General features: G+C 48.8%; 1 protein-coding gene and 1 pseudogene across 1 annotated transcript; one reads left to right on the forward strand and one right to left on the reverse strand.

The window, feature by feature from the left end:
• The first annotated feature begins 7,534 nt into the window (after nt 1-7,534).
• LOC149345023 (neprilysin-21-like) lies at nt 7,535-34,091 on the forward strand (annotated as a pseudogene).
• Nucleotides 34,092-48,518: 14,427 nt separating this feature from the next.
• On the reverse strand, nt 48,519-67,400 carry LOC149345024 (uncharacterized). The gene is made up of 6 exons (XM_089547349.1): nt 67,373-67,400; nt 56,669-56,761; nt 54,370-54,429; nt 53,045-53,106; nt 50,468-50,690; nt 48,519-48,610 (listed from the first exon to the last, which is right to left on the reverse strand). The coding sequence occupies exons 1-6, from the start codon at nt 67,398-67,400 to the stop codon at nt 48,591-48,593; spliced, it is 486 nt and encodes a 161-aa protein (XP_089403475.1). The 3' UTR covers nt 48,519-48,590.
• Nucleotides 67,401-71,796: the final 4,396 nt, after the last annotated feature.

Genomic DNA, 71,796 nt, shown 5'->3' on the forward strand with positions numbered 1-71,796 from the left:
CGAACCAGGACCTTTGTCATTCGAAGCGAAGACGCTACCACTCCGCCACGAGGGATTTTTTTTTCTTCACCATGGTATTTATTACAGTGATGTAATGTTCTATGTACATGAACTACATACAAGCCATTATGAAAACAGTGGTAAACAATACATATTGAAAAGACCATGCACTAGAAAAGGGGCAATGCAGAGCACATCACTAATAGTGGTTGGTTTGGTTTATGGGGTTTAACGTCCCAAAGCGACTAAGGCTATGAGAGACGCCGTAGTGGAGGACTACGGAAATTTCGACCACCTGGGGTTCTTTAACGTGCACTGACATCGCACAGTACACGAGCCTCTAGAATTTCTCCTCCAAAGAAATTCTAGCCGCCGCGGCCGGGATCGAACCCGCGTCTTTCAGGTCAGCAGCCGAGCACCATAACGGCTGAGCCACCGCGTCGGCACTAATAGTGAGTGCCACTCCGGTTCGTACTCAGTCTGGGCATACACGTCTCTTAAATGAACAACCATTCGACTGAAGTGATCCTTTGTAGAGACAGCAGGTTCACAGTGTCTGTCCATCATGCGGGTTTTCCAGAGGCTGTGCAGTCCAATCAGAAAGAACATGTCCAGGGGTTCATCAACAAATGGCAGCGCAGTGAGATAGCGAACAGAATGTGGAGTCAGATGAATTCTTTTTTTAAATGTGCGGTGCAGGATATCCCAGAAGAGTACTGCATCTTTGCAACTGATGAAACAATGCTCAATTGTTTCTGGTTCATCATAAATGCGGCAATTAACGGTAGAGACAAAAATCCCCTTTTTCTCTAACCATGTTCTAACGGGCAACGTACCGGTGTGTAACGTAAAGAAAAAGGTCTTTGTACACGGCGAGACTGGCATCTTACGTACTCTTTTGAGTACGTCATGCCCCGGTAAACTAAAATACAGAGAGCGGTACATGGGCGGAGGGAAGAGCATACTAATCAAATCCTTATACAGGAACTCAGGAGAAAAACGAACAAGTAGGAAACGGACAGCCAAATACACCTTTTGCATTATGCCCCACAAACACGGACGGTCACAAACATTGGAAGACACAATGAGGTTGGGTAAAACATGAACTAAATTTGTTTGCAGGAATGAACGTACTATTGGGTGTGTAGTGTCACAGAAAAACATGAAACGTCCACGATCTGTCGGACATACAGGTGAACTAGACCAAGGCCGCCAGCGCTTTCAGGCCGAAAAAGGTTATTACGCCTCATGGATTCAAAAGACGAATCCCACACAAAAGTAGCGAAAACCGTGTGAAAACGCTGGATAGGAAGTCTTGCGCAATGAATAATTTCCAGTACACAATATATTTTAGTGGCGAGAAACAGATTACAGGCGGTCGCCGTGCCAAAAATTGAGAGGCCATGGGGGACAAACGTTTGAGCATAGCGCTGAAGAGTTGACACGCGGTCTTTCCAATAATGTGCGTTATGCTTATAGGCACTCAAAGGGACGCCAAGGTACTTTGCTGGCCTGCATGTGCATGTTATACCAGCATATTCAGCAGGTGTCGAACCCCAGCTACCAAACCAAAGACCGCAACTCTTAGAGCGATTAATCCGACTTCCTGACACCGAACCAAAGTCCTGCGTTAAACGAATAACCTCATCGATGCTTGGCTTATCAGTACAAAAAACGCAAGGTCATCTGCATAAGCCAATACCTTCAGTTCGTGGCCCATTATTCGGAAATCACTGACAGCTGTACTGTTTATAACACTTATGCAAAGTGGCTTCAAGTATAATGCGAACAGGAGCGGAGACAGTGGGCACTCTTGTTTCGCCGAAGACTGAATTGGGACTGGTTCCGAGAGACAGCCATTAACAATCAAGCGCGTGGTACAGGATTTGTAACAAAGGCCTATGCCAGCAGAAAGTATTGAACCGAGATTGACGTGATTTAAAAGTGCAAAAAGAAATGAATGGCACACTAGATCAAATGCCTTTGCCAGGTCAATTTGCAGCATTGCTAATTGTTCTTGAGCGTCACTGCAATACTGCAACACCGTACGCGCTACATGTAGGTTTGATTGTATTGATCGTCCCCGCAAGCCACATGTTTGATTAGGCCCAATCAAAGTAGACATTGCAAGCTGCAGCCGATTTGACAGTACATTCGCAAAAATCTTATAATCTACATTAGAAAGCGTGATTGGTCTGTAGCCATCTACAAATCGAAGTTTTTCCTTATCCTCGGTTTTTGGTATAAAGACAATACGACTTTTCTTAAATGATTGAGGCAGAAATTCAACATCAATACTTGTCTCAAAGATTTGGAGCAGGACAGGGGCTAGAACGGATTTAAATGCCTTGCAAAATTCTCCTGAGAGGCTGTCAGGCCCCGGAGTTTTCGAAAGCGGCAATTGATCAATTGCATCTTGCAATTCACCCAAGCTTCAAGAGCCACTTATTGCCTTGCACTCATCCGCATTGAGTGGGTTAATCATGGACACCAATCGCGCTATATGATCATCATCAGCAGTGCTAGACGTGGCAGCAAACAGAGAGCTATAGTGATTTTGAAACTCGGTAACTATGACATCTGTACTTGTGACCAGGGCACCACCACAGTAGAGCTCAGAAATTCGCTTGGCAGCCACGTGACGACGCTCATCTAGCAAGGCCTGTCTAGTAGGCTCCTCAGAGTGCAGAGCACGGTTGCTGCGGGATCGTACACGGGCCGCACGATAGCGTTCTGCATCAAACTTCTGAAGGTTGCACTTAACAGCACCAATTCCCTCTGTGTACAAGCCAGGAGCCTCACATTCAAGGGCATGGAGGTTATAAAGACTCTGAAGTAACCGTTTCTCCTCACCATGCTTAAGACTTCACGGAGCCGATCTCAATAGCTATGCTACGAACTTCTAGCTTAAACATCTCCCAAGCTGCAAATAAAGGGACATCGATGACCAAGCAAGATTCCAAAGCTGTCATCACTCGCTGCTGAAAATGCTCATCATTTAGAAGGTCGGAATTAAGCTTCCAAAGTTCCCACTGCGGCTGAAATTTGGGACGGGCCCATTCTCCAATCCGCGCAATGACCATAGCATGATCTGAGAAAGAAACAGGCTTGACATCACATGAAATGTGCCGTTTAAGGAGATCTGCGGAAACGTAAATGCGATCAAGGGGTGAATGTGAGGCTCCTCTGATGTATGTGAAGGCGGATGGCAATCCGGCACCAATTAAACCTGCGTTTTCGGTAATAGACAATAATATACCAGAGCTCTTATCGGCGTTTTGGTTAGGACCTGTGCGATCGCGTGGGTCGCACACACAGTTGAAGTCACCCATGAAAACGACACAACGGTCACATCCTAGGAGAGTTGCAATTGCATGAAAAAAAAACTGCTCGTTGCACCGGATTATTTGAAGCATACACATTGATAACCCTCCACGACTCGCCATGCAGTTGAAAGTCACAACATATCAGACGCCCTTCTATGTCAACCTGGTACTTAAAGTCAGAAATAGGTAGACTCTTCTTTAAGAAAAGAAAGCAACCTGCCGAAAGACCCACTGAGTGCGACACACAGACGTGTAATCTGTTAGGAAAGGTCGCAGGGCTATCTCTGTATCCACTTCACTTTCTTAGTTTCTTGAATACCGACAATGTCTAGCCGATTTCCCCAAAGCAATCGGCGTAACTGTACCTGTTTCTGCCTTGAACGGAGTCCACATATGTTGAGTGTTGCGACAGTCAACTGCTGGTTAGACGCCATGGTGGCTAACTTTAGCTTCAATCAGGCATCCACGGTGTCTGGGGGCATCACTCTGGAAGGTGAGACCTCCCTAGAGTTGACGCCCTTTCTCCTTGATCTGGAGCGCCGAGGAGGTTTCTTATTCTTTGTCTTTCGACGGCTGTACTTGTGCTTGGCGGGGACACTGTCCTCCTGAGAGGAGGCAGAACTCGGAGACACACCGCGCTTCGAGGCCACACTTAAAATTTGCTCATCGGCATCACAGTTGCCGTCGGGGAGTGAAGTGCCAGGTTGGCACTCTGTTACCTTTGTGGCACATCCGGCAGGAGCCTTAGAAGATGTAGCAGTGCAGGCACTCGGCTCCGGAGCCACACCGTCGTCCTTGTCTTCCTCTGGCCCACGCACAGCACAGGCACGTGCGCCAAGAGTGCCAGCACTGACACTGCATATAGCTGGAGCCTGATCCGCCAGGCATCGACGCTCATCATCTGCAGACAGCTGCTCCATCTGTGAAGGCTGGGTAGGATCATGCTGAACAGCAGGAACGGGGCCAGACAGCGGGTCAGTAGTCGCTGAGTCAATGGGCGCAACGGCTGGCGTGCCACCAGCAGCATCCAAAACTTCTGTTGCGTCCATCAAGTGCTCCTGCAATGCGTCGTCCATGGCACGGGTGCCACCGCGTAGCTTATCAGCATACGACACTACGCACTCCTCTGTAGTATGGCCAAAACGCCGACAATCATCACACCGAGGAGTGCGGCAATGACGGCGTATATGGCCAACCTTGTGGCAACGGAGACACAGTGGTGGCCTTCCTGGCACTAAAACCAGACATTGTACACCGCAAATTGTCAAAATGTGATGCACGTGGTTGACAGTGACGCCATCAGCAAGAGTCAAGGCAACGTCTCGATTCAAGGTGCGCATGCCCTCCATTTCTGGAACCCTCCAGTGCTCCACTGTGATGGACGTAATCGTTCCGCAAGCGCGAAGGGCGTCCCGAATGTAAAAATCTTCAAGATGTTCAGGGAGCCAAACTATCTTGAGCTTTACTGTCTTCGGTTCCGGGTCAATCACTAGACAACGGCGGTTTTTCACTTGTAACTCCTGAGTGCTCACGAGCTTAGCTTTCGTTAACGCTGTCTTGCATGTTATCATCCATACGTGAGACATCTGAAACTGTCCGATAGAGCTGATGTCACAGATGTCAATGACAGCCCGTAAGGCATCTCTGAAGTCCTGGGCACGATAGGAACGGCCAGCAAGGTCCGCATACAGAAATACGGAGTTAAAAACCAGCTTACCAGCAGGCAGACGGGGAAGAACAGTACGGTATTACTGGCAGCAGAAGCCGCAACAGTACCTCGGCCTAGGGCCGATTTATCCATTTCTGCGGAGAGCATCAAAAACGCGACCGTTCGGAGCGCCGTGTTCGTCTTTCTCCTCCGCCACGAAGGATCGAGGTTCAACCATGAATAAAGGCGCATATAGTGAATGCATGGGTTTCATAAATAAAATAAAACGAATAAAGTCAAGAAAAATAATAATAAAATAAAAACAAAATAAATATAAGAAATGAAAATAAAAATAACAATAAAAATGAGAAAAGGAGCAAGAAAACAAAATATGAAAAATAAAAAAGTTAATAGAAATAAACAATGCGCCAGGAAACGCTTTCGCCTTGCAGCACTTTAGAGAGCCAAAGTGCCCCCCGAACTTTTGACCAATGGGGAAGCGGTGCCCGGCGCGAGAAGAAGCAGACTGCACGGCCGATACTGTGTATATGGGCACCAGCCTTGGCGCGAAGAACAGACAGACGTGGAACAAGTCTATATACGAAGGGCGTTGACCGCTGTCAGCTTGCCCGAACCCACCGTTTAAGCTTCATCAAGGCGCGCCTGCTTGACTCCCGGGACAGCACCACCCGCCTCAGCCACGGACCAACGGGGTAGCGCGCGCCAGTGAGAGGGACGGCACTTTCGTGAACCTCTGGTCGTCGGGCTGTCGCAGAGCCCGGTGAAAAAATTGTGTTTTGTTTTGTTATCCTGTCCGTTGTTTTAGTGGGCTTTAGGTGCAATAATTCTTTTGTATTGTAATCTCTCTCGAGGGTAACTTTGCACGAGTAGCATTGCTTTGTTAATCAGATTGTATGTGCTTGGGCTAGTGATTGTGAAATCCTCTGCATCGTCTCAGTGCTCTGTAAGCATTGTTTTGTTTGATAACCTTTGGCTCCGACCGTTCCTCTGGCTTGCGACCGGCAAAAGCTGGGCACCAAACGACCAAGCCTCTTGTCATATGGTAGCTGGTCTGCGATGAGCTTGCCAAGCTGAGTCGAGGGCATCTCTTTTGTGTCCGAGACCGCTACCCCACACGCTCTAAGGATGTCTGGGAATGCACGCTAAAGTGCGTGAAGTGGTGACACGGACTCTGACTGTTTTGGACTCTACGCTCTTCTCAAGTTTCTGTGCGCGTGGTTTTTACTATTCGCGTAACTGCGCACCAGTCACGCGCCGTTTGTGGTTTGTGCGGAAGAGTGAAAATCTTGTGCGCGTTACAATTGAAGGCATTGTATTTTTTTCGTAGCATGAAAAACGTATTCACGTTTCAACTGAGGAGGCGCTGGATTCGAGTAAATACGTTGCATTTTTAATCACAAAATCTTGTAGTTGATTGATCAAATGGCTCTTACTCTTTATTTAGCAGTTTTGTGCAACTACGCTGGACTCGCCGCATCATGTTTTTACATATAAAAGTTTTCATTTTCGCTGCAGGCTGGATATCGGTTTCTTCACAATATTTTAATAAGCCTGCCTCTTATCTCCTTGCTGCCGATATTCGTAATTGTTGTTGTCGCCTTAGTGACAACTGGTAATTATTGCTTCAAATATCGCAGGCTCGTTTTTCTTCTCTTCCTCTCTTTTCCGCTATCCATCACAGAACTGCCTTACAACGTTCGCAGTGTTGCTGTTGCGCCAGTGGACAGGTATTTTGTGCGAGATTTAAAATAAAAAAAATAATCAGGTGATGTATCCGTGTATAGATGCAATTAATGAAACACTGAAATCATAATCAGACAGTAGTACTCGCGACCATATCGGCCCATGAAAAAAGCTTCCTCGTGCAGCACAGTCACGAGGATAGTCACCGCTGCATCGAAAGAGAAGAAGAATCGTCCTGTGCTACGCTTGGATCCATCGATCGCCTGCCAGTCAACCTCTCAGTGATTTGACCTACTGCGTGAAGGTTTTGGTTGCTACTCATTCCTGCCCAGGTGAGGAACTCGCGCACCCTCAGGGAGCCCTCCAAGTCTCATTTCGCAAGCATGCATATTGCGCACGGTTCCTCCGCCGCGTATCCCGGCGGGATATGACCCAGAACCGATCCTAAGTGATGCTGCAGTCAAGCCTTTCTTTGATCATCAGCAAGCACTAAAATGCGAACGTCACGAAAACAAGATGATTTTTCTTTCACGCATGCATTCGAATATTGTGACTTATCTTTACAGCGTATGGCTGGAATGCGAATTAGGGCCGTCCTACACAGTGACGAGCTCTCTGGGTTATTTTGGTTTCGCTTTGATGGTACGCGTCATTGCTTCCTGAATTCCTCAAGAATTTCAGGTCAGAAATACATCTGTCTGTTTAACGAGTAAATAAAATAAACACGGCACTGAGGCGGTCGTGTTCGCTAGCTTGCCTGTTCTGTGTTTGCCTAACTTCTACAAATGCACCGACTAGTCAGGAAGCAAGTATTAGGCGCAGTTAGTTGCTCCCAGGTGCTGTCTCATTGGTTGACATGACCATCGCAGAGTACGCCATGCTCAGCAGTGGTCCAGAAGAGGAGGCAGCTCCATTGGTTGACGCCTCCGAGGCACCCCGGTCGCCCGGTTCAGTTGCTGCCAACGAGGTTTCAGCGGCGGCCTCTTCCCAGTCACCAACACACCGATGGCCACAGGCTCTCCGAGAAGGCGACGCAAGGCGACACATACACAGCGGTACCCCGTGCCCTATTGGCGCCAGCCTGCGTGGAACAAATACGCCCGCATGGTGTCCCTCGCCACCGCGTGCACGCTCGCCTGCTGCTGGGCCGTTCCCGCTACGATTAGCTAAGCCGGCTAATTTATTTGGGCTCCAATATTTTGGATTAGGTATGCGAAAGAGTGTTGAACGTCTCGTTCCTGGTGTTAGTAAAAGCATATGTCATGTGAGAGGCACACACGCACTTCGAAAGCATTAAGTTAAATTTGTCCTATGCGATGAGGCTTTCGCTTGAAAAAAGAATATCGTGCATAAACTGCGCAATAATTGTTCTCATATTGTTGATCTAGGCTTTACAATTATATTGTAGCATCGATATTTTTTATGCTACCGGGATGAAATGTCCACATTAAGGACTTCAGTGTCTATAAATATAGTTGTGTGAGTTTAGGTAATGCAATGCCTATTCGTGGTATGCTGATAACAGTAACTACGCCTAACACTGCGTGATAACTGTGCCATCTTGTTGATTCGGGCTTGTGTCGTCATTATTCATTTTCGTACACGGCTAAAGTCAGAGTCTATAAGACTTAGCGTCTATAAATATAGGTGTATTAGTTTGGGAAGTGGAATACCCATTTTTGGTATACTGTGAGACAACACAGAGCGAGCTTAATTCACACTAACAAGAATGGCGACAGCCCCCCCCCCCCCCCCTCGAAAACGACGATGAGCGATGATGATGAATACAAGTATGTGCAGACTTCGTCAAAAGTAACCAGGCTGCATGTTTTTCTTCTCAGTCGTATATTAAAGCTATAATGCAAGCCCTCAAGCTCTAAATCTCTGTATGCTAAGAAGAATCCTTGTTCTCACCTTCAAAGATCTTTTTGATCTGTAGGGAAGCCGTGCGGGCTCTGTTATACGAACGAGAAGCAAACCATGGAGCCTGGTTACTTTTGACAAAGACTGTACGTGTGAATACGAAGGTCTCGCACTGTGCTTACACTTCCTTCCCTCACGAAGGAAAGCGACTGGGCTGGTTGCAGGTTATCGCGAAGTGGGGCGACGGGCGAAGGGTTTTAAGTGCGAAACATGGACGATCTCTGCACCTCGGAAACGACGGTCATTACAGGACTGACAGGGGCTACGGGATTGCTCATAGGGGACGTTTATTCGAGAACGGTATACGGACGAATATAGCGGCTGAGGAATGTTTCGCACAAGCCGGGGGTACGCACTGGAGTCCACAGCAACGCTTCATCGCCAGGAAAAAGGGTCTTAGCATGGTGGGTTAAGTCACAGTGTGCTTTTCGGAGAGTCTTGGCAGGCGCCAGTATTGAGGCGGGCAATGGTCCTTCAGGAGGAAAGACGTTAAGTAAATTCTTCGTGTGAGGGGGCTGAGAGGAAAGAGGTTAAAATCACCCACAACTCTTGGAGCCTTACGACCGATTTCTCTTACCCCAGCCATATGTAAACTGTACGAAAAAGTGCTTGCCACTCGAATCTCCTGGCGGCTCGACCATCATGAGAAATATTCGCCTGCCCAAGTTGGTTTCCGCCCAGGATACGGAGCTGAGGATGGTCTTGATCGCTTTGCCAACGAAGTGACACGTCGCTCACCTCACAGCCGTCTTTGTACAGATATCACGAAGGCCTACGACAACATTGGGGAGGGGGGGGGGGCACAGATGCAAGATGTTTACCGAGTGAGGTTAGGTGCGCAGCCATACGCAAGCAAAAGTGGGGAAAAAGTGGTTGTTGATTGCAGTGCAGTGTTTTAAGCAAGGCTAACGAAAGGGAGCATGATGTCCCAGTAGGTGTGGGCGGACTGGGTATACGTGGACAGTATATCTGAGAGCGTGCAATGTAAGCTTTCTGTGAGCCCATTGGCCTCGGGGTGATAGGCGAAAGCCGTTTTGTGGACATTTCTAGGAGCATGAAGTGCTTCGGCAAGGACGTTGGAGAGGAATGGCTTGCCGCGCTGATAAGGACACGAGGGTCTCCATGGCGCAGAAGTATGGCATTCAGGAAGAAACTGACAATCTCAAAAGCAGAGCTAGAAGAAACGGTTGCCGTTTCAGTGTATATGGTTAAGTGGTCGATGGCGGCGACAATCCAACGGTTGCCTGATGGAGTTAGCGCTAACGGACCGTAGAGGTCAATTCCAATGACTTCGAAGGGGAGAGAGGATAAGGTAGAGATTGTAGAAAGTCCGCAGTAGGAGACGTGGCCCGTTTGCGGCGTTGGCAAGAGATGCAAGAGAGAATTTATTTTCAACAGAGGTTATGAGGCCAGGCCAAAAGAAACAACGCCTCATGCACTCATACGTTTTCTGGAAGTCTAAGGGGCCGGTCAATGGTCGTCGTGAAATGCCTCCAAAATAGCCAAGAGGACGCCGTATGAGAGGTACCCAGGAGTGACCGAGGGCGCTATAATTGCGCCAAAGACAGATGTCTTCGACCAGCTTGAAACTGCTGGGTCAGTGACGTAGACGAGCATAGGGAGGCCGCGTAGCGAGGCCGGGAGGCCACTCAGACGATCCGTGAGAGTCCGACAGCAAGGGTCAGCGCGCCGTGGTGAGGCGAGATCGCCGAGCATGGGAGCCGGCATGAAATAATTGCTTGCGACTGTCAAGGTCGAGATAGCAGTTGATTGAGCAGATTGGAGGGATGGAAATGCGGCAATCACGCAGGTATGTGAAGGTGAAGCGAGGGGCAGTGAGATAGCGCATCGGCGTCATTGTGTCCCCCCCCCCCCCCCCCGATTTGCAGGTGAAGCTAAAGTCAAATTCCTGCAGGCATAGAATCCACCGTCCTAGGCGCCCGGACAAGGTCTTCTGTGACGACAACCAGCATAGGGCATGATGGTCAGTGACGACAGTGAACTGGCAGCCGTACAAATAGAGGCTAAATTTCTGAACGGCTAAGACAACAGCGAGGCGCACTTGTTCTGTGATCGCGTAGTTCTGGGCAGCGACTTTCGTAGGCAATCACTTGCTTGCTAGACCGGTGCTGGTGATGCAAAAGAACAGCACGAATACCGTGTCCACTGGAATCCATCTGTAAAATTGTTGGCCTGTTGTCATCAAAATGGCCAGCATCGTATCAGATATGGGAACCTGTTTTAGGACGGTAAAGGCGGCCACGTAGGCTTCAAACCAGAGAAAAGGCGCGCTGACGCCAAGAAGTTGATGCAAAAGGGCCACGATCGAGGTGAAACTGCGGAAGAAGCGATGGAAGTATGACGCTAAGCGTAGAAAAGTACACAGGTCTTTAACGCGAGTTGGGCGCGGAAACTGTAGAATGGTAGCACATTTTTCAGGGTCAGGCTGCACACCCTTCTTAATTACGATGTGGCCTAGGACTTTGATAGAAGTGGAAGCAAAGCAACTTTTCTTCGTGATTAGCTGAAGGCCGGCATCGGAAAGTGGTCTCAAAGCTTCATCCGGGCGAGCAAGTTGCTCAGAAAGAGTCCTGGAAAAATGACTATGCCGTCCCAATAGCAGGGGCTAGTGTTCTATTTCAAGTTGTGGAGAACGCTGTGAATCATGCCTTTGAACGTATCTGAAGCATTGCACAGGAGGAATCGCATAACGTTGAAGTCGTGTAAGCCATCGGGTGTGGCGAAAGCTGTCTTTTGTTTATCGCCCTCATGCATGGGTATTTGCAGTATCCTGATCTTAGGTAGAGTATGAGAAAAACTTAATTGCCTTGCAGACAGCGCGGGGTGTCATTAATCTGAGTAGGTGGATAAACCTCCTCTCGAGTGATCTTATTCACGGCATGATAATCTACACAAAAGCGTACTGAATCATCCTTCTTTTGCACCAACACAACAGGTGAAGGCCAGGAACTCAAGGAATTGCGTATGATGTGGCATTTGAGCATGTCGGCTACATTTTATTGAATAACTTTGTGCTCACTAGTACACACACGATAAGGGCGATGGCGAACAAGGCTCGAACCGTCGGTGTGGATGCGGTCGTAGCTTCGGAGGCTTTGCCGAAACTGGGTATCGAAGGACGCGGCATGCTTGTTCAAGACGGCAAGCAATTCTTCTTTTTAAGCCGGCATGAAATCGGTGCTGATTGTAGCTGAAATGCGTGCAGGAGGAGAAGCATAGGTGGAAACATCGAAACTTTATGGGGAAGAGGAAAGATGTTGTGATCAGCATCAACGGTATACAGTCTCAGTTGCATAATCTGAAGATTGCTAAGGCTGGTTGTCCTGATGACTTGCCAAACAAATTCTACAAACTGTGTGCTGAGTCGGTTGCACCCTACTTAAAGATAATTTTTTAAAAATCGCTTGAAGTATCCTGCCTTCCAGATGACTGGAAAATTGCAAATGTGCCAATCTACAAATCTGGCCCTCGCAACACTGTATCAAATTATAGACCGGTATCTCTAACTTCAGTTGCGTGCAAGACACTCGAACATATTTTGTTCACCAGTATAGCAGCACATATGGACGCACATTCATTGTTTAATCTCGTCAGCATGGTTTTCGAGAGGGCCTATCGTGTACTACGCAGCTGACTGAATTTGCGCACAATCTGGCTTAGGCACTGGACAGGCGACTTAGCGTGGACTGCATGTTTTTGGACTTTAAAAAGGCCTTTGATACCGTGACGCTTTCCTTACTAATTCAAAAAATGTCTTTTTACAATATTAGCCCTCAAGTGATATCATGGGTAAAAGATTACCTATGTTTACGGCAGCAGTTTGTGGTTATGAATGGCGCCTAGTCTCAGAGTGCAGGTTGTGTCTGGTGTTCCCCAGGGCTCCGTGTTAGGACCACTATTGTTCCTGCTCTACGTGAATGACATTGGTTACGGAATAGTATCTCAAATGCGGTTATTTGCGGGTGACTGCGTTCTTTATAGTGTTGTCACTAGTGACCGAGATGTTGAAATGTTCCAAGAAGATTTGAACAGAATCTCAGAGTGGTGCGTTAAATGGAATATGAGTTTGAATTTGTCCAAGACTGTCCATATGAAGTTTACAAGAAAGAAAAACCCTGATGTGTGTTCATATGTTATTAGGAACACAATGTTAGAACAGGTATTCGAATTTAAATATCTAGGCGTTTATTTTACTCCTGATTTGAGCTGGCGCCGTCACGTCGATTATATCTCTGGTAAAGCATGCAGAAACTTGGGATTTCTTCGCCGAAATGCAAGCACTGTTCCACTGTCATGTCGTGCATTTTATTCAAGACTTATGTCAGGTCGGTTCTGGACTACGCGTGCACTGTCTGGGACCCGCCTACTGCTAGAGATAAAGATAAGTTGGAGAGGGTGCAGAACATGGCCTCCAGTTTCGTGTCTGGCACACGCGGGGCTCGTTACAGTCCATCGCGTAAGAAGGATGCACTCAACTGGGAATTGCTTCACACGCGCCCAAAGATGTTGCGTCTGAAGCTATTTCATGCTGTTTATTATTCAACAGTTCGGGTTGAACGCGAAAGGTATGTGCAGGAGCCTTTTATAGATCCAACCGTGTTGACCATGTTTTTAAAGTCCGCGAATTCACGGCAAAAACTGAATTGTTTAAAATGCCTTTTTTTCCGAAAACCATTAGAGAATGGAATAGACTACCGAGCGATGTTGGGAGTGTGACATGAAATGATGCGTTCTTTCGTTCTTTCATGATGTGATGCGATTGTGATGTGTTCTTTTGAAGTGAGATGTACATGGCGAACGCTTTATGCTTGTAACTCTGCCTACGAGCGAGCGGAGGTGTCATGTGTGCTTCTTTTTTGTACATGGTCCCCCCCCCACTGTAATGCCACGGCGCTGTGGGTTCCTTACTAAATAAATAAATAAAATAAACCATGTCAGGCTGAGCGGTAGCCACAGAAGCGATTCCAGTGCCTTTGCACACCAGCATGGGCAATGATGTTATGTTAAAGCCAGCGAGAAGTGAAGGCCTATCGGTGAAGCTAAACACTGACGCGGCGAGTCAATTACCCCTTCAGACAAGACGAGGGCTTGGTGTGACGAAAACTTCCACAGCGTTGACGTGGACCAAAGCAACTGAGACGACATCTTCGCAGCAGGGCTAAAGTACATGGTCTGTAGTGGTGACAAAGTGATGAACAGGCAGGACAGGAGCAGCAGGAAGGGTGGATTTAGTAACTTGTGCAGTAGGATGAAAACCTGTGACTACAGCATGCGCAGAGTGGAGGAAATACCAGCCGAGGGTAAGGGGACAAGCACGGACGGAAGCCCAGCGTACTCGATGTGATGCAGGATGCCGTCGATAGTGACGCGTACTGTACACCGTCCTTAAGGATACATCGATTCTTGATTAGAAGCACGGAGAGAAGGACCGCAATAAGGAGTGCGCCCCTTTCGAAGATGAGAACACCGAACAGAACAAATGAGGAAATAGCAATGCCTGTATCAAAGTTTCTACAATAGTTCCTTCAATAGCAACAGGTAACATGTTTGAGGCCGGCAGAGGAGGTACTGAGAGGCTGGCGGGCGGTGCAGTTTTACCTCCTTAAACAGCACAATTTAGTATTCCGTGTGGTTAGTGGTCTGAGAGCGTGGACGAAGAGGCGATAAGGAGCGGCGGTAGGGTGACAGGGAGAGGCAAAGCGTCGACCGAACGTTGGACTAGCGGTCACGGGAGGTCGACGGAGAGGAGGAGCGAGGAGGTGCATTGGCGGCGAATAGCAGGCGATAAGCATACGAAGCGTACGTGTCGTCGTGGCGGAAGTCACCGTACCAGGAGCGACGCAGGTCATTGGTGGCAAACGTCGGGCCTGAAGCAGACGCGGGCAAGGTGGCAGCGAATCCCAGAGCAGTAACACACCGCAGGAGGAGGAGGCGGGCGTAAAACAGGACACATAGCGGGCCTCGTGTATGAGGAGGCGAGAGTCGCGTCGTCAGGCAGCGGGTGGGGAGGGTAGATAGCAACAGCAGGAGTCGCAGCAACCTGGGCATGCATATGTCGGCACGCAACGGGATACAGATGGGTCCGGAGCAGTGAGGCAAGTGACGGAAGCGAACTAGTCCTTGATGAGATCACGCAAATGTGAGGACGAAAGTGGGTGCGGATGGGACACCACTGGTGGTATATGGGAGCCGAGCAGTTCCTGTCGGGTAATGGAAGGAGCGAGGGAGCGTAAGACCGCTTCGGCTGGTTGGGGGCGGGGGGGGGGGGGGGGTGTAAGGGGGGCCCCAGGTTTCTTGCAAGCGTACCGACTGAAGGTCGTCTAGACGGTGACAGGTAGTGCGGATGTATTGGACTGTGTTATAGTTCTGAGCAGCTTGCGTATTGAAAGCAAATGATTCGAGTCCTTTAAGAACATGGCGAACTCGATCGTGCTCGGACATAGTGTTGCTGACACGGCGACACATGGCGAGTGCATTTACAATATAAGACGTCTAGTGTTCGTCCGGCAGCTGAACACGTGTATCAAACTTTTTTTTGTAAATGTCGGGATTTTGCTGAAGTAGTTCCAGAAGCTTGTCGAATCTGTCAGACAAAGTGCATCCAGTCTGGCATGACATGTTTTTGGTTCACTAATGAAACCTCGGCCACGGCAGCGAGATAGAAGGAGGCGTTGAGAAGCTTCATAGATAACTCCTAACGATTATAGGCACTCACTTGGTTGTACTGGTCGAGCCAGTCCTCCATGCCGTCGCCACGAAGAGCCGCAAAGGTCGGAGGCTCGTACCGAAGAGTGGTGATAGTCAACGTGGGGTGTCCAGGGGATTGCGTAGCAGCGGTTGTGATGTAGTCATTGCTGCCGGCCGAGCGATTAGAATCGGGAGGAAGCACACCTGCGGAGACAGGAGAAGACCCAGCGGCAGCGCCAGTGGGATGTCGGTCGACGGTTGCCATTGTGGGGGATGGTCCGAGCAAGTAGAATCCGGAACGTATAGCTGCAGTGTGGCGGAAGAAAGGACGCAGTGTTCCAGAGCATCCTCCACCACTTGTGAGAGAGGACGCAGTGAGCTTTATTCACACTCGCAAGAATTGCGGCCACTCGCCCAAGACGAAAAGGAGCGATGATGATGAGTACATGTATGTACAGATGACGATGACGGGCGCTCGTTGGTGACGAATATGTACAGGTGAAGACGAAGGTCGCGCACTGTGCTTACAATAACAATAATAACAGCGACTACACTGAATTGCTCGCAAGCAGTTTTCTCAAAATATATACCACTCCACCTCCGTTCTGTGCTTCTACATGCACGCTGCACGTGTAGACGTGAGCATACAGAGATAGGGCACAACTTATTATTAAATGTCACTAATAAGCTTTTGATTGAAGTAACGATAATTGAGGATATGGCCGACTGTACAAAAAAAAACTTATTTTGTTGAAGTAAGCCACCTATCTTGTATTCAGGTTTATGAGCCAGATTTCCGAGGCGATGTTCAAAATCAGCGAAGTACGCTGGCTAGTAAAGTAGCAACTCGCAGGTGTACGTAAACTGTCACTATGCTCGGCTCATTGTTTGTGCGGGAAAGCCCGAAGCCTTGTGAACTTTTATCTCGGTACTCATTATTTTCTTTCCAGTTTTTTTCTTCTTCAGTCGTTTTTTTCTTCTTCGTTCTATACCGCAGCAGGATTTCATGTGTTGTTCCGTTCTCACAAATACTGCTACTGCTCCAGTCGATGTAACTTGCTGCAGAAGTTCGGCAATAAAATGTAATTTCCGATGTGCAGATGTGCAATCAAGCGCCAGTTGCGGACACAAGCTGTTCACTCTGAAGGTTCATTTTGCTCGGACTTTCGGTGCTGCAGGGCCTTAGTTGGTTGCTGGCAGCCACACTGCATCGACTGGGTAGCCGACATCAGCAGCTCTCTGGACCTGAAAAGGCAGCCCTGCGACGACTTCTACATGTTTGTCTGCGGCAAGGACAAGAGCTGGCCCGTGAGTTTGTGAAAATAGCTGCGCCTGAAAGCAGATATTGTGGTCGCCTTGGTATTAGACTTTGCGGCCAAGATCGGTCGACTGCGCCACAGTGAAACGCGACGGGTTTGTACACTTTTCTTGCAAGGACAAGCAAGACGAGAGATTAAGACATTTGGTTCGTGTAACCAGTGCAAGTTCCAAAAAAATGCAATGGTCGGAGTTAGTGGACGTGTATTTTGCCAGCATATGAAAAGCAGATGGTTGTGTGAGTGAAACGCATTCCTGGCATCTGCTTTAGTTTTGGCGGCATGGGTTACCCGCCGTGTGCTTAATACAGGGTCTGTTCTGAAAGTAGTAGGACTGGTTTTTTTCTGGGCGAACGGATGGGCGAGAGGTGGTCTGCGCGTGCAGGATCGTTGAAGGGGGATATTGGGAATGCTGGGGAAAATCGGCAGTCGGCTCTCGGCCGTTGAAGAGAGGAGTGCGCTTGTACTGTGAACCCCTGTCGAAACGTCTCGGCACGCAGAATCATCGAGCGTTTACTGGATCAGCAATACGCGATCAAATTTTGAGTAAATCTTGGTAAAACGAGCAAAGAGACTCACAACATGATTAAGGAGGCCTACGGTGACGCTTCCATGGGTAGATCAGGTGTTTTGTGAGTGGCACAAGCTGTTATGAGAAGGTAAGGAAAGAGTGGAGGAAGACGACCGCTCCAGACGCCCTTCGACCAGCAAGACCAACGAAGATGTGTAGCGGGTGAAACATTTACTTAACAGTGATCGTAGAATAAGTATCAGAATGATTGCTGATGATGTGAGCATTCTCAAACCCAAGTTTTTGAGATCGTGACAGAAAACTTATCCATGAGGAAAGCGTGCGCGAAGTTGGTGCCGGGAGTGTTGTCAGAGGAGGAAAAGGCTAACCGGTAGGATCTTATTCATCATGTGAATGGGGACCCCGAGTTTTTGCCCAGCAAATGGCGGCAACGCTGCCTCAGCCCCCCTACAGCCTCGACTTGGCCCCGCCAGACTTTTTTCTATTCCCCACAATAAAATCGACGCTCAAGGGGGAACATCACGGATCGGTAGAGGTGGTTCAACAGGCCGTGACGAGGCAGCTAAACAGCATTCCGGTCCAGGCGTTCCTGGAGGCATACGAAAACTGTAAAACTCATTGGCAGCAGCGTGTAGGTGCGGAAGGGTGCTACCTTGAAAAATTGTAATCGTTTGTACTATTCTCCTGAATAAATTTTGTTTAAAAAAATGATTCCTACTACTTTCAGAAAAGACCATGTATAATTGAAAGCTGTTTGCATGTAATCGAAGCACACTGAAGGCAATCATCTTCTTGCGTCGCAGTGCAACAACTTTTTGCAACATATTGCAGCCTATTCCGCAACTTCAAACTGTTGATAGTCGTACTCACTCCCTGTGCTAAACACAGTGTTCTGGAACATCTCCTAACAAAACAGATAGTGTAGCCTGCAGTAGACGCCACTCTCTTGAGGGACAAAAAATGTTAACTACATTTTGCGAGAAATGAAAACTCCCATGTACGTGCGACTGTGCATCTAATCAATGAAGGAGAAAATAGAACTTCCGGTTCGTGAACAATTTCTTTGAAAGAAAAACCCTGCTTCTTTGACGCGGTACGTGTATGTTGCTTACGTAAAGCAGACACTTCATAAAATCAATAGCTATTTCGATAAAACGGAGAGTTGACCTAGTTCGTACATGTTTCTTAGAAAAAACAGCGCTAAGACGAAGGACGAAAAAAAAGAGGACGACAGGACCGGCGCTGACTATCAACTGAAAGCTTTATTAGAAACAACACGCAATATATACTCCATCGACAACCAAGAGCGCATGGCAACACCAAAAGCTACAATGATACATCAATCACCTGGATCAAGATACTTTAGTTCACAGTCATCAACTATTACAGAGGGGATGCTCACGCACGAGTCAGTTTTTTTGGATATGAAAGGCTTCACTGATTTCCCGTTTAGTTTACCTTTGTGCTTGTACAGTATCCTAGTTGCATTAAAAAAGTGGGTACATGATTTTTCAGAAGAATCAGGTTGGTTATTCTGAGAACAGTTTCTGTAATGCAAGGCCAAGTTTGACGACGGAGCCCCTTTTAAAGAAGTGTTGTGGTCCCTTAAGCGGGTGTTCAAGCACCTTCCTGTTTGACGTATATAGGTCTTCCCGCATGTGAACGGCACTTGATACACAACCCCTTCAGCACAAGGGACAAACCTCAGGTCATGCTTAATCTGGCAACCTTTTTGTTTTTCTTCGTTTCTTTTCCTCTTCCGTGGCCCTTCTATCTACAATGGCGCACAATTTGCCGAGCTTGTTTGGTGCAGAAAAAAGAACATCAATGCCATATCTGCTGCCTGATTGCTTCAATGGCAATGGCAGATATGGCATTGATGTTCTTTTCTCTGCACCAAACAAGCTCGGCAAATTGTGCGCCATTGTAGATAGAAGGGCCAGGGAAGAGGAAAAGAAACGAAGAAAAACAAAAAAAGAGGTTGCCACATTAAGCATGACCTGAGGTTTGTCCCTTGTGTTGAAGGGGTTGTGTATCAAGTGCCGTTCACGTGCGGGAAGACCTATATAGGTCAAACAGGAAGGTGCTTGAACACCCGCTTAAGAGACCACAACACTTCTTTAAAAGGGGCTCCGTCGTCAAACTTGGCCTTGCATTACAATAACTGTTCCCAGAATAACCAACTTGATTCATCTGAAATATCATGTACCCCCATTTTTAATGAAACTAAGATACTGTACAAGCACAAAGATAAACTAACACGGGAAATCAGTGAAGCCTTTCATATCCAAAAAAAAAACAGTGACTCGTGCGTGACCATCCCCTCTGTAATAGTTCATGACTGTGAACTAAAGTATCTTGATCCAGGTGATTGATGTATCATTGTAGCTTTTGGTGTTGCCATGCGCTCTTGGTAGTCGATGGAGTATATAGTGCGCGTTGTTTCTAATAAAGCTTTCAGTTGATAGTCAACGCCGGTCCTGTTGTCCTCTTTTCTTTGTCCTTCGTTTTAGCGCTGTTTTTTGCAAGAAGCTATTGCGAACTCTGTCGTGCTTGACATAAAACTCGACACCTATATGTTAAAACCTGTAACCTAAAAAATTAGTTTTTGAAGAATACAAAGCTCTCTGCTGCATATATCGGCCCACTATGTCAGGAGTACATGGTGTTCTCCTACATGACAAAGTATGAAATACTGCGGTCCCAGCTCAGCCCAGTGTCAGTCATTTTGCTTGAAAAATGCTGCCGACAAATGCGCCGATTGATAAAGGGTACCGATTGAATTCTTTAGTGAACCCACATGCTCCCTGCGAAGTTAGCGATTATAAACAAGGCACTGCAGAATTATACTGACTTCTGATATGAACTGAAATGGCCTCCTGTTACCATATGCCGGCGACGCTAACCATGGCAATGATTCGGTGTATTCTCCGTCTCGCGAGATTCAGCCGGAGATATGCCGCTGCATTTGAAACATATTTCCTAGTGTAGTAGTGAAGATATATTATACCAGGTGACTTCATTATCATTTGCAGACATTTACTGTCTAAACAGAAGTACGTAGATAGGGGCCTTTGTAGGTACTTTGTAGAGCAAAAGCAGACATCAATGTTATGGAGAGCAATTAAAGGTGGCATATTTGACATCAATTCTTTGATGAAATATTAATATATTTTTTGTTTTGTGCACAGATTATATTATGAAATCAGAGGCCCCCCTGCACTGAATGCAAACCCTGTTCCTAATTGTTCAGAATCGCGTTGTGGCTCGAAATCGCGAAACTAAAAAAATTCGCTTTGAAACCTCGTAAAGTTGGCCGTTCTGGTGTTGCACATAGTAAAAATGGCGCCCCTCACATTTTTAATGCATAAAAGCAATTTCTGTTTGGTATTAGGAAAAGAAGATAGATTTCGGCGATGAACTATGGGCACCGACGCCTTTTTATAGGTGCGGAACACGGCAAAGCCAACTCAAGGTGCTTAAAAAAGAGTATTTTTGACGCTTGAGATTAGGAATCACAAAGGCTGTCCTGTATATTAAATAACAGGGCTCGCGTTGGACGCTGATGGCTTTCAGTGTCGCAGTTTATCGCGCACCTTAAAAGCAACAACAAAAAGTTGATTACGTGTTTTAGTAAAATTGATCTTCTTTTCGTTCAGCTGTAGCACAAAGCATATGCATATGCATCCACGTATCAGTGACTGTTTTGAAAACGTGAAAAAAATTTAAAGGTAAATAATTTTGCGTCTTCAGGTATAGTAGTGTGTGAATAAAAGGTGGGTTTCGGTGCAATAGGCAAAGATTCCTGGAAAATAAAGTTTTTTATGAACACTGACTCAGTGGTAGAGAGATCGTTTAATAGGGCGGTTCCACAAGATTGTAGCGCATGGTATGCGACATCGCAGAATACGAAAGGAATGAGACTGTGGTTCGCACGTTTACGCCGGTATTCCTACAGCGCTGATTTCGGCGCACGCCCGAATAGAGGCGCACGCTTTCAAGGCATAAAACACTCGAATACTGCGGGCTTGTTTAGTGTAATGCTTGTTTCAGAGAGTAGGTCATTGGAAGATTGCTTTTCTACCGGATAACTACCTCAGTAAATGTGTTTGTCTTTCTTATCTAGCAAATACAATATGTTATCGGCATAAGACAAACTCGCTCTAGCACCCGCGCACTGTCACACACAGAACAAAAAATAATGCTAATCCAAGGCCTACAGGACAGAATTCCAGAGCGCAGTCTGGAATTTTCTAGATCACTACTTGACTTTTGCATAGCCCTGCAAGTTCTCTGGCGCCTATGCCTCATAACCAAAGGTAAAATATAACAGCTTCCCGTCAGGGTTGATTAACATTGCTCACAGTGAGCACCCACATTTAGCTCCACCATTGTCCTAGTGTTGTGCAGTCGAGGCAAACTCGAATTAGGGTGCCTTCTCTGCATGGGTGGCCATTTCTGACTCACGTGGAACACCGGACGTTCTCTGCCCTTACCGATTCACGCTTTTTTGTTCCTCCCATCTTTTCATAGACGCTTTCACCCAAAAGTGGCTTCCTCCAGCTGATGATCAGCGTATACCTGTCCTTCTTCAAGAAGCTGCTGCTGACAGACTTTGACGACGAGCGTGAAGGGCTGGGCGTATCGCACAAGCGCTACCTACACCTTATGCAGCGATGTTTCCAGCAGGCCTTCAGTGGACGAGACCACATAGGCATGTCTGGCACTGGATCTTTCATTGAACCCTTCTATTCTTTGTGATGCCAGCAGAAGCAAGTTGGTTTTAGACGATATGTGACGAGGCCTAGTGGTCGCGGCCTGAAGTGTGTCATTAACGTACCGCGAGCTTACTGAGTTCGAGCTTAGATGATATCCAAGCTGAATTGCAATTACCTAAGAATTTTATGAAACCGCAATCTAGTTAACCGATTACCTTTAAGTCCTAAATTCAATATATTTTGTCCGATAACTTCTATATTTGCCGGTTTTGAAGTTGTATTCATCTCTGGAAGTGGTAGCGAGTAGTACGCATGGCATCATATGTGCTGTAACGAGCCACCCCTCAGCTATGGAACTATTTTGGATAGTCAACTTGGGTACGCTTGCAAACAAGGATACCTGCACTCACAAATGCGGCAGCGGCCCGAAAGGCAACCTGCATTGACAAGGCGGTTCGTTTTCTCGGCCTCTCGTACCCGATAGCCATTCGGTGGTTCGGGAGATGCTTGGCTCCGAAATAGCGAGTTGTGTCCCTGTTGTATGCCTCAAGGTGTAGTTTTACCCGTGCCTGTCCGCCGGTGGTGCTGTGGACGCCTACGCAAAGGGTAGAAAGTTCAGCAAAGACCTAACTACCGGTGTGGTTCTTAGATTGTGTAGGTGTGCGAAACGGCAAGGTGAGCGCAGGCCTTTTTGTGGGACGTGGCGTTGGCATCGAAGGCGAAAACAAGGCTCGCGCTTTCTTCCTCGCGCCATTGCTGCGTCAGCGTAAAGGCGGCTCGCATCATTTATTTTCGAGTGCTCCAGAGTTTATTTCCGGTGAAGCGTCTTAGGTAATGGGTTCGGAAACTTTCGCTGGCATAGAATTGTTTTGTAGCGAGAGCTACATGCTCTACGCCAGCCGCTTCGCGAGGTCAGCGTGGCTGCGCGCTGAGCCGTGACACCACGCTCCACCAGCTGTGCGCATGCGCGGAGGGACGTCAGAGCATGCAGCTGGGGTGCGCGCCGCGTGTCTAGCCGCTGCGCCGACGGCGGAGGAGACTCCGCCCGCCTCGTCAGCTGTGCGCATGCACGGAGTGACGTCAGAGCATGGAGATGGTGCGCACGCCGCGGGCCTCGCCGTCTCGGTAGAGGTCAGTTCCGAGAGCGATATGTCCTCTCCCTCTACTACAATGAGTTCCATGCCACCGTCCAGGCGCCGACGCGCCGGTGGTCCGAGCGACAAGCTGCGTCTCTAGCGGCGTTCGGTATCGGTGGCTGCTACGAGGCGAGGCTTAGCGTCATAGCACAGCGCTGTGAGGAAAAGATATGGACTTGCAGTCTTGATGTGCTATTCCAAACGGGGAGAGGCTGGTATGGCCAGGTTCCTGACGCGAAGCGGAGACTGATAACACTAGCTCCAGACGACTGGGATGAGGTGATTTGGTCGTAAAGGGTAAAGTTTACGGAGCGCATGTGAAGTGCATCCGCTCACACGGCCTCCGAACGCTGTGTCGTGTCTTACTTTCAAGGGAAGACTAAGCGTAAGCAGGGGTATGTACTGTCGGGGACAAAAGTGGTATATCCCCGCAGCGGGAAGCGGAGCAGCGGGAAGCGGAGCAACGGAAAACAGCGTTGCAACTCCATCTACATGCGGAATCTGGGATCGAGACAGCCAATTCATGACCTTTATTATCAGCAGGCATGTCGCTTGGCTCGTTTCAATGTTTCGTGCTATAGCTCGCCAAAATGCCGCAGTTGCCGCAGAGTGCCGCAAAATGCTCGTCATATGCCGCATGGAGTATACCACTTTTGTGCACGTTAGTCCCTCTTTCTACTCTACCAGGATTAACCAGAGCTAAACCGGAGCCAATATTTTGTTTCTGCTTCATAATCAATATTTCATAAAATAGTTCCGCTACTTTTGCCATTGATTAACACCATACATAAAACACAAGAGAAACATTCCTGCGTGCTTTCTTTGGCTTTGGTGACAGTCGGAAGAGAGTCGAGAAAGACATGTATATTGCAGTGGTAGGGCCGCTCAGTTTCGAATACCTGTCTTTTGCAGCTCGGCTACGATAAGTATATTATCTAGGGGTGTGCAAATAGCACATTCGAAGAAGAATCAAATGCAGATAGTTCATTTTGCAACCGAATCGAATACCATCGTGTACATAAAAACAAATCAAATTCGAGACGAAGAGTGCAAGAACCGAAGAGAATACGAATCCAACACTCGTGCTAATATTCGTACAAAACGAATGTTCATGCGAAACAGAAATCGCTAGTGGCAGCGCTGTGTCATGACATGAAATGTGTAAATTTAGAAAGACGCGATATAGAAAGACGCTAGACCGGACACGCAAAACGAAGTCATACGCATCGGAAAATTACCTTTTCCTGCTAATGAGGCCAGCAAAGAAACCGACGCGAAGTCTCAGTTGTTGACAGGGATGAGAGTTCGAGTTCAATTTTTTTTGGAATAATTTTGAACATGGATACACTGAAATAAAAAAACGCGCTCGTGCCTTCCACTACGGGCTCGAAGATATGTTTTCTCTTTTTGCTCACACTTTCCCTTGCGAAGTTGGGGGCGGGGGGTGAAAAGCTGGTGGTAAGTTGACGTCGACCGTGAATGAAATGGAGATAGGGAAGCAGTTTGTATGTTAGCTTTGTGTGCTTTTCACATGCGATGAAGTGAAGACGGAGGCTTGAGCTGCTGGAAACGCACAGCCAACGTCACAGCCGCCCTTCTCCGTTCACACCGCAGGAGTCAGAGGAGGTGCCGGAAGCAACATGTCGCGAAGTCATCCAAAGTTTGAGCTTGGAAATAAAGTAACGAGAGCCTCGTGGTTTCAGTGATGAAACGTTTGCGCTACACAGCCTGCTTTACAAAACGATCTGCACGGTCGAAAAACGTGACCTAGAATTCGATGGCGATTGTGCGGGCCTGTAGGGTGCACTACTGTGCGAAATGGCACTCACACACAATATAGAGTTTTTAACTGGTATTTTTCAAACACGTAGGGATCCCGCGATACAATAGAAGTGGTAGTTCAGGCCTGTCTTTCACCAATTTGAAGTCGATTTTATAGATTGTCTTCTTTTCTTCTATAAAGCATAGGGATTGTTAATTTAAGCGGCACGAGAGCTGCCGAAAACTGACACTTTGCAGTGGCGCTTGTACGCTCACCTTTTCATTGCAAAGTACTCAGACTGTGTTAGCCTTGTGTCTAGTGATAGGAATCACAGTCTGCAATGTTTTATCACAAATAGTGAAAGCAGAGGTGCAACTGCTACGAGCAGAATACGATACGCGCGCAATCGCCCTACGGAGAAAAGCAATGCGTTTTCGTCCTCATGAAGTGGAGGCATGCCGAACTATGTTTTGTTACTTGCCGGTCGGCACACCGCACCCATCCACAAAAGAACATGCAACGGCGTGGTCAGCAAGCCAAGGGAGAGGGTGGTGGCAGGGTAAGGAGTTAGCGCATCCGCCTCTTATTGCGGCAGGCACTGGGGTCATAAGTCAGATGCATTTTTACTGGCGGGTTCACCCACCGCACGGTGCTCTGGAGAGGCATCATGCGGGTCCGCAGTGCTATGAAGATGGTGCCGACGAGAACGGTTCAATCCTGAGAAAAGAGATAAGAAGAGCTACCACTTTGAAATTAAAGGCGCAACAGTTTTCTCCGGTTGGTTGTACTGTAGTCGGCTCATTGCTTGAGTTGGCGAATGAGTTTCAAACAGTGTGTTAGCGGATGGATTCCCTGTAGTTATCCTATTCTGCATTCAGTCAGAAAGCCGCCGGCTTCCTGGCGTAGCAACCGCACAGCAGCTCTAAATATTGATCTTCTTGACGCTTTTGTCTTGTGTGGGTAGTATTTTCCCCTTGCTAACAAGGGACCATTGCGTGCTTCGAGCACGCATCGCCTTTATTTTAAAACCGGAGTTATAAAATTAGACGACGAATGCGATTGATGCGGAGAGTATGCTGTTAGCAAGTGTTCACTCCGTCCAGGGCAGATGCTGTCAATATTGGGTTCAGACCATGCGGGCGGGTGGCGTGATCCAGTCCGTCATTCACCATGTGACACATCGTAGCCCCCTTCGACTCTCCTCCACCGGCCACCCGGCTGCTCCGACCCTTTCGGAATCATCCATCCGTACTTTCACTCTTACTCCTATTTCCTAAAAGTGAAAGGGAGGATACCATTCTCCATTTCGCCGCCTGCCAACCAAGGCTTCGGAGGGTCAGGCATTTCCAATGCTGGGGTTCTAATGCTAGGTGTTTATATATGCTAGAAGCTCATTTCCGTTCTGAGCAGACTGACGTGCTGGTTTCAGTTCAATATTTTCGATAGCCACTCAGCATTCACTGTCGACTGAGATGGTAACGAGGGCCTAGTGGGAGAGAGAAAGGGGTGGCGACGTCAGGGTCAGAACGGAAGAAGAAAAAAAATTCGGATTGACGCCTGGTAGCTCTGTAGGCCTTTTGTATTTCTATCAACAACATTTCTGAAGATTTCGAGATGTGGTTTTTCGTCTGGTCGACGGCACCTATTTTCCGAACATGCGTACTTTACCAAGAGCGTGACACGCCGTTTCCTCAATGACAATTGTTTGTCAAGCTGAAGTAGACACTTGAGAGGATAGCGTTGTATGCACATGCACTACTACTTACTATGACTCGTTGAATACAGTTTGAGGAAGTTCGAATCCAGGCATCTGCTCTCAATTTCTCACCCACATTCGAAAATCAGATGTGTGAAATAGGGAAGATAGTACGGGAGGTTCTCTTCATACGCGTTCCTTTGGACGCAGATCTTGTCAGGGAGGTGATGGCCGAGCACGAGCTTTCGTGGCCGCCCGTCGAGAATCCCAGCGGCTCCCTGGTGCAGCGCCTAGTGGAGCTGAGCCTGGTGCGGGGCATCCACGTGCTGTTCTCCCTGGAGCCGGCCGTGTACCTCAAGAGGCCCGGATACTACACGCTCCGCCTGGGGATCGACATGCAGCTGCTCGCCCAGTGGTCACTCGTGCGAAAATCACTCATCCACGCGGGAACCCTGGGCGCCTTCTTCGTGCACACTGCCGCCGTACTCTCCAAGAGGTGAGACCACTTGGAGACTGAATAAGCCGGGTGGTAGCTTAGTCTGTGACTCTGCCATGGGTGATGCGAATCGCGCTATGCGTACAGGCCGCCCTTGGAAGCTGAACCCCGTAGCCTTTAACGCAAGATCTTTACTGATTCTGGCCAGCCTAGCCGGGGTGTTAGATAAGTCATCATGCTAACGAAGGCGATGTCATGGTGATTAGGCAGGTGAGGAGCAGCGATCAGGCGAATCCACTGTTAATAATAAGGGGTCATATGTTCTCCCTTCTGAACTTCTCCATATCCTCTCCAGTCCTAGGATATCATCATCATCATCATCAGCCTTACTACACCCACTGCAGGGCAAAGGCCTCTCCCATGTCTCTCCAATTAAGCCTGTCCTTTGTGAGTTGCGGCCACTGTATCCCCGCGAACTTAATCTCATCCGCCCACGTAACTTTCTGCCGTCCCCTGCTATGTTTGCCTCCTCTTGGAATCCGCTCCGTTACCCTTAAGAATAAGCGGTTATCTTGCCTTCGCAAGATAACGGCTGGTCTTTAAGGGTCTTTAAGGGTCCTAAGATATAGCTAAATGTAGTATTCAGCAGTAATGAGAAAGTGGCTGCTACCGTAACAAAGTTCAAGCAAAGTTTCAAGCTTCAGCTAGTGTGAGTTTAATTGTACCGATACTCAGTCAGGAGTGAGCACGGTAGAAGCGTTCTATCTAAACGCGTAACACGACCAAAATACAGATGTCGCCCCCCTCCCCCTTCGACGTTTTCTCAAGCAAAGAAGAGTGCGTAGAGGCAGATTTTTGGGCTAGGATCTCTGAGGCTAGACAACGCCGCCATCGGAATCCTTATCGGTATGTGCTACCCGGACAAAAGTCAACAGAGCACGCTGTTGCCTTGTAACATTTTGCATCTCTTGCCTAATTGAAATTGCGACCTATGGGGCGCGCATGCTGGTATTGCACGTCAGTGCACTGTCTCCTGAACAGATAAGAAAATTACGAAGGGCAGGTAAGACAACTTATGTGTTTTGAATAAGAAATCATTGTTTCATTATTTTATTCCCTTTTTTATGTATACATTTTTTTCTATTCGTTTCTAATGACACACCTACTCATTAGAATAGACCCAAGAGAGGAATAAGCCGTGCTCGTTGGTACATCATTTGAATAGAAACAGTGCATTAGACGAGACCAAGCGGACGGGACACACAGACACAGCGCCTGTGTCTGTGCGTTCTCTCTTTTTGGTCCCGTCTAATGCGCTGTTTCTATTCAGATCATTAGCACAGACTCGTAAGGCAACCCGTGAACTGTAATCACATTCGTTCGCCAAAAGCAACGCGGTTTTCTCGCCAATGGGTTCGGTGCTCTCCTCGAAGCCTGAATGTCTCTGGGTTCAATTCCCCGTACCCCCTGAAGAAGATTTCTGTGAAGTAATTTGCGGTTTGGTCGACAGAGGTCACGTGACCTTGTGACGTCATCGAACCAGCCCACCGCGGCATATGGCAGCCTGGCCTACCGCACTGTCAGCGGCCTGCCCAGTATGGCAGGGGCCAGTTAAATTAATATTTGGTCTAGAGAGATAGCAATACGTTGTGACCGGTGGCGTAGCCAGGTATTTCGACCGGGGGGGGGGGGGGGGGCTCATCTTGCAGCGCGGCCCCCTCATAGAATTTGTGGAGGGATCAAACGCAAGAATAATAACTGCATTGCCGTTGACAATGCCATCGGGTATTAGTTGTTAACACTATGCACTGTCTAGACAAGTAAAATATGTATCTTTTTTTTAAATAAAAGAATGTATTCGTATGTCTTAAAAATCGTGGCAGACATAACATACCAATGCTTCCATGTGTTTAAGTATTTATTTAGTAAATAAAATATCACATGAATAATAGAACTATATCAGTCCGAAACCAGCAAAGCAGTGCATGCCGCTGATATGAAAAACGTAAAGGCCATGAAATGAGCAAGTTGAGGATAAATATTTCCATAAATCTTTGTCGTTCAAGAACCTGTACATTTTTCTACATATGCAACGGCCAGGGAAAAATCTCAAAGTCGCTGTCCTTTGTTCCAGTGTACTGCGCAGCAGCAGTTGTCACCGGTCATGTATTGCGAGTAATTGCACCAAAATGTTAGTCGCAACAGCAAGCGCATGTATAAATGAGGAGTTGTGCTAAATATGCATCAGAAGTGGGAAGATAAAATGAATAATATTCTCTTTTCTGCCATGACGGCACAAATGAATCGCCACAACACTGCGTCTCATTGGACCTCGCTGCGTGCTTTGCCAACTTGTCTGATAGTGCGCTGATTTGGCTGGTCTCGTTGTATGGTCCGATGTACGAGATTTAAGCAGTCAGTGCACCTTTACGTAAAAAGTTTATAAGAATAATAATTAATTGAAGTTCCCCAATTTAAAATATAAAGCCCGACTTTTGAAATGTCAATGCAGCTTTCCCGTCCAAAGTTTATGGGAAATTTATACCCATTAAGTTTCGGAATTGAAATCAATGGCTCCGCAGACTCCGCGGCCGCCGCGAGATGCCACGGCGAGACCGCTTGACATCGACAGGCCCTTGAAAGCTTGTGCTAGGATGGGGCTCTTTGCGTTACATGACTCCAGGTGCATGGGCGTTGCACGAAATCCAACCCCAGTTAGCAATGTGTTCGCCAAAATGAATTTCCTATTCAGAGAGGAACATTGTAGGTGACAAAATCCAGGATCACTTCCGGCGCTGGTGGTTTTGGTCAGCGGTGCGTGACAGTTTGAAAAAACTGTAAAAATATCCAATCATTTTTACAGCCTTTCCATTAAATGCGTAACTGCAACATCAGTATGCTCTGGTGACTGGCGCCGAATTGTGCTCATGTGAGCAGGCTTGGGAACGAGCACATATGCGAATGCTTGCAGGTAATTTACTTCACCACGCAATCTTAAATATTGCACGCAAGAAGAAACTGAAAGTGAAGCAAAGAGGCTGTTGATGGGCAGGCTATAATTCAGGCATTGTCTTCAAGACTTACAGAGGTTTACTGCAGATATGCCTATGCACGGTATGGGAGATAAAACGTCATCCGACGTGGCGAACAGCTTCAATCTCCGTAGCCTCAAGGATTGCTATTGTCACTGTGCAGCCTGTTGTCTTGCAGAGAAAACACAGCAGCGAAAATTTTGTGCGACAGTTTGACTGCATAGTACGACAAAATTGCCAGTTCTATCGCGAGTCAGGAGGACGTATACCGCAGCGCACATCATTAACGTGCGTAAACGTTGCGCCCACAGCCTACAGCTATTTACCGAACATAATCGAAAAGGTTGCTGGCAGGCAGCACCAAGTGGCATTACGGTAAGGTGCAGTGCCGGTCGCCGCAGTTGTGCGAATTAAAAGTTATATAAAAACAAAATAAGGTATTGGAATGTACAGTTTATCTTCCAAAAGCGACACTGAGTCACGTGGGATGCCGAAGTCGAGGGCAATGGGTTAATTTAGGGTGTCTGGAATCTAACGTGCGCTATCATCGCTCAGCTCACGGGCGTTTTTTGTGTTCCGCCTTCATTGAAATACGGCTGCAGGGGCCGGGATCGAACCCGCAACCATGGGATCCGCAGCCGTACGCCAACTCGTCTCAGCTGCCGGGGCTGGTTAGAAAAACAAATCTGGCGCTCTGACGCAGCTCTTGATGAGCAGTGCGCTCACTATAAACACAGCCATGATTTGATACTCGTATTCATTCCAGAATAGCACAGTTTTTTTTACTTTGTTCGTGTAGGCCCATGGATCCACGCCTGGTCGAGCGCCTAGTAGTACTGGACAATATGGTGATGACGGTGGCCATGGGTACTTCGTTTACCGACCGCCTCAACTACACCGAGACGTTCGTGCGCTTCGCTGACCTCAGTAACCACACCAGCGAGTTCTTCCCGGGCCACGTCCTCATGGACGCCGTGAACCACGTGCTGGAACCCCGTTTCCAGCTCATGTCTCCTGAGGACGAGATCGTGGTGACGCAGGGTCCCCACCTGCGGCTCCTGGGGCGACTGTTGTGGGCGGAGCGTGAATCGGTGACACTGCGCGCGTATGCGGCGCTCATGCTCGCCCGAGCCCTGGGTCCCGCAGCTTCGCCAGCGCTCAGTGAAGCGCACGCGCCGGGAGGAGACGCCTCCGGGCTGGTAAGGACATACGGCTGTCAGTTTGCTCCATGTCTTCCAAACGAGTTAATGTGCTTCTCATGCTGCGCCAGCGATTGCATTTGCCCGGCTACAGTCGGGGAGGAATATTAATGGGAAAGTGATGATTAACAATGTATTCTTTGGATCTTTCTGGTTATGTTGATGTTTGGCCGAAACAGAAGAAGAATTGACGCGTATTTCTGAGAAAATTGGATTTACAATTTTTCCGCGAGTTCATTCAAAGCCAGTACAACTTGAACGGGGGTGTAGCGTAGTCTCATAGTATTTGCATTACCAGCCATTCACGGCAGCTCCGAGCCAGTTCTGCTAAACCTAGCGGCCTATCACGTTCTCTTCTGCAGCCACTCCGTCATTCGCTTTCTTACGTCACGGATGATGTCAGCGCGCTATTTTTGAATGCTCAATGTCATGCAGCCGTACGGGCTGCCAAGGGAACTAGAAGCGCTTGCTTCGTATTCCTGGTATGAACCAGTCTATATGCACTGCACTTTACTTCTGAACATGTCCAGTCTCAGCGACACCGGCCAATGGCGGAGACAAAATTTGAAACCCATCGACAGTTTCGTGGAAAGGAACTCCGCTACCCAATAACTGCCGCGGTTTTAGCTCATCGCACATGCCCGCTTCGCAGCGTCTTACTTCGCGCAGCATTCGGCTCTAGACGACAACTTAGACAATTCTATCCTAGGCCAGGTGACTGCGTAGAGGCTTAAAGTAAATCACTGGTGCGGTGTTAGCTCACTGCGCGCCAAGAAATCAAAATGCTTCGAATGATTTCGTTTCACTTTCACTACGCTGTACCTCACAGCTCAGGGTATCCCTTGGGTAACAAAAAAATTGGCATACCACGGCGGTGCCCCAGTTCTTTGAGCAACTGGCTTCCTAGTCGGAGGCGCAGGGTTCCATCGGCTGTGCCGCCGGATACCCACCGGTTAAACAATGGGCAAAACTTTACTGAATATAGCAGTGTTAGTGCCTATATGATTGCAGCGAATACAGCACGCGGAAAATGGGACAGGGACGTTTCTTCTCGTCGCTGTCCCGTATTCCGCGTGGTGCTCTCGCTGTGGTACCACTTACCGCAGGCCTGGTTCTGGGTGTCTTTGGGGTAAAATGCTTTCAAATTGAGTCTTTAACCTCGCCTTGCGTAAACTACTTGGTGTTGTTTGTCTCCTCTTACAATTTTTCTTAGACAGTCCATAGACTTCTATAAAGTCTATAGACTCTCTTTAGACAAATCCTATAGATTAGTCTATACGCAATTTAAACGCCATAGAAAGTCCATAGACAATCTGTAGACTTATGGCCAAATGCTTTTAGTATACTTTTGCCTATAGGCTATGAATAGACAAAAATAAATAATATAGGAAGGCAATAGAGTCTATAGACTGTGTACACCATTTTTATTACAGCCCGCTGATTTTTCTGCAAGTTACACAACGGGAAACGTAGCATATCCTTGCGACATTGATAATTTGCCGTGTTGCATGCAGACACGAAATTGTGGCGTGCGCTTAGAGCTGAGCACGGCGCACCACGCATGTATATTTTGATGTCCTAGTTTTGCTTTCGTGTTTATGTCCACTTTACAGACCACGCTAAATATGTTTCTTGTGCAGTTGTGGGCACATGCAAATGGAGTAAGTTATTGCTTCCCAACGCTATTTGCGCTTTGGCTAGGTAAAATTGGGAGCTATGTAAAGTGCACGCTTGTAGTGGTCACTGTAACTGCTCAGAACGTATTACAACGTTTCTCCATTTCTGCTTGGGAGAGATCATTCTCACTGAAAACATTACAGCGTGCTCCGCTTAACAATGCCCGAATATGTATACCTGTAACATGACCGAAGAACGAACTTCTGGCTTTTCCAGGCTCGTATGCTCTCGTTGCAACACTGCTTCACCGTCGCGGTGCTGGAGCTGCCATTCCTCTCAGGAGACCTGTTCATGCGCTGGTTCTTCCCTGGCGGGCACGTGGACGCTGCGCAGGACATGTTGACGCGCATCACGAACGCAACGCGGCAGGCATTCCTCTCGCTGCACTGGATCGACGAGCTAACGCGCGCAAGGGCGCTTCGCCGCCTATCCAACCTGGAGAAGATTGTGGGGCGCCCCGAGAATCTGTCGGCAATCCCGCAGCTGGACGAGTACCACTCTTACTTGCCCGCTGCACAAAAGTACCAACGCTACCCGGAGATGCTGCTCGCGGTGAAGCGGGCCAAGGCGGCAGCGCAGCTGAAACTTCTCAACGCGTCGCAGCCCGTCTTCAGCCCCGTCAAGAGGGACGTTCCCATGGTGTTCGTGAACGCCTTCTACGTTCCCATCTACCATTTCGTAGTCATTCCTCCGGCCATCATATTCGCACCTTTCTTCCAGGTTGAGGGCATGCCGGCGGCTCTGAATTACGGCAGTCTCGGCCATGTTATCGGCCACGAGATCACTCACAGCTTCGATGAGGACTTCGGCCTCTACAACGAGCTTGGCGAGCGTGACGACTGGTGGTCGCCGCAGTCCCGTGAGAACTTTAGCGAACGGCTCCGTTGCCTCCGCCGTCTGTACAACGAGACCTCCGCAGGCACGGGGATCCCGTTCGGAAACACAGCACTAGCGGAGAACTTCGCGGACTGCGGCGGTATGGCGAAAGCATTGCAGGCCTTCCAGAACCTCGGACCGCAGCCTGGGGCCAGCATTGGTGGCCGGCAGTTCAGCGCCGACCAGCTCTTCTTCGTCGCGAGTTGCTACAAGTGGTGCTGGCCGCTCTCGGATCTTAGGTATATCCGAAGCAGCAGCGACAAGGACGACGTTGTTAAGTTTTACTCCCCGATGGACTTGCGTTGTAATGTGCCTCTCATGAACACGCCAGAGTTTGTGAAGGCATTTGGTTGCGCTAACGGTTCCTACATGAACTCCTTAAGGCGTTGCGAAGTGCTTTGATATTTTTACTCAGTGACCTTTCACCTTCGTACTCTCATTTTAAACGGACGGTATTGTGAAATTTACTAAGCCACTCATCACAATGCGTACGTGTTTCGTTTCATGGGCACGATTACTTTCTACGGTCCTAATTCTAACCACCAGGGTTCTGTATATAATAAGTTCCCAGAAAGGCACAGCGATTTAAAGCGTGAAATACCTATACTTTCTCTTGTCTGCTCGCCGGGGGTGACCTTGGCGCATAAACCAGCTTTAGCGAAGCTTTAGTCCATCGTTGGTACGAGCAGCGCTGCGGCCGGCATGCGGCAGCGCATTCGTAGCAGCGTATTCGCGGTCCCGTAGTGAGCGAAGAGCTACCGCACGGTGCGGAGGAGCCTATGTTTTGCTCTCTATCGCAAGAGGGGCAAGCACAGTCCTGGTGGCACATGATAAGCTAGGCGGCAGCGCCGCATGAGTTCCGTCATTACTTATTGAAAAAGCCTAAAAACAAGGTCCTGTGGCGCCATCTATGAGCACGGCCAGTAACCAAGTATAGTACGTGCGGTGGTCGGCACAGGCGGGCAAGGCTTAGCGAATGTCCCTGTTTTCTGTAGCGCTTTCTGCAAGCATTCCCTCTTCTTCGGCGTGTAACGAGCTCTAGCCGTGCGGGTCGGTATACATAATATAGACAAAACAATGGTCTGGCTTAGCTCATGGTTAAGCCTAGGATGCGAAGCATAGTTTTGCGGTCTGGCGAGCCGCCCTCTCCCTCTCAACGGCCGACATCTCGCTGCTCAACTGACTCAACGAGTGCGTCGCCTTTTGCGTGACGTCAGTATCTCCTAGCGGTAGGAGCGGCAGTTAGGCCGCCGGCGGAGGCTGCGCGTCCGCAAGCGAGCGCACGAGGCCCCAGCTTTCACAGCTGTTGTGACGGCATATCACGTGGTGCGCCGACGAAGGTCAAGTGGTAGCTACGCGGCCGTGCGCAGCGCAGCAAGGAAGAGTTCGGTTGTGCGAGTAATATGCTTCGCATAAAAGTGGTAAAGAAAGCAGGACGGGCTATCGCTCGGGAGCCAAAGCTAAAGGAAGGAAGAGTGGTTGATGAGGGAAGCTCCCCAATACTCGCGTGGGCTGTCTGCATCAGCCGTCCTAGATTACGGTAAGCCTTTCATGCAGTGCATTTCATTCGTAAGTCTCCTCTCGACGACTCCACGACGACAGTTTTCTTCGGCACGATGCCGTACGAAGGCCACAAATCCCGGCATCCGACGGAGCATTCAACGCCTTTCGCCGCAGCAGAAAAACTTCCACCCTGCTACAGAACGGCCGTGAGAAGCAGGTTACTTTGTACGTCCTGAAGCCGGTGTACCTGAAGACCCGTATTTCAAAGATGAATACATTTTGCATTGGTTGTGTGCGACACGGTTAAATCGCAGACGGATATTATTAGGGGTTACGCCTTGAAGAATAAATACGCTGCCACCTTTGATTCATTCGCAGCTCAACATGCGGAACTCAATCGCGGCGAGTAGCGGAGAACTGCTGTTGTGTACGCGCCATGTTACTGCGCGATTTTTTCCATCCACACCTATTGCATCACTCTAGTAAGGATTTCGCATATCAGCGGCATAAATGAAACTAGACGGTGGTGTCCCGTTCGCTGAAACGCGGTGCTAGCGCACAACTTACTGGAGTTATTACAAACGCTGTCTTCTGCTGGTGTTAACAGCCAGCGTCTTATTAGACGCGGCCGCTGTGTTCCGCTGAGTGTAGCTGCACCGCTAGCTCTACGGGCTGGACATTCGCCAAGAGCCCGCGAAGTGCAGGAGATTACGGCGAAAAATCGGCGCTTTAAATGCAGGGTGAGGTGCTATCATTTCTAGGAGGCTGACACCCAGGCCCTACGCAGTTAAGTTGTTTTTATTACCTAAGCGGCCGCAGTGGCTCAGTGCTCATGGCTGTCGGCTGCTGACCCGAAAGACGCGGATTCTATCGCGACCGCTGAGGTCGAATTTAGTTGGAGGCGAAATTCTAGAAGACCGTGTAGTGCGCCATGTCAGTGCTCGTTTAAAAACCCCAGGTGATCGAAATTTCCGGAGCCCTTCACTAGGGCGTTCCTCATAGCCTTTGTCGCTTTAGGACGTTAAATCCCTTTAAACTAACCTTACAGGACCCCATTCAAAACGGCGTTACATAAATGTTTGGTTTGTGGTTTATGGGGGTGTAACGTCCCAAAGCGACTCAGGCTATGAGGGACGCCGTAGTGAAGGGCTCCGGAAATTTAGATTACTTGGGGTTCTTTTACGTTCACTAACAACGCACAGTGCACGGGCCTCCAAAATGTCGGCTCGAAATTGGAAATCGAGAGTCAAAATTTGATCGCCGCAGCCGGGATCGAACCCGCATCTTTCGCGTCAGCAGCCGAGCGCCACAACCTCTGAGCCACCCCGGCAACGCTTGCTATATATAAGGGATGAGATTACATTTTCATCTAGGAAAAGCAACAACGATGATTATGTAGCATTGTAGATGACCAGTTACACATTCTTGGAAAGCTTATGCTGAAGCGATGGGGAGCGAGGCCGTTCTAGTCTGTAGCTGCTTCAAAAAAAAATCATGCAGAAAACGTAGTGCCGAACAACCTTTTTCAATTCATTTGCATTTTGTAATTACGTTATCTGTTCCATTGTATCTGATGATTACCTTGATATTCTAGCGCTATAACGTTCAGGCTGTCCGATGTCGTCCGGCGTCGTCGGTGCGACCTCTTCAATTACGGCGCGGTTGAGGTGTCCGCCGAGATATGTGAGACAGATACTGCGCCATTTCCTTTCCTCAACAACCAATTTACCAATTACGGTCGTCGAACCGAATTCCCGCCTCCCTAGGCAGTCCTCAGTTTCAAGCTTGTAACAAACTTTCGAGATACGGTGTGCAACATTGCTACAGCATTCTGGAACAACATACAATCGACTCCACCTAGATGCAAGCAATCAAGATAAACCTGGAGTAAAGTTTCACAGGTTCTTTACCTTCCTCGCACCAGAGGTGCCCCGCCAGAGGCGGTTTGTTTAACTCCAAGACTGAAGGTTGATCTTCGCACCAGGGGTGCTCCGTCAGAGACGGTCTTCCAATCAGTTGACACGCAGGGGTAAGGCGAACACTAGAAGTTTATATACAAATATTTACAGCATATACAAGTTAAGGCACACTAGAGACATATTAAGTGGCAAAAGATATATAACAACAAAATGGTGGAACTGGCTAACACTAGGGGAGGCCCCTACTCGGCATAGCCGAAGATGCATAGCATCTCACCTTAGCGCAGAACCCCGCTTCCAGCTCCGGGGCCCGGTTTTAAAGCCTTAAAGGCCCGGCTCACATTTGGTAGCTCCCAATCATGTTGCACTGCTCACATGATTGGTTTACTGAGAACATGGCCAGCCCTCCAGCTTCCATAGGGCAAAACGCCCTTTCCACAAACACAAACGCACAGTCGTGCCAGCACGTGCGGAGTCGAACATTCTCTCCGCCACTAAATAAAATAAAAACAAACACAAATATACATTCGTACCAGCACGTGCGCGAATCGGTACCGCGGGGCGGGGTGGACACCCGTACTTCTTGGCGCGTTCGCGAGCGGCCGCGTTCCAAATAGGAGACGCTTCGCTTTGAGCGCCCCCAGCCGCGTTCCAATGACCCCGCGTACACTACCGATCCCTTACACCTGGTCTCGCCTTGCAGCCCAAACAAAGCGATAAAGCAGCATGCCGGCAGCTTTGAAGACTGAAATGAAATGAAATGAAATGAAATTTATTTCAGCAGAATCGGGGTACATATACTTGGGGATTTTTGTTTTTATATCTGCTGAGGTTCACGAGGCAAAAGGCGTCCATATGGCGCCTGACGGGGCCTCGTGACCTTCACGCACGCTGTGCGGCGAACAGTGCCAGTATTTGCTGAAGGAGACCTTGTACACTAGAGAAGTCACTTGCGCAGTCTTTTTCAATTCAAAACAAAAAGAAATAAACATAATAAAAGCAAAAACAGAGCATCGACAAGAAAAAGCCAACAAGACAATCAAAACAAAAGAAAGAAATATACATAAGTAATGAAAGCAAGAACAGAGTATCGACAAGAAAAAGCTAACAGCACAAAACAGTTTCACACATTCTTTGGTGACGTCTCGGGTAACATCAGTTTGAAAACGTTATCAGGGTATAACTCGCCAACAACAACGATTGAAGGCCGGTCCTGGTTCTAAGTTAACATTCGATATGCGCCAGTTCATATTGGTTGCCTTTTTTGTTTTTTATTTCAGGTTTTTCTTTTGAGGTCACGATAAAATGAAAATATTATCGCGACATTTGATAACAATCTGCAACCTTTAGCAGTAGTGCTTCTTTCACTCGTTTTTTAAAAGAATAGCGTGTTTTAGAATCATTTGCGATGGAATGCAGTTCTGGAAACGTGTTCAGTAATAACGGTAGCTGATAATCTATTGACTCCTCACCGTAGGTTGTTCTAGCGCGTTGTTTCACGTATTTTTCCTCTCTTAACATATGACCACAGTCTGGTCTTCTATATCTCGTAACGAAATTTTGTCCGTGTGATTTTATTTTTAAATACAGGTAGTTTGCCAGACTCTGTTGGAACACATAAGTAATGGGTAATACTTTATATTTTAAAAACAAAGGGAATGCATGTTCATATCGCGATTTATTTGCTATATATCTAATACACTTCTTTTGCAGGCCGTACAGTTTTCCTAAGTTACCCTTACCAGTGCTGCCCCAAACTAGTATGCAGTAGTATAGGCGGGAGAAAATCATTGCGTAATAGAGTTTCTGTTTAAACCAAGCTGGCAAAATAAACCTTAACCTGTTGAGGAGGCCAAGCGTTTTTGAAACGTTTATCCGCAGTTTTGATACGTGATGTGTCCAGCTTAGATGTTCATGGAAGTACACGCCTAGGAACTTATGTACATCCACTCTATTAATTTGATGGCCCTGAAATGTTAACTTTATATTATTGTGAATTAACTTATTCCTTGCTCGGAATATTATATAATTGGTTTTTTCTACATTAAGCGCTAGTTTGTTTGAGGATAACCATGTCGACAGAATACAAAGCCACTCATTTGCCGTATCCATTACTTCCACAAGATCGGGACCACTGAAAAATACATTTGTGTCATCTGCGTACAAGATAATGTTAGGTGTCTGCGGTATCATTACAATATCGTTTATATAGAGGAGGAACAGTAATGGTCCTAAAATCGAACCCTGTGGCACGCCATATTTTATAACTTGCAAACTTGATTTAACGTTACCAAACCCAACGTACTGGAGTCGATTCTGCAAATAACTCTTGATTAAACGTAGCGAAGTTCCACGAACACCGTATCTTTCCAGTTTATAGAAAAGAATGTCATGCTTTATGGAGTCAAAGGCCTTCTTGAAATCTAAGAATATGCCTACTGTGTAAAGTTTATTTTCAATGTTCGAAATGATTTTTTCTTTTATGTTTAACAAAGCAGACTCTACTGATTTACTTTTCTGGAACCCGTACTGCTGCGGTTTGATGACGCCCTTGCTGTGTAAGAAGCTACCCAATTTACTGTTGATTACGTGCTCCGCTATCTTTGAAAACATCGGAAGTACGGAAATAGGACGGTAGTTCCCGAAAACGTTCTTGTCGCCTCCCTTGTATACCGCGCAGACGCGGGCAATTTTCATTTTTTCAGGAAACAAACCATCACGCAAGATACAGTTACAGATGTGTGAAAGAGGTAAGCTCAGCAGGTTAGCCACCGCTTTCACTGGACGAGCTGCTATTTCATCGTACCCGATAGCACAGTTGTCCTTGAGACCTTTCAGCACGGATTCAACTTCGTACGGCGTAGTTGGAGATAAAAATATTGTATCTGCCAACCGATCATCAAAATACAAATCAGAGTGGGCGCTATCGCAATTATGTGTAATGCCCGACGTTAGAAAATGAGTATTGAATTTTTCAGCCAATGTGGAGCCTGAATAAGCAATGTCATCAATTATGAGTTCCTGTGGGGCAGTATGCGCATTTTGCGAAAGAAGGGATTTCATTAGAGGCCAAGCTTTTTCAGGGCAGCCGTAAACCGTCGTAAACTTGTTAACATAATATTCTGTACGGGCTTTCTTCAGGTCAGTATTAAGTTTGTTTCTAATCTTCTTATATTGCAGAAGTTTACTTACATCTTTAGTCCTGATAAATTCCTGAAATAACCTGTCTCGATTATTTATTCTTTCCAAAAGTTCCCTTGTAATCCATGGCTTTCTTGCTTTGCGACATTTAACGACTTTCTCAACAGGAAATGCTGCTTCATAGAATTTAATTACTTTGTCAACAAAAGTATTGTACGCATCATTGGCATTCTGAATGCTTAAGACTTCACTCCAATCTGTATTTGATAGCATGCTACCGAAAAGAATCATTCCATTTTCGCTAATGCGTCGTCGATAAAGCAGAGTTCGAGGCGTCTGATTTTCAGTAGGGTGGAAACAGAAAAAAGGCATGTGGTCACTAATACCAGTTGCTAGGACACCGGCACAGACATCTTTTAAACAGCTAGTAAAACACAGGTCAATGAGCGTTTCACTTCTGGTGGTCACACGAGTGGGTGCATCAATAACATTTTTCAGTCCAGCTGAATGCGCTGATTCAAGAAGTGCAACTGATGATGAGTCTTTGCATAGTTCATTAATGTTGAAGTCTCCCACAATAATGACAGGAAGACCTTTCGATGTGAGATATTCCGTGAAATGCTCAAAAAAGTTTAAGAACACGGGAAGGGATCCGGAAGGCGGGCGGTATAACACTGTTACAATAAAACCTTTGGAATTGATTGTAAGCACTTCGTAGTCAATGGTGATCACAGAGTATTCTTCCAAGACAGTATAACTGAATGTATTACAAATGTATAGTGCTATACCACCACCTCTTTGGCGGTCGCGACAGAGGGCTTCACATCTGTAACCATCAAACTGGACAGCATCATGTTTGTCACTAAACCATGTTTCCGTAAAGCACAAAACGCTAAATTCATGTTTCAGGGATGTTAAATAGCTAATTACTTCTAGTTGTTTATTACGAAAGCTTTGCGTGTTCAGGTGAAAAACTGAAAGGAATCTACGCAGTGGGTGTAGATGGATGAGAGCATCAGCGAATGCCTGTCCGTCATAGTAGCCGTATTGCGGGAAGGCTGTGACATGGGTCAAAGGCATTAACAGGGAATTTGCGTCTTTCAGTTGATCTTGCTGAGATCATCTTCAGTCTTTATCGGAATGGCGAGCTCACCTGCCCTTTTCCTAACATAGATTCTTCCGTTTCTTTCGCTTTGTCTACACGACTCTCTGCCCACAGTGACGGGATTTGAAGGCGCAGGCTCCTTTCCCAAGCAATGTAGCCCTAGTAAGCCGAGCACCAGGCCGGGCCATAGCTTGTACCCATTTTGAGAAAACCGGTGGGTACCCGGCCGGTGGCGGGAGTCGAACCCATCACCTCCCGAAGCCGAGGCGGGCGCTCTGCCACGAGGCCACGGCTGCGGTACCGAAGGTACCGAAGCGTGGCCTTGTGGTAGAGCATCCGCCTCGCATTCGGGAGGTGCTGGGTTCGATTCCCAGTGCCGCCGGGTACCCACCGGTTTCTTTAATGGGTACAAGATTTCCCCTGGCCTGGTGCTCGGCTCTTCTAGGGTGTAATGCTTGGAAAAAGGGTCTTAGACCAAACAGTTGCCTTGACGGATGAGTGATAAGTTCCCCCGCCAAGCAACCATAAGTCCGCCTCGTGCGGCATAAGCCCAATTTGTGGCCCTTTTTTTCACAAACAAGCACTACAAAAATTTGCGGCATAACTCCCCTCTCGAAGAAGCATCGATCGGATTCTTTAGAACAAATATAGCAATAGACTCGAATAAAACAGACTGTGCAAAAATAAGCACCCAGTGTACAAAAAAGCGTCCTTTATAACTCATAATAGTGCTTTGGACGGACGACTTGTGCAACTGCTGGTCGTACGCGGCGTCGCTGGGATGCAGTCATTTCGTAAGGATCGACTTCATAGTCCAGTTCGCCTAGCTGACGAATAACCTTGCACGGTGTTGGGTTTGGGATGCCCCCCTCTGCCTGTGTGGATAAGGCAGCTCGCGCTTCCCTCCTGCCTAAGGGTTAAGGCAGCGAACTTCGAGGACCGTGGGAACATGGCGGTAGCGGCGAAGGTCAAAGAGGGGTGCTGTAGCACCTGTGATGCCTCCCCTCCTGCCCAAGTGGATTAAGGCAGCGACCTTCCAGGACCGTGGGACCATGGTCGCAGCGGCGAAAGTCAAAGATCGCCGAAGGCCGAAGATGCGGCGACGATGGCGGCGTCCCGTGGCCGAGTCGACCCTCGGGTCAACGAACAGAGTGGTGGTGTGCTGAGTGAAAGACAGCAGTGTTTGATTACTGAGCCTCTACCCTCTCCCATCAACCGAGCTGCGAGAGACCCCACAGCCCGACGCCGCCCCAGCCGTGGGCGGTACCTCCGGAGTCCACGTCTGCTCATGCTATTGGACGTCATCCTTCGAACTATATTCCCCAGACAGGGATCTGGGGAATCCGTGCTTTATTTAACGGCTGTTGTTGTGAGACTCCAGAGCACTCCCGTTGACTCCTGAAGAAGTTCTCTTTCACTGAGAATCCCTCTCAGTTACTCTTTGTTGTAAATAATGTAAATATTCCTGCATAAAGTTCTCCTTCCTTGTTTAATCTCCTCGTAACCCCCTCTCCCGTCCTTCCTCGTCCCTTCTCCGGCCCGACCACGCTCACCCGATCCTAATAACTGGTTGCCAGCGGTGAGATAGAATCTGCACCCAACAACTAGATCGCTCGATGAGATGTCCAAGTCAAGTCACCGGCTCCAACGGACCCCGGCAGCTACGTGTTTGACGGCATCAGCTACGCTTCCGAAGACCGAGAGATGGACGCGTCAGGTCACCGGCTCCAACGGACCCCGGCAGCTACGGGACTGACGGCGTCAGCTGTATCTCGGCAGGGTGAGTGCCCGATGTTTGCCATTCGTTTCGCCAGACCGCACTAGCACAGGCAGATGTTAGTAGTGGGATTTTGGATTTCTGGGGAATGAAAATTTGGCAAGTTTGTGTTTTGTTCGCTTCAAGCTAAGGCTTCTGTTTTAGTGGAGATCAGCGGCACGAGGTGCGTTCCGCGATGGAGAAGTTCAAGGTAGAGGACCTCCTTGAAATTTTGGAAGAACTGGGCATATCAGTAGGCCCCTCTAAAACGAGAGAGACGATTTTGGATGTGATGCGGGCGGAGGAGGTGACAGTCGAGGAGGCAGACGAGACGTGGGAGACGATTGTGGAGCGAAAATCGGAGCGAGAAACGCGAAGGCTTCTCCAGGAGAGAGAGAAGCGAAAGGAGCAGGAAAAGCGAGAGCTCCGAGAGGAGCAAGAAAGAGAGTGGCAGGAGCAGCGTCGTAAGAGACGCGCTGAGCTCGAAGCACTACGTGAGCGAGAGCAGCAGGAGCTCATGCGTAAGATTAAGCTTCTCAAATGGCGAAGGGCTCGAAATCGTTTGAGGGCTTTCAGAAGAGGCGAGAGCTTCAGAGCTTTCATCGAAAATTTTGAAATATTCTGCACAGAGGAGGAGCTTGACCAGGCTGAATGGTCGATGATGTTGGTGGCCATTCTCCCTGGTGACGTCGGCGGTGTATTAGCGCGCCTGTCCGACGAGGAGGTCGACAGCTATGCAATAGCGAAAGGGGCCCTATTTCGCTTTTTCGGCATAAAGGTAGAAGTCGACTCCAAAGGTCGAAGCGATGGCAGTGGACAAAGCTCCCATCAGTGCGTCAGCGACCAGCCAACGAACCCCGGTTGGTCCGCTGCGCACAAAAGAGTCGCTCAGGAGAGCAGTGACAGGGCAGCTGCAAGCACAGAAATAACTGCCAGCTCGGCAGGAGCAGGGACCGAAAGTATAGGTCTAAAGGCAGACAAAAAGAGTAACAACGCCGCCAGTCGTAGCAAAAGCACCAAGAGTGTTTTGGTAGCAACTGCAGACAGTCAGCAAGAGAGTGACATGGCTGGTTCTAGCCCTGCGACAGTTGCCGCTATGACAAATGAGGCGGAGGTTCGGCGGAAGAAATACGGTACTGAGCTTGTATGCCGCCGCACTGAAAGACAGCTTTCCGGGAAAGAGCGCCACGGAGAGTTACCAGATATCAACGTTCAAGCGCCAAGTAAGAGCGCAGCGTTAGATATAAAGAGCGATGCCAGTCAGATTGTCGCTGGAGTCCGGAAGGTTGATAACGCCGCCCCAAAACGCCAAATTCAGGACAGAGAGCTCTTGTGCTCAGAGGAAACAGCAGAGGTCACGGGAGCGAGCGGTTGTGCAGGTGAGCCGTCGCCTGGCACTGTGAGAGAGGCACAAGTGGCTTTGCTGCGAGAGAAAGATGGCGAAACCGATCAGCCTCTGAAAATTGATGGCTCGACTAAGGCGAGGGCCGGCAGCTTAGCACCTGTTGGCCACGCGAGAACTTTCGACAGGCAGCGAAAGTCAACAGGCGAGGTTTCCGGGAAACGGCTACGCGTAAAGGCAGCTAATCCGAACACTTCTGCGAGAAGGCAAAAAGCGCGGGTCAAGCTTCTGCATTTGAGGACGCCGCGTAATTTTTCGAAATTGCCACCGCGGCGCTCAAAAGTTCGCAAGCGTGGCAGAAAAACCCGGCAGACAAATCATGCCCAGTCTAGATGTAAACCACCTGCTCCATCGAGAGACAGCAGAAGGGATTACAAGGCATGTGACGCGGGCGGCGAGCTAGGGAGAAGGGTGCAAGGTCGCCGCACAAAAGAGCGCCACAGAGGACCCGCGAGTCGGAGGGGGACGGATCATGCAGGGAACCAAGAGAAAGGGAAGCGCCGCTCTAGCACAGGCGGAACTAATCAGCCCCGCAGGTTTTTGGAAACCTCATCTGGTAGCCCCGCCGTCCGACCGCGACCGCGCAGAGCGCGGCTGAAGAACAGGAAGCAGTGGATTTTTTGAGTCACTAGACTGTTTCCAGGTGCATTTCAGCACTAAGCACTTCTGTATTTACTGTTTGCTTTTCTTTGTATCCATTTAATCAACTGTATGAAGAAAAATGCGCAGTTCTTTGTAGCGCGAACGATTTCATTTGGGAGGTTTGGTCGCACCCGCGATTATCCCTCATGTTTGTTCTTTGACGGCATCACTTCGTAGAGATTTGATGCGAATTGCCGTGCAGCAGGCACTTGTATATAGGTTTAGCTGCTCTGCGAATTGTGAGAGCGCCCGCTGAGGCGCGGATGTACACCGAAGTTAAGGTGTCTATCGAAGTAACTCATGGGCGAATGTGGCGTAGTCCCTCCCATGGGCGCTACGAGATTACTTCGAGTTTTAGCCTTGTCAGGTTTGTTTGGGGGCTTGACACGCAAACTTTACTTGAGCTGACTGTTGCGTGTTAGAGTGCCCGCTGACATAGAAGCACGAACGAGGCCACTTTCGGCCATCATAGCTTAGGTAGCTGGCATGAGCTCCCAGAGAGGCTACCTTTTCAGCCGAATTTAGCTTTGCAGTAGGGTTATCTGCAGCATTTGTTACACGCTAGTGTCCGCTGACGCAGAGGCGCGAGCGAAGCCGCTCTTGGACATTGTAGCGTAGCTCGTGTGAGCTCTTAGAGGTACTACTTTTTGTAGCCGTATGAAGTTGTGCAGTATGCCACTTCTGCAAGTTTGTTGTGCAAGTTTCGCACATTTATGTCGTGTCTGCTGCCATGCAGAACGAAAGGAAGACGACATGGGAAATTGTCGTACTTAAGAATAGCAAGTAGCTTGGGGCAATATTGAAGCCTCTGTCTCACCTCTCGGTTGATTCTTCCCTGCCCTGGTGACATCGAGAATCGTTTCAATTTGTCCGACCGATTCTAAGCCCATTCTAATTTTCCCTATGTTTCTTGAAGTGTCATGCATTATGACAACACTTTGAAGAGGTCCAACACCTGAACCGTGCATCGGCTACGCACTTCGTGTTCGTTCAGGAAAATTTTGTTTCATTTCATATTTTACTTAGAGGGATGGCTAGGCATAAGCAGTTTTGCTTTGGTTTTGGTCTTGAGGGGGCGAGTGGGCTACAGACGGCACTTGCTTTTGTTGTGTGCGGCGTGGCGTTTGTGGTTCCGTTTGGCTCGCCTTCCAGGGAAATTCCGAGAGCGGGACATCGACAGCCGATGAAGAGAGGCCTGGAAAAGAGTGGGACGAGAGCCCCCTCTTGCACGTCCTGTCAGCCGAGCAGCGTAGGAGCGGCTCATCTTCCGGACGCATTGTCTGGTGGCGGGGGTGCTGTTGGGTTTGGGATGCCCCCCCCCCCTCTGCCTGTGTGGATTAAGGCAGCTCGCGCTTCCCTCCTGCCTAAGGGGATTAAGGCAGCGAACTTCGAGGACCGTGGGAACATGGCGGTAGCGGCGAAGGTCAAAGAGGGGTGCTGTAGCACCTGTGATGCCTCCCCTCCTGCCTAAGTGGATTAAGGCAGCGACCTTCCAGGACCGTGGGACCATGGTCGCAGCGGCGAAAGTCAAAGATCGCCGAAGGCCGAAGATGCGGAGACGATGGCGGCGTCCCGTGGCCGAGTCGACCCTCGGGTCAACGAACAGAGTGGTGGTGTGCTGAGTGAAAGACAGCAGTGTTTGATTACTGAGCCTCTACCCTCTCCCATCAACCGAGCTGCGAGAGACCCCACAGCCCGACGCCGCCCCAGCCGTGGGCGGTACCTCCGGAGTTCACGTCTGCTCATGCTATTGGACGTCATCCTTCGAACTATATTCCCCAGACAGGGATCTGGGGAATCCGTGCGTTATTTAACGGCTGTTGTTGTGAGACTCCAGAGCACTCCCGTTGACTCCTGAAGAAGTTCTCTTTCACTGAGAATCCCTCTCAGTTACTCTTTGCTGTAAATAATGTAAATATTCCTGCATAAAGTTCTCCTACCTTGTTTAATCTCCTCGTAACCCCGTCTCCCGTCCTTCCTCGTCCCTTCTCCGGCCCGACCACGCTCACCCGATCCTAAGAACGGGCCGAAATAGGGGCGCACAAGCTTTTCACTCAATCGCAGCGGTGAAGGGGCGTCCAAACCAAGGCTCGGTCTCCTGGCTATCAATCCGCTTTGCCGCTTTGTAGGTTGCAGCGTCTGGCGTCGGTCCGCTCTTTGTCCTTGATCCGTAACCTGGCAAGACTTCGAGCTCCTTCTGCGCGTTGAAGGCAGGCGGCGATGTCGCCGTCATCTTCTTCGGTAAAGCTGGGCAGCATGGTGTCTAGCGTGGTCGTGGCCTCCCTGTCATGGACGGGCCTTGAAAAGCGTCAGCTGGGTGGTATCCTGCACTGAGCTGTTGTCTGGGTGAAGACGATGTAAGGCAGGGTGACGTCCCAGGACTTGCGTTCGGCATCGACATATATGGTGAGCATGCTAGTGATGGTTTCGTTCAGGCGCTCAGTCAGTCCGTTGGTCTGCGGATGGTATGCAGTTGTCTTCCGGTGGCTGGTTTGGCTATAACGTAGGATGGCTTGTGTCAGTTCCACTGTGAACGCTGTTCCTGTCCGTGATCAGCACATTGGGTGCACCGTGTTGCAGAAGAATGCACTCCACGAAAAATTTGGCGACTTGTGCTTCTGTTCTGTTGGGTAGGGCTTTTCACTCGGCGCAGCGGGCCATGCAGTGGGTTGCTATAATGATCCACTTATTTTCAGATGTTGACTTTGGGAAATTGCCCAAGTAAGTCCATGCCGAACTGCTGGAATGGCTTTGAGTGTAGGTTCCATAGGGTTCAGATATCCTGTTGGTTGGGTGGGAGGGGTGTTTCGTCGTTGACAATCTCGGCAGGTTTTTACATCATATGCAATACCGGCATACAGTCTGTGTTAGTAATACTTGGTCAAACATAATTGCGCTTTTGAAAAGACGGGACAAAACAGGGACGACACAAACTCTCGTGCGCAAACTGTGAACTGACGTTTTATTGCGATGAACACACATATCCCAGTCAGAAAACACTACAGGATTACAACAGAAAATTTCTGTTGTGTTTCTGTCTCCTGTCCTGTCATGTTTTTGACATGTTGTCTGTCTTCTGTCCTGTTGTGTCCTGTCCTGTTGTGTCTTCCGTCTTGTTGTGTCTTCTGTCCTGTTGTGTCCTGTCCTGTTGTGTTTTCTGTCCTGTTGTGCCTTCTGTCCTGTTGTGTCTTCTGTCCTGTTGTGTCTTCTGTCCTGTTGTGTCTTCAGTCCTATTGTGTTGTGTCGTCAGGACTCCAGAATTGTTCTCAAAGCCATTTCCCTGCACACGCATGGGTAGCTGCAGAGCAGTGAGCTCAATGCATGCACCCTAAAGCAATGCCATGCCAAAAACAAATTTAATGCTCACTTTATTGCACAAAATACTCCAGGCTACTCTGTTAATGGCACAAATCCCACGATGCCTTGGTGGCTTCTACTCTCGGCTGGTCGAACCTGGAAAAAAAATTTAAGGGGACACTTAAGCTCTGCAATAAGGGTACACCGTGAAAGGGTACACCTAATAATGGCATGGTAATGAGACATGTATATTACACAGTTACTTTATGCACGTTAAATGCTATCCATTCAGCTGCACACTCTTTCAGCTACTGCTCTTACAGAGCCACTAAAGAGGTATCTACAAATCAGTAGGTGAGTATGGCTCAAGTAAGAGTAAAGTAAATGTTTTCTTGCAGTTTTGCATCATGTGCAGCTCTCGAATGAACTTACTGGAGAGCAACTAACTGTATATGCATTTACTTTTCATACACTAGCAATGAATTCTTTGCTGTGGGCAAAAAATACTCACTGAATTATGAGCGGCGCAGATCAGAGCATTACTGTGCCAAATACCGAGCCACCTTCTTGTGCCGCCGCGTAAATTCTTCAGGAGGGCAACCCTTCAACTTAAGGAAATACCAGAAGGAATCTGCAAAAAAGAAAAAAACCCTGAGGGAAGCTAGGCCTCTAGGACCCCAAGTCTAGAAAATTCTGCTCCCCCCAAAAATTGCTCAAATTAAAATCATTGGGCAACATAGAATAAAACTGGCCGTCTAATTTGGTAACTCGTTCTTATGCACTTTTACTTGTACCTCAGCGTGAAACTCACAGCCAAATTTAAGAAAAAACACAATTTCAAAACTTTATCAAACTTCTTCCGTACTACAGCGCAGAAAACTTTACCAAGCAATACAAGCTCATGACAGCGAATGAAATTTTCCAATGGGTCTTAAATGCATGCTTAGATTTATAGGAAAATTTCAGACTATTCAATCCCGCAATGAAACACTAAACGAAATAAAAAGATCGAATAAACGTGTGTAAGGGTCGCACGTTTTTTCCATATATGAGGGCCAATTTTCGGGTTGCAGCCCATATTCGAAATGTGCAAAAATTTTTTCTTTTTAAGCAAAAACACACAAATCAGGGAAAGAGTGACAGTTATTCTACATTCAGTCATCACTCCTTGAGTCTTCTGAATAAAAGCTGGGGCTGTGCTCTGGTGCATGCTCATCCCACAGGAAGTCACACAGCAAGTCCGTTGTCAACGTGTACTGTTCCTCACTTCCATAACATAGCAGAGCAGCCCTTGCAGTTCGGGGGAATTTGTAGGGCTTGCCTCAGAAATCGCATTTTTTGCAACTTGTGTTCCTTAACGCACCCTTCTGGTTGCACCATCGCTGGATGGATTTCTCATCCACATCGAATTTTCTGCTTGTCACACGCTTGCTGCATTTAAGGGCGAATTCCCAGCTGTGTAAGTTATTAAGGTGCTTGCCCACCTTGCTAAAATTGCAATGCTAGGCGGTAGCACACAAAACACACAACTACATAAAACTACCACACTACCACAACTTCTGTGGCTTTGACAGCAACAAAAAGTTGGAGATACTGATGCTCATACGGAGAGCGGGAGCTCGTGGCAGAGGAAAAAGTTACTGATGATGACCCGCGGCCTAGGGCGCCATCTGTTGGCAGCACCTGCAAGTGCCTGAGCGCATGCATTTCGAAGGCTATTCCCACGTGGTTCATGGAAAGTCTGTGTGCGCCCTTACACACTCTCTTTTAGTGTTTACTTCGGCCTGTACACAAGTGCATCCCTTATACACGTTTATACGGTGCACGTGCTGGCTTTTTTTTATTCTTGCTCAGAATGGAAGAACAATGCTTAGGAAGTACTCTGAAAAGATGTGGAGTGCTAAGAGATAAAGAGGGAGGTCTGCGATTTTTGCAAATTACACTCTTCTGGTGGCACCAATAAAATTCAAAGGGTAGTTACACGTGAAACCTGAATTACAATTTTCAGCTCACCTGACACTGCAGCCACCTTTACAGGGGACAGTGGCGGGAACACTTTTGTTGCCCCTTTAGAACGGGCATTGTTAGAAAGTGTTCCCGTCAATGTCCTCTGGGAAAGCACGTCCCTTCCCCAGATGCTCACGGCCAACTGCTTGCAGAAGGCAGAGTCCCCAGGCAAGGCCAAGAGCCTCTCCCAAGTAGCCGGTGCAGTGTAACTGCCATGACCCAAGTGGACCTGCATAAGCAAATATTATGTATATGCATGGTGCAGCTGACATAGCATACATGCGCATGCATGCACTAGTGTATGTACATTCAATCATGTACTGCCAATTCCAATTTACTTGGCAAATTGAAACCAAGGGACACCTTTACAGATGGCTGACAAGTGTTAATCAAGGAAGAGTAATATTTAAACATGTTTCTTATTGCCCTGATTTTCCCTGACACTCAAGCAGCAAAATGGTTGCATGCTCTAATAAGCAATTATGACATACACCGATATATCGTGCACATTAAGTTAAAAGTGAATGATGCAAAGATGTTACGAGGAGCTTCTCAAGGCAAAAGGAGGCTGAAAGCTCACAGAACAAGTCATCCAGCATCACCTAGCCTAGCTTACTATGTAGTGACATCCGTATCCTGAGTCTACATTTTTAACTCAATGTACTTCTGGTAGAGCACATACATATTTACACTAGGATGGTATGACCATCATCATCAGCCTGACTCTGCCCACTGCAGGGCAAAAGACTCTCCCACATCTCTCCAATTAACTGTTTTTTTTTGCCAATTGCTGCCACTGTATCCCCACAAACTTCTTGATCTCATCTGCCCATCTAACCTTCTGCCGCTCCCTGCTCTGCTTGACTTCTCTTGGAATCCACTCCGTCAACCTTAAGGACCAGCGGTTATCTTGCCTTCGCATTACATGCCCTGCCCAAACCCATTTTTTCCTCTCGATTTCGAGTAGGATATCATTAACTCGCGTTTGATCTCTCACCCCCCCCCCCCCCTTCTGAGCTCTTAACGTTACATCTATCATTTTTCTTTGCATAGCTCGCTGCGTTGTCCTTAACTTAAGCGGAACCCTCTTTGTTAGCCTCCACATTTCTGACTCATAGATGAGTACCAGTAAAATACAGATATTGTTTACTTTTCTGTTGAGGGATAGTAGTAAACTGGTAAATTTGTTTTTGAGGAAAGGAAATGGTGCAGTATCTATCACACATATCTCAGTCGACACCTGAACTGTGCTGCAAGGAAAGGGAGGAAGGTGGGAGTGAAAGAAGAAAGAGAGAAAGAGATGCCGACCTTTCTCCAGAATAATTTCGACCCCCTGGGAATCTTTAGCGTGCACTGATATTACACAGCACACCGGGCGCCTTTCGCGTTCAGCCTTCATCGAAATGCGGCCGCCGCGGTCGGGTTTACAACTGGGTACCCTGGCTTGGTAGACTAGCGCCTTAACCCCTGCGACACAGCAGCGGGTAAATGGCAAACTGCTATTCATGATCTGAGAGAAGTTGCCTTAAGCACTCCACCCCAGCCTTATTTTTCCAGTTATTTTCGGCTCATGATCCGGATCAGTGGCCAATACATGCCATAACTAGACGTATTATTCCCTTACTACTTCCAGCACCTCGCTGCTAATTGTGACCTGCTGTTCCCTTGTGAAACTCTATATGGACTTTAACGTCCCAAAGCAAAATTGGCCACGAGAAACACTGCAGTGGAGAGCTGTGGCAATTTTAGCTAACTGGAGTTCTTTAAGGAGCACTGTCATCGCATAGTACGCCGGCACCTTGCGACTTACTTCCATCGAAACGAGACTGCTGCAGCCGGGACTGAACCTGCATCCTCTGGCTCAGCGGTTGAGTGCCCTAAATACTGATCCATCACTGCAGAGCCATTCACACTAGGACTGGCACACTAGTGCGTTAACAGACTTAGTGCTAAGTGGAAAGAGAAAGGTGCCAGATTCTATAATTTTAGCAAATATGTTCACACATACTTACATGGCACGGCGCATCATGCAAGGTCAACTGGAATCCCAACGTAATGGGTTTGAGTAAAAAAAAGTGGGAGATAAATGCGAACTTTCACTCTCATTATCCTCAGAAACAAGTGTCGTTGAACTATCAATACCTGAAGCACCTAAGTATCAAGTTCTGAGAATATAAACCAGACAATGTAATCACTCTATCTGAAGCCTAGTTATTTGTTAAAATTATTTTCAATACATTTTCATTCCCGCATTAGTTATGCCTCTGAAGTTAATGTCACCTTTTCCTTTCAAATCTAAATCGGTGACAATTCAATATTACAATCTCTGCAGAGAACTTTCACAATAGCTGCAAAGTTCTGAATTGAAAAGGTGGTTAACTGCTCCTTACTACAAAATTATTTTGATGAAAAAATACTCCACGTTAGGCCACGACTTTAAGCAGGCAGCAGCTGGATACACCACACTATGACACTCCATCATTATAAAAGCTTCGTGACATTAGCTGGGCATTTGTCAAGGATAAAAATCGAAAATTTTGAGTCTGTATAGCATGCCAGGAAAAATGGGGTTAAAAAGCTTACCTCTCCTGCCTCATTCAATGCCCCCACAGTTTCGTCAATCTCCTGGCCAGCCTGTCCAAGTGCTGTAAAAACGAGCAGAAATTAAAGGGAGTGCAGCAAGCAACACAGAAAATGTCGATGTGCCGAAATTGGAGCATGCTTTTATTAGACACAGCTGCAGAGAAGATAGGCTGGCCCAATTTTACCACATTAATACAGATGGCCTTCATTTTTTCTCACAACACTTTGCACAGTAAAAGTTCAGTAACTGGCTCCGCGTTAATTCTGAAAGTTGGTTAATTTGACCTGCCCGCCTGGTCCCTACTAATACCTATGGACAAAAGTTGATGGGGCGAAACTCGTTAATTTGGATGAATTACAGTGTGCATTGGCTATTCAACCAAGCACCGAAGCCCCGAGTCACTGGGGAGGGACAGAGGTGCAATACAGGCTACGAAAATTGTCGCCCGAGCAGTGGTGCCAGAAAGAGAAAAAAGTCTACCATGTGCTTTGCTGCCATGGTGGCGATCATACAGGCCCAAGGCATTGTCCTGCATACATCTTTGCACGCTCTACAAAACTGTTCGGCGTACTCCTGTGTTTTCAGTGTTTTAGCCCTAGCACAACCATTAATGTACGCAGCACGTATAGACTTTGCATGCTGATGTGATGACGCCGGCAAAATGGCCAAAATATCAGGCAAAGAGCATGGCATGCGTAGGATGCATACAATGTGCTCAATGACAACAAGACCGTGCTGCTTTGCAAGGCATTTCCAGATAAGATCATTCCCTTCAGAGATGACCCTTGCACGGGAGGCAAAGAAAGCAAGGACAGGGTCACTATCCTACTTGCCACCAGCATGACTGGCACACAGCCATGCTGTTGGCACACACTGTCCGCCACTCCTTGTGATTGGGAGACCACATAACACAGTGTGTCAAGAATGCAAGGCACCTTCCTTTGACTACCAAGCCAACAAGAAGGCTTGAATGACGTCCAGCATTCCTCACCGCAGGTTGCATCAGCTCGACTGATGCTTTGGCGCTTAGAAATGCAATGTGCTGGCGCATTTCTTGGGGAGGGGGGTTAATGTTCCATAGTGACTCAGGCGGTGAGGGATGCTGTAGTGGACGGCTCCAGAAATTTCGACCACCTGGGGTTCTTTAACGTGCACTGACAACGCACAGTGCACGGGCCTCTAGAATTTCGCCTTCATCGAAATTCAGCCGCTGCAGGCAGATCGAACCCGTACCCTTCAGGTCAGCAGCCGAGCATTATAACCACTGAGCCACCGCAGTGGCCAGGAAATAAAGGCGGTTTGCACAGAATATGGAAGTACATACCTTTATTTGGCCTTGGAATAGTCTGCACCTGAATTTGTCCAGTCCCAACAGCTGCGGCTGCTGCAACAGCACAAAGTCATTCTCTGTAAAAATTACCAATGCACTTTTGCAGAACGTAATCAGTACAATAAAATTTTCTGTGCATTACAAAGATTTTACTTGTTTCAAGAACTATCTTTCTTCTCAACACTTTTGAAAAAGGTAGGATTGCTCAAAGTGCAATATTTTTTGCAAATTCTGGGCATGGACTTCAACTTCAATGCCTCGTAATTAGGACGCGTGCTTGCCAAATGATGATTTATTTACAACTTTAATAAGTGGCTTGGTCAGGCGTAGGCAATGGCAACAATAATAGCAAATAAAAATGTCATGCATATATGCAGTTTTAATCAATATTCATGCAGATTATCAATAAAATACTAGGCGTCAAAAGCTCCTTTTGAGTAACACAGCCAAAATAATACAGAATAACACGCGCAGCTCACATGATTTGTAAATTTTTGCTACCAGACAAAAACTTTCCTGAATTGCACAGTGCTAAGTATAGGCCTTTTCAGGAGTGTAAGAAAACACCCAAAGCATTGGGCTTAAAACCGGCGTTACGTGAAAAACCATGAACAAAAACAATGAAACAATGAGCCACTCAACTAATTTTTCTTTACAGTAGGCCAAGTGCAAACCCAACTGCAGGTATCAGATGCACAGTAAACACTGAAGGTTCAAGATGATAGGGAGAATAGTGCTGTATGAATTTGTTAACGGTAGCATACAGTAATAAATCAGTTTTATTCACACACAAGTTGCCTTCTTGATACAAACGATTACATCAGTTCCATACGGAAGGAGAGCTAGTAGGTCAGCAAAATATCAGTTTCATTGTATACAGCCAGGAGCATAGGGTATGAAAGCCATTTCATTTCAAGCCCAAAATAAGAAATTCATTCATGAAAAGTGCCCAATAATTTGTGATAAAAATATTGACCTTGTGGAAACCCGCAAAATTTTAGGACACTGCAATTTTACACCTACTAGGTGTGGACAAGGGCTTTAACGCCTGTTTGTTCTCAAAACAGTCACTGACACATTTGCAGTATAACAGCACAAGAAAAAGACAACGGTCAGCTGATCCCTGCTAGTGGTTCAAGCTCTACTAAAGTGAACATTTGCCCCACTCCAAGTATGTCACCAGTTCACACACAGTCAAGCCCACTCATAACAAACCTCATAGTTGCGTGGATTGCGTTCGTTATATCCGAAGTTCAAAGTAAGTGGACTTTCCATGTTAAGGTCAAAATTACAAAAGCCAGTCCGCTATTCGTTATGCACGTCTGTCTATTTAAACTAAGCCTTATTATATTGTTTTCCAAGCTCTCCAGAACAGTCGAATACCCCTTCCGGATCTCGGTGTTACCCACTAGCTGCCTTAGGGAGGAAAATAGGTTTTTGAGGTAATGAAATGGCCCAGTATCTGTCTCACATCTTGGTGGACACCTGAACCGCGCAGTAAGGGAAGGGGTAAAGGAGGAAGTCAGAGAAGAAAGGAAGAAAGAGATGCCATAGTGGAGGGCCCTGGAATAAATTCGACCACTTGGGGATGCTTAATGTGCAATGACACATGCAACACAGGCGCCTTTCACGTTTCACCTCCATTGAAACGCGGCCGCCGCAGCTGGGTTCACACCTGGGAGCTTTGGTTCAGTAGCTGAGTGCCCTAATCACTGAGCCATTGCGGCGGGGAGCTTTAGGAAGGAGATATAGCTAACCGCAGCGGAAGCCTCCACAACAGATGGTGGTAGGTCAACCTCCTCGTCATCGCCTTCATCATTTTTCTGGCGACTGGACAACGTTCGTAGTTATAACGTGTTAATGCTTGTATTTTCGTCAGTGACTGGCTCTCCGATGCCGGGGTCACCACCAGCAATATCAGGTCAGCAATATCTCAGCTCCCGAGAAAAAAGAGGGTTTCCGACAGCAGGGGCAGTTTTACAGGGTATCATAGTTCGCTGTAACCAATTTGTGCGGCCAATATAGTTTGTTGCATCTGATACGATGGCATGGACCTAATACATATTTTGATGGTAGCACTACCCTCACAGGTAATAAGCAAGCATTATTATTATAACTGCGGCCATTTTAAGTGGGCTTGCCTGTATTAACGTACCATCCAAGGAGCTGAGGCAATTTCTTGCTGCAAACGCTGATTTCTTCAAACAGATACTAGGATATAGCTTTGGGACATGGAAAAATATAAATTTAGTCATGGAAGGCAGCTGTAATAAAAAGTAATGAAACCAGGTACCCTGAGGCACTGGTGCCGGCAAAGGTGGTGCAGCTGAAGGGAGGACGTGTCCAGGGCCTGGAGGTGCCGTAAACCCAGGCTGGCAGCTGGTAGCTAAGAATAGATAAAAAGAAATGATTGCCAAAGGCAACAGAAGCAATGAAGTAAAATAAAATATGCGTCACGCCTGCGAGTAGCTTTGTTCCAAACAACATGAATGTCAACTGGTAGCAAAGGCATGAAGCCTTTCTCCCTGCTTGAAAAGTATTTCCTTTCCGTCACTGAGTGTGAAAGCTCAGACGCGGTAATACCTGAAGAGAGCGCACGCAGTGAAGACCCGGAAGCCGTTCCGAGTGAACCCTCGAGCAGCGAGGAGGGCTTTCCCGGTGAGGAAGGTGAAGAAATTTGTGCCTCTGAGGAAGCAGAATGTGCAGTGGAAGGAAAGGAGCAGACTGAGGAAAGGTCTGTATACGCCTGCACTGAAAGTAACCGACTGAAGGAAGGAATTGTCAAAGGAGAATTCAAAAGTCAGGAGAATGATTCTCCAACGACTCCTGAGCCGAGCTCTGAGTATTTCGCTCGAAGAGTAGTTAGGAAGAAGAAAAGGAAAAAAGTCTTCGAAGAAGAAAGCTCAGCCCTCGAAGAACAAAAGAGAGCTGAAACAGTGGCTTCATCGCAAGAGAACACCGTGGATGACGAAATTGAAAGTGAACCGGGCTTGACCCGAAGGAGAATTCGGAAGAAAGTAAAAATAAATGAGTCGGACACCACCGAAGCAGGTGAAGCCGAAAAGCAGAAGCCCTGGAGAAAATTCAGGAAGAAAAAGAGCAGAGGCAGAACCAAGCTGAAGACAGCCGAGCCGAATGCAAGCGAGCTGCACGAGCACCGCAGCAAGGTCAGAAAGAAATTCAGAGGAACGAGCCCAGCGTTCAGTAAGGACTCCTTGTGGAGGCGCAAAAGAAAGCAGAAGAGCGCGCGCCGAGGAGAACACGAGGAGTGGAGCCGTCATGAGCGAACTGGCGTTAAATTCGTTCGCAACAGACGCGCTAGCCGCAGGAAAGGAAGAAGGGCTCGAAGTCTGGGCACAAAGCCAGAGAGGAGTACGAGCAGGAAGTGGAGCCAAAACCGCGTTCGGAAGCGAAGCCTCAGCATGAGGCGAAAGAAGAGCAGAGCTCGCGACAGAAAGAAAGGTCAGAGTCGCGTGCGTAAGAGAATTAAAAGCGCGACTGAAACCTTGAGCGAAACAATACTGCTCCGCACCCGCTGTGTCAGCCAAACTTGGAAATATAGGCGAAAGTGTGCCTTGTATTTGCGTGCTCCATGTTTGTAGCCTTTTGTTAATGTACTGCCCAATCGCGGCGTGTATTTATGTGCATTGTGAACATTGCACGGTGTTGTGTATGCGAAAACATCATGGTATTGATGTATGTATTTTAGCATTCGCCACTGACTTTGTGAGCGCATGCATGGGCGCGCGAATGTTGTGTTTTGTGAATATTGTTACACAATATTCTTAAAGGAAGGGGCAGTGTCACAAAATTCGGCGCATTTTAGAAACAAAGAAAAACCGCCACGCGCACAGCGTCTCGCCGGCGCGAGCCCAACGGGAGAGAGGGAAAGCCCCCGCCGAGCGCGTGCCTCTCTCTCCACCGTCACGGCATGCGCCGAAGGAATGAGTCATCCACGCCGAAGATTCTCGAACATGCGAGTCGGTTCTACTGCTGACCGGAGGAAAAGGGCGTAGCCTTGCGTGCGCTAAGTCACGTCCCCCTCCTCTGCACTCGGACGTCGGCTACGCCGCCACGACGGCGCCACGCTAGAACACGCTGGAACCTTCGCGAAACGACTCCTGACTTTAACCAATGAGGACGCGCGGCCGGCGAGAGAAAGGAAGGGAAACTACACGGGAGATACTGCGTGTATGTGCGCGCCTACTTTGGCGCATACAACAAACAGACGTGAGAGCGAGCCTATAAAAGAAGGACGCTGACGGCTATCAGTCAGTCCGGACCGCCGTTTAAAGGGAGACTGAAGCACTTTTTCTGAAAATCGGGCTGGCAGCGGCATCCTACAGTTTTTCATGCCGTATACTGGAATATCGCATCCAAATAAGGCAAAAACAAGCGCGAATTGCCTTTTTTAGCCGAAATATGCGGCCTGTGCCGCGGGGCACGCCGCGCGGCGCGCCGCCGCCCGTGATTGGTCAAGAGAGGTCGTGACGTCACTTTGAGGACTGGAGAAGCTGCCGATGCGGATCCAGCGCTGCGTTGAGTGCAGATCGCAGCGTTCCGTGTCGTTGTAAAAGCGAATACGGCGACTGTTTTTTTTACTGACCACCGAAGAAAAGGATACCACAGTTTGGTCATTCCACGTATCGCCTGAAACCAAAAAAGACACAAGCAAAAAATTCTACGCCTAGCACAAGCATACGCCAGCGTCAAAGACGCGATGCAGACCATGCGTAAAAGGTGCCAGCACAACCTCGGCTCGTATTCTCGGAAAGGAAGGGGTGCGAACAATACTCAAGTCAATTACCACCACCGGACGCCTCCTGGCTCGCCCGGAAGAGCGTCATCCTAAAGAAAAGGCCCAAAGCACTGTGTACAAAAAACCCTGTTCTCAGTACCCGGCGTTGCAGGTTGGGGCAAGAAAGTATTTCAAGGAAACGATGAAGGAGCACAAAGTTGGTGTCAAAATTAGCGAAGCGCAGTGGCCAAGCACTGCGAGGCATGTGACCACAACATAGTGACGCAATCATGGTGCGCTGGAAACCAAGCCAAATACGCGCACAAGGCTGCTGCTTCACTCCTGGCGCGTTCAGCAGATGCCAGAAAATATTAATCGCTGCCTCGGAAACGTTCGCCCTTCCTAGATTTGCAGTTTAGGTTCAGTGAAGTAGTTGCCAACTATATGTGTGTTTAAAAGCCAAGCTAGCTGCAACTCGCCCGCTGCCACAACTTGATGAAGAAACCGAGTAAGGTTGCGGTGTTTTTTTGCAAAAACTCGGTTGGAATTCATTTCTCTCATAAATTTGCATCCGAAATCAACGTCGAACGCTTTCATTTTAATTGCTTAGCTAGGATTAAACGAGATGCCGCATATGAAGAGCTTCGATGCTTGCTTGCTTTGCTTTATTGTGCTTTGCTCTGCTTGCTTGCTTGCTTGATTGATTGCTTGGACACGTCGAACCGAGTATAAAATCACTAACCGAGCCTTGCTGAGCACGTCTCAGGTGGTCCGGCCGCACCTAAGCTGAGGAGAGCGACACATGCTTAAGCCTCTATAAGGTTTCTTCAGGGGCTAAGTGAGCATGTTTTTACTTTTAAAAGAGGCGCTTCTTCGGAAGGGTGACACGCCTCTCATGCGCGAGGAAATCGATGTAACTGTGTCATGGTTCAGCCGCGCCTTTTCGACAGAAATCTCCAGAGATCACACTAGGACAAGCTCTGCCTGTAGCCGCTCTTACGAAAGTGTTTCGAGCAGAGTAAGCTTGCTTTAGTCGGCATGAATTCTTCGTTACAGCAGCGAGCGGTTGCGCTGCGAGCTTGTGATCTTGCGGAAAACAGTGGAAGACGACACAGTCGCGGCCGTAGTTGTTCGTGGATACGAACGTAGAGTAGTACCTGTTGAATCTGATTCTCAAGGTCGGCTGACAAGCTTTGTACGTCACAACGCACGCAGTACGAGGAACAACGCATGCAGCAGGAGAAACAACGCGCGCTGAAAGCGCGCTCGGGTGCGCCGAAGCATCCCCGGCTCCTCAACATGACGTCACGCTGGCCGACATGGACGAGGTTTCCCTCTCCGCTGTTCCCCTCTCCTGCGCTCGCGCGGGGCGCGGGAAATTTAAACATCGCGTTTTTAATTGGTGATTGCGCCACTGTTTTAGCCAAAATCGAAAAAATAATTTCACGGACGTGATCAGCAATGACACTACTTCAAAACCCTAGAAGGTTAGCTGATTCGAAAACCGCCTCAGTATCCCTTTAAGCTTCATCGAAGCGCGCCCGTTCGACTCCCGGGAAAACACCACTCGGCCAGCATCGGACCAACGAGGCAACGGTCGCCAGTCTGCGGGACGGCATCGTCGTGGAACTCTGGTCGTCGGACTGCCGCAGTGCCCGGTGAACAAATTGTGTTTTGCTTGTTTACCTCTCTCTCTTGTGTTAGAGCACTTTAGGTGCAACATTGCCTTTGTATTGCATTCTCTCTCGAGTTTAACTTTGCACGAATTGCATTGTGTTGCTAATCACTTTGTCTTCGTACTAGTGTTTGTGAAACCCTCTGTATCGTCTCAATTGCTGTATAAACTTTGTTTTGTGAACCTTTGGCTCCGACCCATTCTCTGGCTTGCGACCAGCGAAAGCTGGGCACCGAACGCCCAAAAACCTCTTGTCACTTGGTAGCTGGTCTCCGCTGAGTTTGCCACGCTGAGTCGAGGGCATCTCCTTCGAGTCCTAGACCGCTACCCCCACACGCTCTAAGGGTGTCTGGGAGCTTCCCACGTAAAAGTGCGCGAAGTCTGGGTGACACCTGGGTTAAGAACGGAAAGCTGTTTGTGCGTCAGGCCCTACGTAGCGAGGTTGTCAGGATCGCTTCTATCGATGATCTAGAGAAAATACGATAAGGATTCCGATGGGCCAAGAGTTGCTTACTTAGTGGCTTTATGCCAATGACAAACTGCATTTCTAAAGGCGCCTATCATGACGCTGTATCTTTCCGTGATTTTAAGACACATTGTGCTCAGGGCTTTTCTGTCTGCCACCAAAAGCTCAAAGCGTACGAACAGAAAAGGACGCGTGGGATATGCTTCTGGACTCTTTAAATCATCGGTTTGACTTATTAGTTTCAACTGAGACCTGGTTTTCCAATTAAATGAATGTTATTGAATTCAGCGGGTACAAACATACGTCAATTTTTCGCACTAACACAAGAGGTGGAGGCGTGACCGTTTATGTCAAGGAAAATTTGAGTTGTAGTGTCATCTCAAAATATTGCCGAATAAGTCCACACTATGAGACGGCTATGATAAAGTGCAAGAGCACAGTATGTGTGGTAGTATACCGGCCCCCATCCGGAACACTGTCTATGATTCTTCAATTTCTCGATGAAATTTTGGAATGCTGTGTACAATATAGCTCACCGGTTGTTTTCATTTGATATTTCAATGTAGACGTTCTTTGTCCTGATTTGAATAATCAAAAACTTACTGATGGGTTTCTTTTATACGGGTACGAAACGTCATTTATGTACCAACAAGAGTAACAAACAATTCTGAAACCCTGTTAGATCTTTGTTTCACGAACTGTAGCTCAGCCGATATTGAATCTGGTGTTTTATTAGCGGACCTGAGCGATGTTGGGACTTTGGGGCATCCCAGCCAAGAAACGGTCGAGGCGACGGTCAGTCAAAGGACTTTTATGTACAATATGTACAAAGGCTTTTACATGATACAAGGGCCAAGAACACCACGGGCTAGCATAAAGAAGAAGGGCGACCCCGGCGGCGAGCGTAGGTCTGGCGTGATGGCTCTTCTGCTGCCCGTCTGCTGCTCGGGTTCATCGCGGCTCCGTTTTTATAGCCGCCGGTGTCCGTTGCGGCAGCCAGCAGTTCAAATCCTCCTATCAGGTCACGGCACTGGCCACCATTCAAATTAGACAAATGGTCGAGAGGCACCCGGCCGTTGAAGGCTTGCTTGCAGTCTGGAACGGGCGGCCGGCGAAGCGGTGAGGAGGGGGAGGATGAAGCGTCCACTCCGGGCGCCGGTGAGGGGGGATGATTCACGCGGCACGCCGCAACATGACCGAGAGAGTCTGGGCCTGCTTTTCGCGACAGCGGGTGCGCGGCGTTGGTTTCCAGAGAGGCCAGCCCACGAAATGTGGGTGCCAGCACAACAGCGACCAACTACCGAACTTTATTTTTCTAACACATCTTACACAACACGTGGCGCGACCCTCGCGCAAACGGATTCAGTACTGTTGTGCCTGAACCATCATGGCGTCTGGCCTGTCTGGGAACTAGAGCTGTGCGCCCGCCGACGCGCAAAGCAGGCCCGGACTCGCCGCCATGGCACGGCTTGCAACGAGCCATCCTGGCTGGCCGACGCAGACCCTTCCTCCTCCTCCTCACTAGCGTCGGATCGAGCCAATCCGAGCGGTGGCCTGTGGCGTGACCTTATGGAGCAGAGGAACGCCTGGTGCAGAGGAACGCAACGGTCACCGGCGACTGTAAAAGAATCGCACTGAGACGCGGTAGCAGATGGGCAGCAGACACGCCATCGTGCCAGAGAGACGCTCTCCGCAGGGCCTCGTCCTAGCCCGTTGTGCTCACGGTCCTTGTACATTAATGTAAAAAGCGTTGTAAACATTGAATATAAACGTCAGTTCACTAACCGTCGCATCGACCGTTCTTCGCTCATGTCCGCTGAACATAGGCAACAGACTGAGACGCACCAATTCGCAACAGTGGTGACTAGGGTGGGATGCCCCTCATTGCCAACAGTGGTGGCAGCGGTGGGGTGTCGCGTCCCAACAGTGGTGGCAGCGGTGGGGTCGACCGGCGTCCGCTACCTCGACGCGGTGAGTGTCTGATGTTTTCCCCTCAATTCGCCAGACTGCTCTAGCACACGTGATTGTAGTCTAGAGTAGGCCTGTGCGTAGCACTGTATCTTTGCTGTTTCGAGCCAAGTCGGAGTGCTTTGAGACGAAAGCTAGTGCACAGGGAGTTAACAAGGCTTTGTTGTAAAGAATTGCTAGCGCGTTTTATGCTAGTAGTGCTATAGTATTGAACGGCAAGAGAATTCCAATAAAAGGGCGAACAGCAAGAGGCTATTGTGTGCGATGGAGGACCTTAAAGTGAAGGAACTCATCGAAATTTGCGAAGAGTTGGGCATTGATTTGGGCCCCACGAAACGAAAACGTGCGATCCTTGAGATCATGCGGGCACAGGAAGTAACGGCTGAGGAAGCCAACGAGGCCTGGGATGAGATCAAAGAACGACGTGAGCGCGAGGAGGCGAAAGAACGCCGTGAGCGCGAGGCCAAAGGACGCGTGGAACGCGAGGCCAAGGGACGCTTTTCTCGCGAGGGCAAACAAAGCTGTTGGCGTGAATAGGCAGAAAAACGGAAGCAGCTTGAGATAAAACGGCGTGCTCGCGTTAGGAAACTTATGGACCTGGAGCTTGAAGCGCATCGGATAAGTTGCGAGAGAATTGAAGCATTGTCCGTTCTGCATGAGTCTAACGCCCGGCAGCCGGGTACAGGCTACGGCCCTTCGTGGTCGCCGAAGATATGGCGAAGTATCTGGCGGAGTTTGAGCGCGTCTGCGAGAGAAAGCGTGTTGAGCGGAATAGTTGGTCACAGGAGTTGGTAGCCCTTCTTTCCAGCGAAGCGTATGAAGTTATCAAGCGCCTGTTGGACGGCGGCTTGGCAGACTACGATGGGCTGAAAGGCTTTTATGCGAAGCATATTACTCGCACAACCGAGCTCTTCCTTGCTGCGCCGCGCACGGCCGCGTAGCTACCACCTGACCTTCATCGGTGCACCACGTGATATGACGTCACAACAGCTGTGAAAGCTGGGGCCTCGTGCGCTCGCTTGCGGACGCGCAGCCTCCGCCAGCGGCCTAACTCCCGCTCCTACCGCTAGGAGATACTGACGTCACGCAAAAGACTACGCACTCGTTGAGTCAGTTGAGCAGCGAGATGTCGGCCAGGGAGAGGGCGGCTCGCCAGACCGCAAAACTATTCTTCGCATCCTAGGCTTAACCATAAGCTAAGCCAGGCCATTTTTTTACTGATGAGATATGAAGTGTCACCGGCGGACCTTCGCCAAAGGTACCAGCGAGAGGAAAATAGTACCAAATCGTTTTACGATTTTCCCTACCACCTAAAAGCCGACATTTTAGAAGGTTCGGACGATCGTGACACAGGGGTGGAGTGCATAGCTGTGGAGCAGCCCTGCCAGTGCGGCACAGAGGAAGGTAGTCCGTGCGTGGCAGATGTGACTGCTGCTATAAAAGTGGAGGATGCCCCGTATTCGCGAACTGAGGAAACCTCTCTATCTTCGGATAAGGTAGCCACTGCACCGGACGACGCAGTTACAGACGTCTCGCCCATTGAGAGTGGAGCAGAGTTGAAGGAAATTGGATCTCCTAGCGTGTCAAAAGCAGGAGTTGTAGGGAATGGCAGAGAGGATGTTCGGCTGGACATTAATGAAAAGGCCCGTGCCAGTTCTAGCGAAGTCAAAGAGGATGAAACACCATGTTGTGCATCGCGTTCGGCAGAAACGCAGGCCAGTGCCAGTTCTAGCGAAGTCAAAGAGGATGAAACACTGTGTTGTGCATCGCGTTCGGCAGAAACGCAGGCCAGTGCCAGCTCTAGCGAAGTCAAAGAGGATGAAACACCATGTTGTGCATCGCGTTCGGCAGAAACGCAGGCCAGTGCCAGCTCTAGCGAAGTCAAAGGGGATGAAACACCATGTTGTGCATCGCGTTCGGCAGAAACGCAGGCCAGTGCCAGCTCTAGCGAAGTCAAAGAGGATGAAACACTGTGTTGTGCATCGCGTTCAGTAGAACCGCAGGCCAGTGCCAGTTTTAGCGAAGTCAAAGACAAGAAGTCAAGACACATGTGTTATGCATCGCGTTCGGCCGAAACGCAGAAACGTGACACTTTCGGTCAACGGATTCGGATGCATATAGAGTTTGCGGACGCTAAGTTGGAAGCTAGTGTTTACGGTGATCGATGCAAAACGAGTCTCGAGCGTTCGCAGCGCTGTGAGCTCAGTCACATTGCAGAAAGCAGCTGCAGTAGCGAAAGCGCCGCAACTGAGTGCAAGGCAGACCGTCATCTGCAATCGGCTGGAACGCGTCAGGAGCATGGCGAGAGCGGCGTGCCAGCACTCATGTCGGGAGAGAACGCTGGTTCATCTGCGCCTGAAGACGCTAAGGTGCTGGAAATCAGTGGACTTCAGAACCATCCAGACGACATGGGGGTTGTAGACGTCATTCTATCCGAGGAAGATGTGGGCGTATGTGTACTCAGGGACGCTGAGGCGGAAGAGCGCAGGTTTGAGGAATTAAGTAAAGGCGCCATAGATAGACGTGAGCCAGGTAGCGCACGGCAATCGGCCGAGAATCAGAGTGCTATTTTCAGAGAGCAGCCACCTAGGCGACAGAAGCAGCATGCGCTTCTACAAGAGAAAATTAAAAGAAAGCTCAAAATAGAAAGCTGCAACCTGGAGGAAAGGAACCGCCAGTTAAGGAAAGTGAACTATCACCACAAAGTGATGAACAAACAGGAGAAACGGTGGTGCTGCCGACAGCAGAGGAAAGGCAAGCACAAGAAAGAGAGTTGCCACCGAAAGATGAAAGGCAGGCATAAGAAAGAGTGGTGCCTCCGAAAAGAGAGAAAGGGCACGTGCGCAGAAACGCGTTGCCACCATCGGAAGCACCAGCGTCACCGGCAAAGTGACTGCAGCAAAGTCCGTCACTTTGTCAGCCCCGAAACTAGCGTTAGAATCAGAGCTAACGAAATGTGCGAGGGCACAGGCTGTCATGTAGGCTGTCATTTTCCGCTGCGGCCACGGGAGAAACGACGGTCCCACAGAACACGGCAGGCGCGCGCAGTGAAAACGCGTGTGTGGCTCATGAAACGAAAGATAGTATGGGGCAGTAGTGAGAGAGGTAACAAGTTAACTGGCCAGAAGGAAGCGTCTAAGCGCTCCGCCAAGCATAGTTATCGCGATGGACAGCAGCGAGTTGAGACGACACCATTTTGTAGGCCGAAAATCAAAAGGCCGGGTAGATGCGGACCTCGCATCGAGCGAAAAGGACGGGTGCGCGTGAAATTGAAGATTCATGAAAGGTCTCACTCGCCGTCACGAACAAAGAGAAAGAAAGAGTGGTCCCACCGGAAGCGTTGCGCACTCGCAATTGAACGCCGCGACTGGCGTGAGAAGCATAAGGAAAGGGACAAGTTGTCAGTGAGGGAAAATAACTCGTTCTTTTATGCGAAGCATATTACTGGAGCTACACTACAGCCCGTCGAGCGCGGCGGTGGAGCTACCATTCACCTTTAGCGTGACCACGTGACAACATGACGTCACAGCAGAGGAGAGATGGGCTGCCGGCTCGCGCGGTCGGCCGCGGCGGTGGAGGCTCCAGATCAGAGGCGCGGCGGCTGACCACGTGACAACATGACGTCACAGCAGAGGAGAGATGGGCTGCCGGCTCGCGCGGTCAGCCGCGGCGGTGGAGGCTCCACATCAGAGGCGCTGCAGCTGACCACGTGACGCTACAGCAGCGGAATAAAGCTGAGCTTGCCTCGCTCTCCGGGCACTTACGAGACGGCCAGGTGTTGGGATGCCGCCTAGAAGCAGAGCTGATTTGAACGAGAAGCGAAAGCTTCAGCGTGCCACAGAGACCGATGAAGAGCGGGATGAACGTCAAGCAAGGAAAGCCATGTATTGCCAAGCCTAGCCATCAATATGCTTCGCATCTGACTAGGCTTAACCTTAGCTAAGCCTCAGCCATTTTCTTCTTCCCGTAGAAACTGGAACGACAAGTACGGAGAGAGAGCAAAGCGCAGCTACAGCGAAAGAGGCAGAGACATTAGCTTCCACGGTAGCGAGTATTGGTTAACGTCCGTTAGAAGCGAGTTAAACGCTGACGTAGACACACTAATCCGTGCGTTCTGAGCAAGGCTGCCTTCGAACTCCTCGTGACTTACATTTGGTAACTTTCTGAACAACTGTCATGTTCGCTCTTAGATCGGGGCAAATTTGATATCCTCGTTTGTGGCCTCCGCTGAGCGTTTTCTGAACAAAGTGATCTCAAGGGACCAAATTTATTTTGCATACATTTCATTCAGTGTGTTTCGTGTATTTGACACTTGTTTGAGTTATTACTTTAGAGTTCTGGTATTCCACATGTGCCGCTTGTTGAGGAGGGAGCAAGAAGGGGACAGAACTATAGCTAGCAGAGTTTTTGTGGCATTGAAGTCTGGCATTTTGACGGGTCGCAGAGGGCACTTGCTCGTGTTGTGTGTTGCCTGTTGTCGGTCGGTTCTTGCCAGGATGCAGAAGATCAACGACCGGTGCTAGGAGGCAAGCTCTTCTGAAGGACCGAGCGAAGCTGGTCCAGACACCTGGGTGACAATGCGTAGGAACAGCGATCCTGTCCTGCGAGCGGGGCCTGTTCACGGAAAGGAGCATGGAGCCACCTGCGGCTGAACACCGGACGGGAACTGGGAGGAGCCTGGTGTTCGGGCGAGCCCCGCAACCGAGCCACGCGGAAGCAGCTCGTATTCGTGGCGCATTGTCTGGCGGCGGGGGTGCTGTTGTGCCTGAACCCTCATGGCGTCTGGCCTGTCTGAGAACCAGAGCTGTGCGCCCGCCGACGCGCAAAGCAGGCCCGAACTCGCCGCCATGGCACGGCTTGCAACGAGCCATCCTGGCTGGCCGGCGCAGACCCTTCCTCCTCCTCCTCCTCACTGGCGTCCGATCTGTATCGATCGCTTCATGCAGAGACGCGACACATCAGTAGCTAGGCCAGAAAAGACGCCCGGTCCTTTATTGCGCATAGATTTATAGCTGCGGCTGCAGCGAGGGAAAGGAAGAAGGGGCGCTGACATGTTATCACGCCGCTTGCTTGATAGCCACATCTGATACATCTTCTTTCCTCTGTGAAAAGATCAGTTTTGACAATGCTCTAAGAAATTTGCCGAAACTTGTGATCATAAGTCAGCCGTTTAGGTTCCACGCGTGGCCGGGTTGTCCTGCGTGGAATGGCTGGCATGGTTGATCCAGCAGCTGCACCTGATGCTGTGAGCTGCGTGCTTGTGGCAAGTCCATCACGCGGCAAGTCCATGCTTGATCCACCAGCTGCACCTCATGCTGTGAGCTGAGTGCTTGTGGCAAGTCCACCACGTGGCTCACCCTGGCCATCGGCGGTACCAAGACTTGAGGTTCTTCTAGCCTCGGAGCGATGTCCGCGTCGTCGTCGCTGTCATCGATGACGTTGTAGTGCTCTTGGGTTCGCAGCAGATGTTGCCTATTACGCCTTAGAAGACGGTTTTTGTCCATTCTCACGGTGTGGGATCGTGAAGCCACCTTCTGGAGAACCATCGCTTTACGCGACCATTGGCGGTCGTCACGAACCCACACCGTGTCTCCTTGCTGCAGTGGAGGCAGTAGTTTGCCCTTGGACGACTGGCGGTGCTTGACTACCGGGCGCTCCTGTTCGACGCTGCATTCAGGCAGAGTAGTGCGCAGCCGACGACCCTGCACCCATTCTCCCGGTGATTGTCCGTCCTCTAATGGGGACGCGCGATATGTTAAAGACCCATCCAGAAGTCGTCACGAGATTCTGCAGTTTTCTTCATAATGCGCTTCACTATTTGTACTCCTTTCTCGGCCAAACCATTCGACCGCGGAAATTCAGGGCTCGAAGTAATATGAACAAAGTCATAGCGCCGCGCAAACTCCGCGAACTCTTGGGAAGCAAACTGAGGTCCGTTGTCGGTACACACTTGGGCAGGAATTCCGTACCGCGCAAAAATAGACGCAACCTTTGTAACGACTTCGCGCGCAGTGGTGACGGCGAGTTTCTCAACGTCTGGAAAATTTGAATGAGCATTAAACACCACTAAGTACATGTCACCAGCGAAATGAAAAAGGTCGATTCCCACCCGGTGCCATGGCACCTTGGGTGTTGGCCACAAAATAAAAGGCTCAGAAGCTTGCTTGCAGGCGTACTTTTGGCATGCGCTGCATTTGCGAATGAGCGTTTCAATGGCACTGCCCATTCCAGGCCAGGAGATCAGGTCCCGAGCTCTGGCTTTAGTTTTATTCAGCCCAAGATGTCCCGCGAGCAACTTCAGCAGCATCTCAACTCTCATTGTCTTCGGTACGACAATTTTGCATCCTTTCAGCAGTATTCCATCAATTTCCGATAGTTCTGCTGCAAATGGCTTTAACTCTCCTTCAATCTTAGTTCCTTGTGCCACCTGCTCCAAGACTTTGCTCAAGTATGGATCCGCTAAAGTCTCACTTTGCAGGCGCCGTTTTGTTGGTGTACTTACTATGGTTGAGAGGACCTGTACAGCATGAACGTCGACGTCTTCGGTTGACTCCAGGACGGCACGGAAGGCAGGAGCACGGGACAGCATGTCCGCCAACAGCAGGTCCTTGCCAGGAACAAACTGCAGTTCGTAGTCATAACGAAGAAGACGAATAAAGAAACGCTGCAGCCTTGGTGGCATATCTCCGATTGCCTTTTTCGCGATTGCCAGCAAAGGTCTCTGATCCGTTTCAATGACAATCTTGGGGCCATATACCAGCTGGTGAAACTTTTCGCATGCGAAAACAATGCCCAGAGTTTCTTTCTCGATTTGCGAGTACCCTGTTTCGCTATCAGTGAGCGCTCGCGAAGCGTACATGACTGGGCGCCACTCACTGCCATGCTTCTGCAACAATGCTACGCCTAACCCTAGCCCAGATGCGTCAGCCGAAATTTTGGTTTCTTTCTTCGCGTCGAAGAAGGCCAGCACAGGAGGCGTTGTTAATGCTTCGCAGACCTCTTTCCACTCACGCTCATGAGCGGAACTCCAGTAAAAAACGACGTTCTCCTTCACCAAGCTGCGAAGTAGGGACGTTTTATCGCTCAGTCGAGGCACGTACTTGCGGAAATAGTTAACGACTCCAAGCATTCTGCGTACTGCATTTTTGTCATTCGGGTGTGGCATAGCTTCAATGCTTGAAATTATATCAGAACTCGGCGGTATGCCATGTTCACTGATGACGTCTCCAAGAAATGTTATTTCCTTCGCACCGAAGGCACACTTCTCACGGTTGAACGTAAGACCAGCTTCCTCTGCCCTTCTCAGTGCTGCTCGCAAGCGCTCATCATGCTGCTGTTTGCTGTTGCCACAGATTAGCACGTCGTCAACATATACATGAACCCCTGGCAGGCCGTCGAAGATCTCTTCGAGCGTCTTCTGGAAGACCTCACTAGCAGACGAAATACCGAAAGGGAGCCGAAGGAATCTGTAGCGGCCGAACGGAGTCGCAAACGTGCACATTCGCGACGTGGCCTCATCTAACGGTGATGCTGTGGCGACACCCACGTGCTTGATAACGCTGCCATTGTAGGCAGTAAGAACCGCTGTACTCTTGCGCAGGGGCGTTGTACTGCAGATGCGTCGAAATATGCTGAGGGGAAGAAGGTTTGCCTGGGAGATGGAAACTGATGACGCATCCGGCAATTAGAAGGATCGCTGCTTTGACCGCTGCTGAGTTTGGGGTGGCGGTCGACGTCGCTGTCAGGAACAGTTGCAGCTTCTGCTTGAATATTAGCCAGTTTCTTCTGACATTCCCAGTCAACTGAAGTGGTCCCGGCGGTTTCACGATGTCCATTGCTTCGGCTGCTTGAATAATCCAGCTGGGCACACCGGGCCACTTCTGACACCATGTATCGATCGCTTCATGCAGAGACCCGATACATCAGTAGGTAGGCCAGAAAAGACGCCCGGTCCTTTATTGCGCATAGATTTATAGCTGCGGCTGCAGCGAGGGAAAGGAAGAAGGGGCGTTGACATGTTATCAGGCCGTTTGCTTGATAGCCACATCTGATACAGGATCGAGCCAATCCGAGCGGTGGCCTGTGGCGTGACCTTATTGGAGCAGAGGAACGCCTGGTGCAGAGGAACGCAACGGTCACCGGCGGCTATAAGAAGAGAGTCGCACTGAGACACGGTAGCAGACGGGCAGCAGACACGCCATCGTGCCAGAGAGACGCTCTCCGCAGGGCCTCGTCCTAGCCCATTGTGCTCACGGCCCTTGTACATTAATGTAAAAAGCCTTGTGAATATTGTACATAAACGTCAGTTCACTAACCGTCGCCTCGACCGTTCTTCGCTCAGGTCTGCTGAACAGAGGCAGCAGACTGAGACGCACCAATTCGCAACAGTGGTGACTAGGGTGGGAAGCCCTCCATTCCCAACAGTGGTGGCAGGGGTGGGGTGTCGCGTCCCAACAGTGGTGGCAGCGGTGGGATGCACCATTCCTAAAAGTGCACGGTCATTAATGAAGAAACAATTGAGCTATTTGAAAGACCGACAGCGCAAACAAATTGGACGCCGTTGACTGCTCAGAG

Source organism: Amblyomma mixtum, chromosome 5 (genome assembly GCF_055824585.1).
Source record: "Amblyomma mixtum isolate Tamu chromosome 5, ASM5582458v1, whole genome shotgun sequence".
Lineage (NCBI taxonomy): Eukaryota > Metazoa > Arthropoda > Arachnida > Ixodida > Ixodidae > Amblyomma > Amblyomma mixtum.

Bases quoted from the DNA above. Each gene is read 5' to 3' on its own strand.
- LOC149345024 (XM_089547349.1), bottom strand. From the start codon at position 67,400: ATGACAGTTGTTCAGAAAGTTACCAAAT. The intron at 56,762-67,372 runs GTAAGTCACGAG...ATCTATTCTTAG, and splicing joins TGTTCAGAAAGTTACCAAAT to CTACCAGCTGCCAGCCTGGG. The intron at 50,691-53,044 runs GTAAGCTTTTTA...TTGCTTATGCAG, and splicing joins CATTGAATGAGGCAGGAGAG to GTCCACTTGGGTCATGGCAG.